Below are 64227 nucleotides of genomic sequence, written 5' to 3'. Positions count from 1 at the left end.
TCTTTTCTTTTCTTTTCTTTTCTTTTCTTTTCTTTTCTTTTCTTTTCAACTCAAAGAAAACTTGTCACAATCTAACAAGAAGCAGAAGGTTCACAAACACTGGTGGTTCCTGCTCCGCTGCCCTGGCTACTTTGCTCTCAGCCCAGAATGAGAAAATGCCCAAGCAGGACGCTGTTTTGGCCCTAGCATCCCTAATGAGGCCATGCAGGGGAGGGTAGGGGGGTAAGGGTGTCAGGGGGAGCAGGGAGGAGCTGGTGTTCTGTGTTGGCTGCCTTCCTCGGGTGCCATGGGAGGTACTTAGCAGTCCCTGAGCTCGTCTGGGTAGCACAGACCACAGCAGTACCCAGCTCATAGCACACAGCCCTCTCTGCCAGTCACTTCACAAGGCTTCTCACACTCCCTTTGCAGCAGTTCTAATTAAGAAAGAAAAAAGTCAGTATTTTCTCCTTCCAAGCGCACAGTCCTGATTTTTGCATGGGGATGCAAGGATGTGACCCGAAGATTATATAATTAGAAAGCATTTGTTATGCCTGCATTTCAAATCAGTGATTAGCATGTGACAGTCCCATCCTGGGAAACATCAAGCCACCACTGCTCTCCTTTCTTGCACAGCGTAATTCCCAACTCTGGTAGCCACCAGTGCTGACGGCTCTTCAACTTGCCTGAGGTAAGCTTAAAATGTATATGGCATGGGATGAAGTGTGGGATTAGTAATGCCATTTTTCACATTGCTGGATAAAAATGAGCTGTAGGTATTTCAAATGCATGTAAAGTGGTATAGAAAATATTTTCTATCTTCAATGCCCAGTTATTTCCAGCTGATTTCTTCTAGGACTGTGAATGGAGATCCAGCTTTAGCATGCTGGAGAATTTTGTGAGGCTGCATTTATATTAAGGGCTACAGAAAGAGAGGTTAAGAAGACCTTCTTTGCTTTTACTGTTTAAGAGCTAAATTGGGGTCTCTTGCTAGCTTGAAGTATTTGAATGACAGCGGTGTTAGAATTAGCTGGAAATAAAGCATGATACTGATAAAAGTAGATTAATGATTTTTTGCTCCTCTAAGGAGGACTGGGGTTGTTCTCAAAGTGGGATATTTAAAACAGACAGCAATCTCCGCTGGCAGGATTGTGATAGAGACAGACCCCAGGAAGATCCCAAGCTTTTTTTTTTTTTTATTTGGAGAATTGCATGTGTTTAGCAACATCTACAGACACAGAAAAAGTGTGCATGGACTCCCCTGCATTGTTCCTCAATTCATGATCCCATGACAAGGTGGGAGAGAAAGTCAAATAACTAACTGATGTCCATCAGGGCAAAGCTGTTAATTTACCTGACTATTCTCATGCTGATGCTTGGGGCATTTGGTCTGTTTAACAAGTGATCCTATGCACAGTTGATCATTTCTCCAAGGTGTGTCATTCCACAATGGGGGAAGCAAGTGAAGGGGGAACACAGGCACACACAGCCTGCACAGGCTGATGGACCTGCTTCCTCTCCATTGCCCATGCACACAGGGAGGGCTCTCATCCTTGCTTTGTCTTAGTGACAGCTCCCTCCTGTCTTTGACCCTGTGCCTAGGCATAACTACACAAGGTGATTAATGGGTCCTCCTGGTCCTCCTTCTCCCTTGGGGGATCTCATGGGAAGCAGGTTCTCACTCAAGGCTCTGTTAACTTTCATGGTTGCCTGCTCTTCTGCTCCTGAAAGATTCCAGGGCATCATTCTTTGCTGGACAGTGGTGGACATTGCCATGCTGGTCACTGATGGAGAAGTGGCATTCAGCTTTGGTTCTTGGGCTTAGCAGATTTTGGTGCTGGTGAAAGATAGGATTATAGGGGAAAATACTTCCTTCTGCTACAGTAGAGCAATCTGGTGGATTTAACACTCTGCAGCTATTCAGGGGAGGTTCAGGCTGGATACTGGGAAAAAATTCTTCTCTGAAAGAGTGGTTGGGCAGGCTGCCCTGGGAGGTGGTGGAGTCATCTGGCAGTGTTTGAGAAATGTGGAGATGTGGCACTGAGGGACATCGTTTAGTGGGCAACATTGGTGGTAGGTGGATGGTTGGATATGATGATTTTAGAAGTCCTTGCCAATCATAATGATTCTATTCTCTGGTCTTGATGAGCAGCAGGAAAAATGAGTTTTAATGCTCAGCTCTGAAGAAACAAGCATCCTTATATTTTCTTATGCCTAAAGCGGGGAGACGTGGGCTTACGTTGCAGGCAGACTGCTAGCAGCTTTGTATGATTGCTTCTTAAGCCTATCCAAAGGAACACTAACATCTCCTACCTACTTATTGATGAGGAAAGTGCTCTGTGGTGGGCTGGCATGCCAGGCAGACCATGGATTTGCTGTAGGTAAAGGTCTGACAGTGGTTTACAAAATAGCCCCACGGAGGATGTGCTCACTGCTAATGTGCACATGCATTTATATATGTGCACATGGGAAAGGAATAAAGGAGTGGGGCTTGCTTGGTATTGAGGAAAGAAGGTGAAGGAAGGGGATCCTCTTGTTGCTTTTAGCTGCCTTAAGGGGATTATAACAGAGCTGAAGTCCAGACTCTTCCCAGATGTGAACAGTGAAAGGACATAAGACAAGTGACATGAGCTGCAGAAAATGGAAAAGTCCCAGTTGGGCATAAGGAAAAAAATTCTTCCCTAGGGTACTACTAGAGGACCAGAGAGGCTGCAAGGCCTCCAGTGCAAGAGGTACTCGAACTTCATCTGGACACAGCCCTGAGCACCCAATGTAGCTTCACATTAGCCTTAATTTGAGCAGGAAGCTGGACCAGGAAGGAGGTACCTGCTCACCTAGATTCTGTGTGAGCTTAAGATCATCAGAGTGAAGATTTGAACAAGCAGCTCACACTCAAGGCCTCAAGGGCAAACCCTAGTTCTATTTTCCAACACTTTCTGGCATCCTTTAGGAATAAACGAGACATTGCTTAGCCAGCTCAGGCTGATCAAATTCCTTGTCCCAGTGAGGACAGGGTTAACAGCTTCCCCACCCAGCAGTCAGAAGGGGCAGAGGACAAGCACTTGCATCAAACCACAGTGAGGTCTTGTTTGTTTTAGTAATGAGAAAGGATTGACTACTTTTCCTCCAGCAATTCAAAAGAAACATGGGCAGATAGGCAATGTTATACATTCATGGAGTCCAGCAGTGAGTCCTTAAATGCTGGAAAGTAGCCAACATAAGGCAATTATTTAATGTAACAAAGAACCAAGGAGTGACTCAGGAAATTGCAGGCTGCAGCTAGAGGACATGTGAAAGACAGCCATCCTAGAAAAAAGAGGAAGATTTTTTCTGGACCCATTTAACCAAGATCAACCTACTTTGCAGTGTGGTCATATAGCAGAGCTCCTGGTGGTGCCTGGAGCAGGAGGGCATGGTGGCATCCCTGAGGTCCCAGTTTCAAAGCTTCACTCCTGTGCTTTGCAGAGAACAGAAATCATGCTCAAGCACTGTCCTTGTCTGCATGAGTGTGATGTGGATGTTCCTCAGCCAGCTCTGCATGGTTCTCCCTGCATGGAAACTGTTTCCAGTTTCCTCTGTAATGAAAAATTTCTGTAAATACCAGGAATCCATGGTATTTTTACAACCCAGAAGATAACATGCAATGGCAAGAGTTCCCCTTCCAGTCTTATGTGCACCTGAGCTGAAAATGCATGAAATCACAGGATAGGTAACAGGGCAATGACAGGCTCTCATAAAAGCTGTTAATCTACAAGACTTATTTCTCTCTAGTTAAAACTCCAGGGAGGTTATTTTTCTCCACATCAGACAAACCTCATTCTTTTTACTGCCCCAAGAGACATTACCTGTGGCATATCAGATGGGGGGATGCCTCCCGTGAGTTACTCCTCATTAAGTGCACTGTCCCTAAAGACAACTGGAAGTTTCCTTGTGTCACCACAGATGTTCTTCATATCACATCCCTCACTCTGAATCACTGCTGCAAGTCTGACTGCATAGACTGCATTGCTCCTGTTGTGCTGGGATAGGGGGGGCTGCAGAAGTGTGAGCTAGACAGAAACACATTCTGAGGTCTCAGGTGACTTGGAGGAGCTGGTCTAAGACAAGAAGCAGACAGAACATGGTAGAACAGATTGATAATTTAATTCTGGCTTTTCCTCACCTTGGGTGCCCAGCACTGCAACCTGTTTATTCATACTTTTCCCATGCATTACAGTTCCCTAACTTCCTTGTTTAAAACTGTGCAGCTATATGGGTTAGTTTCTCCTTTTTGTCTGTTGGGAACTGTTTGGATACACTTTCTAGGAGAAAAGAAAAAGCATAAGAATTTCACTGTGTGATACTTTTCCTCAGTTTCAGATTTCTCCATCCTTCCTCAGCATACAGAAATGTTTTCTTTTCCCTCCACAAAGGTACACACCCATGACACTCACTCAGTAAGCAGCTGCATGATGCTGCCCAGCAGCTGAGGGTTGAAACAGCTGTTTCCAGTTAAGATAGCATATGAATATAATTAACTCCATACTGATTACTGTTAATTACTAAGAGTTAACTATTATATACTATTACATAATGCTATAACTGCTACAGTAAAATACTAATAACTCAAAAGTAAAACCATTAAAAATATGTGGTTTTCTTAAAAAGAAAAAGAATTTCTAGAAAAAGCTGTTTTCACTGAAAATGTTTATCACAGAGCACAGAGAAGATTTTAACTTCCTTCATATCTGTTTTGCCTTTCCAATTTGCTCCTTTTCCCTCACCACTGCAAAAAAAATCTGAATTCTGATACCAGTTCTTGGTGCTAAAGCAGCTGGTGTCAATTCACTGACCCCAAAACTAAACACTCAGGAATTTGCTACTGAATTGACCCTAAACTGGCAAAAAGTTTAATGACAATTTTGCTATTAAATAAACTGCTGCAAAAAAAGAAGTTAAGTCTGGTTCACTCAGAGATCCAAAATTTTGTGCCTTCTTCTCAAAACTACTAAAGGAAGGGGTAGTTACTTTAAAAACAACAGCATATTTGTGTGTTTCAGAAGCAAATAACATTCTTGCTGTTCCTCAGAGTACCTATTGGAAACATAAATCATTTTTTTTCTGTGCTAAAGAGGGCCAGAGTAAAGGGGAGGCTGGTGGAGTTGGGATTGTTCAGCTTGGGGAAGGGATGGATGAAGGGTCCTACTGTCTCCAGCAACTACCCCAAGGGGTTACAGAGGAGACAGGCTCTTCTCATGGACACAATGAAAGGACAAACACGAGTGAGGGGAACATTCTGAGCCATCAGTTGCATAGCAAAAAGCTGTTTCTTTGATCTACAGCACCCATGGAAGTGTTTCTGTGCGTTTCACTTTTCAAAATACATCTCATTCTGCTTCTGTGTTCAAACAGGAATCCTCTTGATGAGCAAATAGCTTCTGTGGGATTACATAGCACTTCAGTCAGCCATGAACATAAGCACAAATGGCCTTGGGTGGAGGGAAGCATTTGTACCAGCAGCCCAATCAGCTTGTGAAGGCTCTCTGAACCCAAACAAACCTTCGGGATGCCTCATTCCCTCTCACGTCTCTCTTTCTTGACTTGTTTTCTGAACTTTGAGCATCTCCGCTCAATAAACCCTTTTTACATCTTTCTGCACTCAGGGTTCACACCAGCTGACCCATCGCAGGGCTCACATGTGGGCAGCTCTAAGCCATGGGATGTTCCCAGTGACCAGCCAGAACCCTCCAGTGTGAGGACAAGAGTCCCTGCGAGGACGCACACCTTATAGCAGCCATGGACACAAACAAACAAGAAGGTAAAGCATCCTCTAATTTCACTTCTTGATAGTATGAAGAGAGATAGGAAGCAAGCTGCCTTTGTATGACTATCCCCACGAGAACACCTCTCAGCAACTGCGAGTAAACTCTCCCTCCTCTTAGTTTCATAGAAATATTTGGGGTTTGAAGTTTCTCCATCTTATTTTAAAAACACCTCCCTCTTCCCCCCTGGAAAATAATCCCATGGCTTAGGTAAAGTGCCTTATGGGAAGTCATTGCCCTCTCTTACCTTGGGATGAACAGAGACCTCCAGCTGTTGAAAGCTACTCTCACTGCAGTGAGGATCTGCTTTTCTCCCCCACATGCTTTGCTGCATGGGGTTCTTGTTCATTTGAGTGCCACAAGAAAGATTTCTCTGCCAGTCCTGGCTTCACAAGCACCAAGATGTAACTATGCCACACTGCCTGCACACAACCAGTCCTGCTACTGTCAGCAGCATTTCTGGAAAGTGCCGTTATTGGCTTAAGATGTTCTTCCTGCAGAGGAATGTGGGCCTGGTGGTACTTGCTTTTCCCCCCAAACCACTTGTAGGACTGTGCTCTGCCTTGCCACCTGAGAAGTGATTGTGCTCATATGCTAAGGAATTCTTCATACGATGAAGAGCAGAAGGGGCAGCCTACAGGAGTGCCCATAACCGTCAGCTCAAGAGAGTGAGCCTGGACTATCTCTCTTCCCTCTAAAAGATGTTGGTGTTGCCATGGGATGGGTAATGGAAGAGTTAATTCCTCTATTATTATTATTCTAATTTGACCAAATTAGGTCTATATACCTAGGCCCCTCCACTACAGTACAGCCTGAAAAGGAAATTATCTCAAGGATTTTTTCCAATTAATTGGTATGCCCCCATGGGTGGCAGACGCTCACTGCAGAAACTGGGAGATAACCATGAAGCCCTTTGCTTCCCATAGTGCAAGGGAACTGTTCCAGCTCCTGGCAACGACTTTGCAAAGATGACCTGGGTATGTGTGGCTACATGCAACTTTCAGAGAGTACTTCTGCTCACATCCATGGCAAAGGTGGGAGATAAAAGCACAGAGACAGAGATCCTCTCCACTCTTATGGCCTTTTTCAGTAGCACTTCCCCACTTTGATTGTGCCCGAGGACACAGACTGATCCATCTCCAAACCCAAATGAAAGATCACTAGAGACTTCTGCAAGGCTGGCTCAAGCCCTCTGTGTTATATATTAGTCCTAAGAAAATGAGAGCAGTGAGTGACCACGGCCCCTCCTCACTGTGCCACACTTCTACTTGTCACCTCTAATTCTTCAACAAAGCTCAGCATCCAATATAACCAATACTTTGACAAAACAACATTTCCCTGTCCTCTCTGTCCCTGATTCATACTGTGCTGTTAATCAATACGTATATCCTCTTGCTCTATTCTGATCAGTCATTATTCCCCTCCCCTCCACACTAAGCATTACCACTTACACCAGAGCAGACACATGGGCTGGGTTTTCAGGATTCAACTTCAGAAATCCAAAGAAAGTTTCATCATTCATCAGGCCAAAAAATTGATTTCTAGTACGTAGGGTTGAATTAAAAAAAAAAGCCCAGAAAACAGACCCTGAAGAACCAAACTATACAATAAAAACAACCTGCCATTTAGAAGATGAACCTTGGCACCTGGTGAGGGCTGGCTGGTGATTTCTGACCCCAAATTTCTGGCAGTTTTGGTGATGGCTACTTCTCCCAGTCAGTCTGCTGTCCAGTTTTCCGCAGGAGAAACCTTGGAGGACATTCCCTGCAGGGTCAGTATCTGACCCTACAACAGAAACTCACAGCTGTGAGACTGGCCAGCACAGGGAGTAAGTGGCACATGGGTAGAAAGGGACACGTGGCCTCTGCTCTCTGTGGCTCACACTTCTGTGATTCACTGGGGAATTTGCTTATATTCCTTTGAATCAGGACAAATCCTAGAGACCAGAACAGGGCCAATGTGTAGGTGCCCTTGGCAGTAGCCGATATTCCCCCTCAGGGGCAAAGTAATCAGAACATAACTGTGCCTTGTACAGCTCTGACTTCTAGGCTTTAGCTTTAGTATTTAATGTACTTTCTAACTGCTTAGAGCCCTCCCCACATACATTCCAAGCCTCTGCAAGACCAAATTTCTCTTGTCCTGTAGGCACAGGTAGATAAATGACAGCACACCTGCAGCCAGCACAGGAAGAGGGAACCTGGCTGCCCCCAGAACTGGGCACGGGGTCACTGGCCACACTGGTGACTGACAGCAGCAGGAGATTAAGCAAATTCTAGGAGGCAAGAGAAAACTCACTCTGTGAATTTATATTGTCGAGAGGAGGCAATGCAGACGAGGAACTGGGTGGGATGGTGTTTTCTGGGAGGTGCAGGCCAGCCAGCCTGACATAGGAAATAAAACTTGAATTGATTGAACAGACTGCAATCCCCTCCAAGTGTCATGGCAACACAACCAGCAGTACCTTCTGGTGGATAACTGAAGAGCTTATGCACAGAAAAGACAATGTTATAAAAGGAAATAATAAACATACTTTTTCAATCAAAAACCTACAAATGCCTAGAGACTGTGTCTCTGGAGTGCCCAAATCACTTTTGTGAAACAGATACAAGCTCCTCTGTGAGCTAAGTCTCTTTCAGAAATGTTAAGCCTCACTCCATTAAATCAGCTGGAAATCACAATGCCATAAGAAAGCAGGAATTTGAAACTAATGGTAAAGATAATATATATATTTGTCTGGCATTAGAAAAGACACCACTACTGCTCAGTATGTGTCTTGACAAAATATAACTCAACTCTCACCCTTTCACATGGACCAGCTCTGGACTGAAACAGGGCAGCAAATGAGGTGAATTTAACATCTGGTTTAGTTGAGCCGTTCTCATTTTACAACTGCAGTTTATTTTACAAACTACACAGTGTTCACACCTCCTACAGTGAGTCCTTTAAAACTGATTTATACCTCAAGAGGGACTTTCAACATCTCTGTTCCAGTTATTTATAGCAACTATAATAAGTCATTTTAATTGACTGAAGTTCTTTATTCCCACAGGAGAGACTGAAAGTGTGCCTGTGAGTACCCCTGCAACACAGATTTCCCAGGTAAAGATGAGCAAAATGCCCTAAATAACTCATAAGATTTTAAAGATTTACTAATGGATAACTAGTAGTTAAAGCTAAATTAAGTGGAAGGAAAAACATAGGCACTAATGAGGAACATGGCATCTAAAATACACATACTGCATGAATGTATGTCACACATATCACATCTTGGGCCTGATTTTAAGAGACACTTCAGTAAAATTTCTCTGCTTACAACTGGTTAACTGTGCCTAGACAGGTGATTTGTGTGCTCAGCTAATTAACTAACTGGCATCATTAACATCAATTAGAGAATGTCTGTTCACTGAGCTGGAGGCAGATTTCATGGCTGAGTTCTGATGAACTTTCACCATACCCACAGAACCATCCCAGGAGCAAGAATGCATTGATTGCACAATGAAGGGGATGTCAGGGGGTCCTCCCTAGCAGAAAGGAAGTCCCTGGGGGGGCGCTGAATGATTGCAGCAACCTCATGGCTCCTTGGACCATGGAGTGCTATTGTCTATTAGACCAGGTCAGCTGGGCAGACCAGAACATCAAGTCTTGCTGCATGGCTCCCCAAGCTTGGAAACCCCATGTTTGAGTCCACGTGGCCTCAAGGTCATCAGGACTTCCAGTGCTTTGTGGTCTCTTTGAGTTAACTTTCTTGCTGCTATTAGCCACTGTGGATGTGATGAGACTGTCTGTATCATGACTCAGGGAGCATCCTTCCTGTAAGATGCAGTTTCAGTGCTCCCACAGTGATGTTTCCTAGGCATTTCCAGTCTGCAGGAAACACAGTGGAGTTCTGAACACTTCAAAACTTGATGCAGTTCAATCTGGAACTGTATCTAACAGATAAACATTTCCCTGAACTGGAAACCCTGTCTACCACTAGCCTTGTCACCATCACAACACTAAATGCCTATAACTGCTTGTAAGAGCACCATGGCAAGCAGTTGCAGAGTTATGGGATGCCTCTTGCCATAACAGAGAAGGTACTGCTTTTCATAAACAAATTGGTGCTTGTTTTTTTTCCCAATCAGATGGCTCCAAGCTAGAGCTGTGACTGAGCTGTTGAAAGGCCTGGCACAGTAAGTCTAGCATGCATGAAGAGCCCGTGCATTGCAGGTCAAGTATACTTCCTAAACAATCCTTTAAATGAAAGTTAATAGCTGGCTTTCTCCTTCTGCTTCTGCAAGGGCCCTATGGACACTGCAGTGGCCAAAAAAGGACTGCACAGCTTTGAAATGAGCTGAAATGTGTAGGAGCTTGCAGACTCCTTTAGATGTACCCTTCCCTTCTGTCCTCACCCAACTGCTTGCTGTTTATTTCCACCATCCTTACCTACGAATGTAAATTGTGAATATTCTCTTAAAGCCTGGCTGTAAATCAGCACAGCTCAGTTAACTTCACACTGCGAGGCGTTACAAGCCTTCGTAACGATTGGCTGTAGTTGCGCTGCCTTCAATAGCAATTTTGACAGTCTTCAGCTCAAGGACACTGAGAACAGGAGCAGTGCTAATGTAAAATGCCTTAGCGGCTGCCAAGGACTCTTGGAGAAACAGTCCTGGGCAGCCTCTTTGATAGTGAGGGATAGGTGTGAACACAGCTAGTCAGGGAAGCCCTTGCTTCCATGTGGACACTCTGTAGCAGCCAAGGCAGTAAACACAGCTCACCAAGACTAACCATCTGCTTTACAAGGCTTTTCTCTGTCTTGCATCCCGGGTCATTCAATCCATAAGCCATTTCCATCTGATCAAGATGATCTTTCTCAGGCTGCCTCAAAGTGTGAGCAAGATTTCATGCAGCAGGGGTGGTCACCTTCTTTAGCAAACAGGTCAAATTGCTGGCACCTGCCAAGGGAGGGTGGGAAGGCTTTCCAGTTTTGCTGCTGCCTCTGCTCCTGGAAGCAGCATCTGTTTATTTCACACTTTTGGGCTTGCACAGCAGATGAGACAAGAGTGGAGGCTCAGCAAAGATTCTGCAGACAGTACAGATCCACTCTAAAAAAGTAAAATCAAAACCATGCTGAGAAATGGTTCTTGTTCATCTTCTGATCCCACTCTTCTCAGCCTACCCAGCCACCATTACTTCTTCATGGTCATAATTTCCCCCCTCCGTGTTGGTAAATGCTTGCTCCACTAACCAGGGGCACTTCTACAGAGTTCATATTGCTATTGGGTTGTAGGTCAAGTGATAGTCACAAGAGACTGTTGCACACTGTCCTCTTGAGTCATGCAAAGACAGGAAAAGAATCCTTTATTTCTGCGTGCAGGGCCACTCACAGAGCACAGCGCGATTATTGGATCTTACTAGAGATTTTACTTGCAGTTTTTCCATGTACAGCTGAAAAACTTCAGGTAGGCTGATAAAATGGGAGTCGTAGCCCCCACAAGAAGGCAACCTGCTACAGATGCATAGCACTGGAGCCCATACTACACTGCTTTGCCAGGTTTAAGGGCCAGACTCAAAGGGCAAGCTTGGGCTGAAGTTTCTTTCTCATACGAAATGATTTAGAGGCCTGAGTGCTTTTTTTGGAACAGACCCTTCTCAGTTCTTGGACAGGTTGTAAGGATGTGCTGTGACCACACAGACTGATTTGTCCTCTAAGCATTAGGTAGTTCAAATTAACTTGCTAAAATGTGTTCCTCTTCAGCTTCACTTATTCCTACGAATAGGTGAGCCAGGTAACACATTACAGCTGAACTCTTGCCAAGTTCCCATCCAGGCATAAAATCTGGGTTTTTCTGTTTGTTTCTGTATATATTGCGCTGTAGAACCTTTAGAAACACTGAATCAGCTCAACTTTCCAAGGGTTCACAAAACACTGAATGGGCTCTCATCTAGATGACTGCGCTCGCAGAATAAAATGTAAGCACGAGCTGATGCTTCACAGGCTTCCTTTTGTTGCAACAGCCCATGGGATTTAAAGGATGGGTTCTTACCATTAGAAAAGAGCGCAGGCTAAAATGCAGTGCCCAAGCGCAATTATGCACTTGGCAAGAGTTCAAGGATAATGTGTTGCTCCTATGCCACTCCACTTAAGTTTGGATGAAGCTTGTATCCAATGTGCAAGGTTGTTTGTGCTTCTTTATGCTCCAAGCACTGTGGGCAGCAGAGGGAGTTCCCAGGGTTTCAGCACTTCATGCAAGCTCTGGCAAGATGTGGCTGATGTGCTGCTGCTTTCATCCATCTAACAACAAAGTGAAATGTGAACAGAAGATGCATTTCTGTATCTGAAATAGCCATAGCCAGCTGCATGGGGCCAAGAAAGCATGTACCAAGCAGGACAGACACACAGAGCACTGCAGGATACACGAAGAAAACAAGCTAGCAGAGTCACTAGAAAAGCAGAGTCTCAACAACAGTGAACCACAAAATAAAAAGTGACTGCCTGCTCTTAGATCTATTTGCTGAAACGCACGATATAATTTGGTCCAGTCACTAGTCCAGATCTCTCTTTTGGCTGCCTGAACTCTGGTTTCAGTACACATGGACACGGAATTCTACATAACGGTCTCTGTTTGGCTGACTCTGCTGATGCCTAGCAGTTTTTGACTCTGAAGTTCGATCTAGATTACCCCCTTTCTGCAAGCATCTCAGGATACAGCCAGACTTCTGGGAAAAAAGCATTTCACTTTGATCTTATTCTGCCCAGATATAGATACCTCAGAGCCAGCTTCCAGACTGCTCCACTGTTAGGTAGCATAACTTGGAGTATTGAAGCAGATTGCTAAAATGGATCTGATGAATCACATCTTTTCATTCTAAAGAAAGCATACAATGCCTAACCTCAGTGCAGGCTATAGATAGACTCTGCTTTGGCAACATCAGCTTAACGTGTAAGGGACTGGCAAGCACAAGTGAGCAGGGACAGGAATACTAACATTTTGCACAGCTGCAGTACTTTATGATCCCACACTCCCCCTGGCACGTATGTTACGATGTCTGATGCCAGACCCCACAGATAGCAGAAGCAGTGTGATCTCCCCTCGCAGCCATAGATCCAAGCACTGCTCACAGGGTGACACTTCCTGTGACATTCCTGCATCACAGGAAGGCGTTCACCATAGTACACTGCAAACAGGCTGAACCGAGGGAGCTTGAGCTCCAGCCGGCCTGGGGAGTCAAGAAGGACTGCCTGAGGAGGGAAGATGTTCTCTGCCCTCACCTCTAGCCTCCTATCCCCCCTGCCTTGTTCCAGCTATTGTCAGTCCAGCTCCTCCTGCCCAGGCTGCTCTGGGAATGAATGGGGGTCTGTGGGGTAATCAGTGGGGTACGAGTGGGGATATCAGGCAGACATCCTCTGTAAAGACACTGTTGGTCTTGATCAGGGGAGGATGGTGCATGCCATTGCCCTGAGGTATCGGAAGCCATCTCTGCTCCATTTACAGGACTCAAGCGCCTGAGTTCCCCGGGGTGGCTGTCCTCTTACCATCAGTGCTCCTGTTTTGGACTCAGTTTATAACCAGATGTTAGGCCGAATTTCTGTTGTAAAGGTAAAAAACACTGGTACTGAAGCGCCTTGGGCCGCGACCTCACTGTGGGCTTTGTGCAGGCAGAATGAGTGCCTTGCTCACAGCAGTGGGGGCAGAATTGACAGCCCAAGCTACCCCCAGAGAGGGCGTCCCTGCTTGGCCTTCCATAAGCTGCCTGCCTCCCCTCACTGCCCACCTCCAAATGTGCCTTGTCTGCTCGCTGTGCCAGCCTGGCTCTCCCTGCTCTGTCTCCTGCTTCGCCCAGCTGTCAACCGGCTGCCTCCAGCTTAGGTCATGAGGTCTTCCAGCAGTGCTAGGGCCTCTAGAGAAAGAAAACAGGGATTGTGGGCACAGTGTCTATGCTAGAGAAATACCCCCAGCTCCCTTCCCTCTAAGAATTAGAGAGCTGTCTCCTTCCCTAGAAAAGGCCCGCTGACAAAGAACAAAGCTTCACAGTCCTCTGAGTTAGGTGTTAGGTCTGACCAGGGAGAGCACCAGCCCCATCAGCATATGCGGGAGGAGGCTTTGCTCAAACATGGCTGTATTGATCGCTCAGCTGCTTCTGGCATTGATAACCTGGCTGCTATTATTGCAAAGTGCTTGGCATGTTTCAGGCTGTCCCCTCCTTCTGGAGACGGACAGGCTGCAAACCTGCCAGGGAGCCTGGAAAAACTCTGGGTCCAAAAAGGGGCACATTGATTGCCCAACACAAACATTTCCTACTGTGTACTGTGGCTGCAGCAGGAACCAAACCTCCCCCCATGCCTCCCAGCCATGAAAGGAGAAAGAGAACAGCACCTTACAGGAGGGACGCACCTAGCCTCCATGCCAGTCTGAACCAGGGGTGACTCTTGGGGACACAACCATCTTCTTCTAGGATAAGAGGCTGTACCACCGCGTTTGTGGTTCCTCTAGTTGCAGGCATTAGCCTCTGAGTTGAAGGCGGGTTTCACAGAAGCGATGCAGGAGCTGTCACGAATCCAGCATGGCGAGTACGCCTTGGAGGAGAAGGTCAAGAGCTGCCGCTGTGCCATGGAAGAGAAAGTGGCTGAGATGAAGAACTCCCTCAACACCTTCAAGGTAGGAGTGTGACTGGCAGAGGGCTGCATATGTGCCCCTCTATCTTGGGTGGCAAGGAGCTCTCACCTGCTTCCATCAATCCTTCTTGCACACAAAGAAAATGAGCTGCAATCATTTCAGATGTATCTGGAGCAGCACCATCAGCTCTGTGTCTCCTTCCAGACCTGGAGTTCCAACTCCAATGTAACCTGTGCCCTGGCCTACACAGCCTTCTTCAGGAGCAAAAGAGACCCTTGCTCTGGGCTGCACAGGCAACATGCATACAGCATGCTCACAGGCAGCCAGCCACTGTGCCATAGCTCTCCCTGGGCCAGGTCTCCTGCACTTCCTGCAGAAACCAAAGCTGCTGGGAACCAGGGAATGAATACGTAATGCCAAAGCTTTTGAAGTTGTTCATTCCCACACGGTTGGGAGGAAGTGCTGCCTGGTTTGATCCGGCCCATGAGGATTAGAAACAAAGGACTGGGGAAGAGAGCCTAGCAAGAGGGCTCGATGTGCACTTCAAACCAGTCAGCATCTCCATGCAGAAACTGGACAACTGCCTGTGAGGAGGCAGGCTGAGGAACTGTTTTATTGCTTTAATGGTAAATTTTCCCCATGGGGTTTTGCTGAGTCAGTAATACCTTGTGAAGTTAAAGAGGGCTGGAAAAGCCCGTATGTCCCCCGTGATGGGAAGAGATGGACAGCACCAGGCTAAAGGGGCTCTGTGGGCCCAGCTGAACAAAAGCACGAGGGCATATAGCAGAGGTTTCAAAGCAGACAGAGGTAGGGTTATCCAAGATGTTGTTATAGGGGAAAAAAATGGTTTTAAAATCCAGATACAAGGAGTTATTCAAGCAAAAGGAGGTGCAAAAGCCGATCTTCCTCTGCCTCATGCCTATGCTGACTGTCTAAGCACTGAACTCCCAGTGAAGTCACTTCCTTGCTCAGGGAAATCCCTCTTTCAGTTTTCAAGAAATAATTTAAGTCTTGATGAAACTTGCAAGAACTTCATGCATAAAGAGAACTCTACGTACATATAAAGCTTGGCTGAAACTGCCCAAGGGAGGATGTGCTGACAGTGAGACACACACATGAGGTTAGAGCAGGTCTCCTTTCCTTCAAAACCCAGGCTAAAAAGGCAGTTTCAAGGCCCTATTTTAACTATTAGTGGATGAAGCCCTACATCTTTATCTTCTACCAGTGTCGTAACCACATATACATATAATGATCTTGCAAAGGAAAATCACAGAGATACCCTCCTGAAGCACCTCTAGTCCTCACCAGCCAGCATTCAAAGCTGTGCTCTGTAAGGCTGATGGGCACAGTTGGAACGCTTGTGCTTTTGCTTGTTTCTCAGGAGGAACTCAGTGATGCGAAATCAATGATAGAAGAAATCAGTGCCAAGCAGGAGGAAATGCAACAGAAAATTGAGCAGCTGCAGCAGGAGAAGCGGCGTGAATCACGGAAAGTGAAAGCTAAGTAAGAGCCTGAGCTCCAGGACTCTGGACGTGCTAATGAGTGGTGGTGTGCATTTTGTTTATTTCCTTACAGTTCAATCTCTTAATCTTTTCCTAGCTGGACATATGTATAAACCTCTGTAATTACTGGCAGCTCCAGCCCTCAGTTCCCTCCTGGCTTTTAGACACCTCTGCTGCAGAGCAAATACAGCACATACACATCAAGATAGCCCCAGCAGCCCTCAGGGAAATCAAGTCCTGGTGAAACAGTCAGACCTGCTAGAGATTTATTATGGCAGGAATCAAACGTCAGGAGCCCTCACTGTTAAAAGCTATTGCTAAGCTATCTCCATCCAGACAACAGCACTACAGTATTCCTCCCCTTCTCCTGCTGTCAAGCACACAAGACTCTCTGTGATCCTGGCAGTGCAGTCACGTCTTGCTTTCCTGCCTCCAATCTCTTCTTCTTCAAGCAAGGATACAGCAGCATATCTGAACACTACTGTTACTGTGAATAGGCAGACTGCTCATCCACCTTGGCCCTGATTAGCCTCTCTCGATGATGGATGCACAGCTGCCTTGATGCAAATACTTTGCAAATCTAGGCTAGCCCCTTAGCTAATTAAGCCATTTAATTAGATGAAATATGCTCTGCAAAAGAACAGAAATAACCTTCTCCTACAGTCAGTGAAATTACTTCCAAAATATTGTTCATGAACTGAATGCATCAAAGCCAACTCCTTTCCTCATCTTTGCAGGAGCTATCCTTTTTCTGTCTGTGCTTGTACTTATACTGTTGTCAGCCACAAGTGTAGCATAGCTTCTCCTGTAGCATTCATGTTTTCTAGCTGTCTCATTCTTTGTGTTTGTACAGAAGAGCACAGAAGGACGATCACAGCTCACAAACAGTGCCTACACCTCTCCAGGGCAGCCCATTTCGATCCATAAACCTCCCAGAACCTGTACTGATCAATGAAGATTTTACAAGTCTTTTGCACAACGTGACTTATGAAAAAGGTAGGAAAGAGAATAGGTAAGTGCAGTGCCTTTCTTAGGAAAAAAGTCCAGAAAAGGTCACTAGATTAAGAGGGTATTGAGTTTTGCTCAGGTGCCAACAGCAGAAAGAGAATGGAGCTGCTCCCTGTAGCAGCATAGCTCCCAGGTCTGTGCACACAAGTCCACGTTGTGTCTCGAGAACTCAAGCATGGCTTTAACGCTGGCCTGGATTCAGGAAATGCTGCTCTGTGAAAGTTGCCGCCAAAGCCGTTCCTCACTTACTCCAAGGAAAAAGGAACTAGGCTGGATCTTATCCCCTGTAACACTCATGACACACACTCAACTGAACAGAAACCCTGATGGAAATACTACAGCTTGTCAAGTTGTTTTCATGCTAGGGATCAGGGCACAGAAGGAAGGATCACAGGGATTGGGCTGTCAGAGAACACCTAGTGTGGCATTAGGGGGACACTTGTGGTTGATTAGGGTGGTAGGAGCTGGAACATACACACACTACTAGGGGCAACACTGTTCTTTGCTAGCTATGAAAGCTGCTGACCCTCAGGATTAAGGTTATACCTTGCTCCAGGAAAACAATGCCAACTGCTAAATGCTTGTGAAGTCTGGAATCAAAAACAGGTGATGGCCCAGCGCCTTTTTTTCCTATAACTAACTTGGAGGGGCTGGGGGAGGAGTCTAAGCTTGTCTTTCACCTTCCTGCTCTACACAAGGAAGACACCAAAACCATACATATTTAAAATGTTAACAAAGGCACAGAGTCTGGAAGAAAACTCTGTACTGTCTTTTGCTCTGTTCAGCTCACCTTCTGCCCTTCCTTGAGCCCTCTCCCTTAAATCCCTCACTGTCCCTCTTTCTTTCCAGTCATCTCACCCCTCCATCACTCTTCAATAAGCTCTTTATCACCCTCAAATAGCAGCTGTGTCTCTATGTCAGGTATCAGTCCTTTTGTTCTGTCTGCTGGGTGTCATCTACCAAAGGGCACTTCCTGAGCAAAGACAAGCCAGGATTACTCAGGCTCTAAGGTCAGACAGCAATGAGCACAACAGAAACCCCACGTTAGCCTGCCTAAAGGTGCTACTGACACAAAGATCATGAGAAAAGCCACAGCAAAACTGAGCAGCTTTTTCTCCCATGGAGGAACTAACAGGGATATTCCCACTCCTAAAATGTGAAGGGCTAGAGGATCTAACCACACTGACTGGGTTTGGAAGGAGGAAGCCTACTCTACAACTATCTTCTCTCATGTTTTCCTTTGCTTTTCAACAGTGTCTGACACCAGGATCATGCCGATAGGAGAAGGAAGTGTGAAAGTCCTAGGAGGTCCAGGTAGGAATAAACTGAACTGCTGAAAAACAATGATTCAATGACAACACTTACTTTACTTTACACTTTACGTGGACGTGGTCCTGGCCAGCAAAAGGACACGTGAGAACAACTGCCAGATGCCTGCACTGTTCACTTGAAGCATTTGCTGTTCATGATAGCTCTTCTTGAATCCACTTAAAGGAAAGAGAGAACAAACATTACAGAATGGTTCACTGCAATCCAAATTCAAAAGATTGTCATTAAAGCAATTTCAGACCAATGGCACTGATGTACCCTCTCCAGTACGTTCTCTGTGATTTAATAGCCTCAGACTACCAGTCCTGCTGCTTGCATGATCACTAATGAAAACTTTAAGAGCTATGACAACGTACACCCATTAAGAGGGACATTTAAATCTTAATTACAATGATACTTTTTTTCTTCCCACAATACCTTTCAGCCAACCTGCTGTATTACCAAGTCCTTAAATGTCCCAAAACCATAGAGTGCAACACACTGGGAACATATCTTATTTGGGCAGAAAATAAATGCTGGAAGAATGCAAACTTTGTTCTGCAGAAGGGCTCACCAGTTGCACTTCCATTTTTTGTCGTAAATGAATTCCAAATGACTCCACCACCACTGAAGCACTGAGAATACTTCAGATTCCTTCTCCTTTAGATGGGTAACAATGCAGGTTTATCTACAGCTAGAGCATAATGAACTAACAGCTAAGATGTCACACTCCATGCAGCTGTTTGTCATTGCAGGAGCAGCCATAGAGACAGAGGACAGCCTCAAGCCTTCGCTGTCAGCAGATGGTCAGACAAAGGTGCATCTGCAATCAACAGTATGGAAGCAGCCCAAAGACACCAAGGACTGGGGAGATGAATACATTTCCAAAGAGCAACCAGAAAGAGGGAAAGACGTGGGCCAAAGCAGATACAGCTCAGCAGACAACATTATATGTGAACCCTCTTTGGCTGGTAAGGACAGAGGGGCACACAGCTGCACTCACCTGGCATGAGCTGCTAATCACCTTTTACGGATGGAGACATATAAGGCAGTTTTCCCTGGTTGGAGGAAATGTCTCAGAGTCTCCTGTCTCCATAACTTCTGTTTTTTCCACTTGCTGGTTAGTTCTATCAGACAATACACAAATATGCTCTGCACTCCAGACACTCATGCCCCCTTCCAGAATATTCTTAGAATATAGGTTCAGAATAGGTTCAGAATACTAGTAGGGCTGTTGACAGTGTAGCTAGTTATGTGGGTAAAAAATACAACTTCTTGTTCTGTGGGAAACTGGATCTGAATCCTTGGCATGAGTTGTTTTGCTTTTGATGACTTGTTGTTTTTTTTTTTTCCCCAAAATCTTGGGGGGAAACTAGAACTCACAGGGCAGAACACATTTGTGTTGGAGCCTTCTTAGCAAGCAATGTGACTCCAATCATCCCTGGAGCACACTGTAGCATGAGGCTACAACTTGGTATTTTGGGTAAAGCTAACACAAACGCAGGACGTTGATCTTCTCTGCAGCAGTTTCTCTTCATGATTTAATACCAGATCTCCAGGGGAAATGCACTCCAACATGAGGGGGGCTGTCCTTGAGGTCAGCATTTCCTTACTTTTTTAAACTTAAACATTATTTTCTGGAAGCCAAAAGGCAGAACATCGCTTTGGAGCTGCTGGAGTCAGAGAGGAAGTATGTCATCAACCTTTCCCTTATCCTGAAGATCAAGGCAACGTTGCAAGGACCAGATGTGAAAAGGAGCACCAAAGAGAGAAGGTATTTCCGTTTAGTGTGCTCTCTCTTTTGGGGAATTTTCTTCAGTCTGTTCTTTCTGATTCACCCTCTCTCCTGCTTTTCTTTTATCCACACAGAGATCTTTAAACACTTATAAGTCATTTCTTGTTAAAAACTGGAGGCACTGAAAGGTCTTTGCTGCGATTAAAGACTTTTCCTGCCTGTCTTTACATCCCAAGCCCTTCCATATCCACTTCAGTCTCCTGAGTCTTATCAGTCTTCTTTTCCTCCTTCTAATTTGTCCTGCCTGAGTGGAAACAAAGCTTGTGCATGTACTGCTTCTCCCAGTCTACAGCTCCAGTTCTACAGGTTAATGTAGGTAATAAGCCCCTTGCCAGTAGCTGCATTCATCAATTATCAATATGTATACACAACTCGCATGTATTTACATAGATAGATGAAATCTGTGGGACTGACCTAGGTCCCACAATTCGAAACAGTTTTTTTGCTACATTATTTCCCATGAGGAGATAGTTCTTACAGTTCTCCCCATTCCTCAGTTTTAGCCAGGGAGTTCCCAGTCCTGAGCACATCTGTGGTGCCAACTGCATGGTAGCTCTCTTTTTCTTCTCTTTTCACCATCCCTGGGAGTCATTTGACCAAAGTCCACTGTGGAACATGTAGTTGATGTGGACTCAGTTAAGCAGTTTCATGACAGATAACACGAACTGTAATGTGATAGTTTCAAGTTTGTTTTTACTTTTACTCTTTTTCTCCCTGGGAACTTTTCATCTGAGAACACTTTGATATTTGATATCATCCTGATTATGGATGAGATCAGGACAAAATAACAGAAGGAAGTAGGGCATTTTGACCAATATTGCATCAAAGGGCTTGACAAATGATGCAGTGTACAAATTTGGGAAGCATTCCTCCAAGCACCCTATGGGATGGCTCACAATCACAGTCCTGCTCCATTAGCCACAGAAGTCTGGGCTTTTCAGTTCTGCAAATTCCAGCCAGCTACACAGTATATTGGAGAGCCAGCCTAAGAAACCTTCAAAACACCCAATAATAGTCCACTGGAGAAGGTACCTGTATGTATGTAGCAGCCTGCTACAGCCCTGTACATAACAAGGCTTCTTGGTGCAGGCAAGCCCAGGAAGGCTTCCAGGTGTAAAGCAAGCCCATGCTGACCACTCATGAATGCAAACTTCAGCAGTGCATGCTTAAGGCTGAGCTTGTGCTCTCTGTAACCAGTCTGATATTGCCTCCTTTCAGTTTCTTCCCCAATTCTTTGCGGTACCTGGTCCAGCAGCATGTCGATTTACTTCACGCTCTCCAGGAGCGAGTGCTGAGCTGGCCACGCCAAGGAATTCTAGGTGACATCTTCCTGAAGTTAACAAATGATGAGGTATGTTATACAATCTCTGGACTCTTCCGTTGTGATGCATGACAAGGTGCGGATGGCCCATCAGTGAGCCAAGACAGAAGAGCAGCAGAATGGCAGTACTGTGAAGCTGCAGCTACAGCAATGCCTTTCTGCCACTCTCTTTTAAGTGCAGCCCCAGTACACGGTAGCCCCCTCTGGTTGCAGCTCCTCTGGTCAGGATATCCACATGCCAGACCCACTTGGAGCTCCACAGGGCCACAGCACAGTGCAACGATGATAACACATTGACAAAGATGAACAACCATACATAATATTAATGCATGAATCCCAGAGCTGGCTGGAGAAGCCACATGTGAGCCTTGACAGCTTAGGTGTCTGTATTCACAGTGGAGGTGTGAAAAGGGCCTAAATTTTTCATACATTCCTCTCCTCCAATATATTTTGCTCAGTTTTGATAAGCAGGTAGGCAGGTCTCATTCTGTATTGGTTTGTAGCTCCCAGTAAAACAGCCCTGTCACTGTTGCGTTACAATGTCTATTTCTCCAGAGGCAAAGCCTCTCCTTTTCAAGGTGAAGGGTTCTGCCCAAACCACAGCAGGAACTTTCCTAGAAAGATGTGTAAAAACTGCTCTGATGCTTTATGAATTTTAAGACTCATAAGAAAAGCTTCTTCCTCACCAGCCTCCCAGCATCTCATACCTGCTCTGGTGTTTTACACATTGTGTTCAACAGCTGATCCATCTTACTAAATAAGCCTCTCTTACGAAATCCAGAGCCCTGAAACTCTGCACAGTTAGAAGCTCTGCTGCAATCATGAGCTCCCAGGAGTGACAGGGGAGTCAACAGTTTATTGTGCTGGCTGTCTCTGTGACAAATATTTCTCTTGAGTTTCTTTGTTCTTTTTGTTGTTTTTATTTTTCCCCTGTTTATAAGAACAATTTTCTGGACTACTACGTTGCTTACCTGAGGGACCTGCCAGAATGCATCTCCCTAATCCACGTGGTGATCTTGAAGGAGGTAAACTTCCTGCCTGCTTCACAGATGCATAACAGTAACGTGCATGCTTGGCTTTCTTCCTGCTGTGCTTTCCCAAGAAAGGACTTTACTGCAAATCTAGTTGTTCTGTCATCAGTGTCAGTTTCTTGAATGTCTCCATGGCTGACAGGCACCTACAAAAAGCAGCTTTAACATGTAACTGCTGTGTGTAATGAAAACTGTATTTACACTGAGACACAGAACCTCTGATCAAACCATGCACACGCTATCCAGATCTGCTCTGGCTGAACAGAATGTCTCTGACGCAGAAATTGTCCAAACAGGGACACCAAGATTGAGGCTGTAAGTGCTGAAGTGCTTCTTGAGGGAGAAAACATCCTGAACTTCTCAGCTTTAGACATCTGCTCTCTCACATTATTAATTCTTGATTTAAACGAGGGAAGTTGAAAATAAATAAAGGTAGCTTTAAAGTGCAGGAAGTAAACCACACTAACTTCCTTCCAAGACATCCTAAGAAGTCAATCTCATTTTCTTCAGTTCCGTTTGGGACTTCATTGTGAACAGCAGTGTCTACCTAGGCCTTGCACACAAACTGACTAGCATGCTTCAGATATACACCCCTGCTTAATAATGCCGAGTGTCTCCTGCAAATAATCCTCTGCTATTGCTTGTGGAAGAGTGAAGATCACTGCATTATCACAAGCAACCACCACTTGGCTGCTGTGCTTCTGTGAACTGCTGTAACCACTTATGGTAAAGCACTTGTTAACGCCCAGAACTATCTGAAAGCAGACATTTCATGGATGAGAGAGACTCTGAAGGTGCTTTCTCTATTTCAGGTAGAAGAAGAAATCAAATCCGATCTCTACATTCTGTTCTTCCATATAGTCCAGCGAATCCCTGAATACCTAATTCATCTACAGGTAGGGTCCCAGGATGGAAACTGCCATGCTTAACCGTTATAACAACACATGACTTAACTCAGAACTGGGACATGGGTCTGTGCATCCACAGGGCTTCTGGCTAACTCAGCAGGCTCTGCAAAGGAAAAAAAGACCAACCACCACCACCAAAAATGAAAAGAAAAGCCAGCTGACAGTGCCTGATTTTCATTTCATACCTGAAATGTTTTTCTGTTTGCCATTTTTGCCATTTGACCTGACAGAATCAAGCCTTCCCCTGGGAAGCCAAAAGTTTTGTAATTAACTCCAGTTAAGAGAGCTAGCCTCCTTGCTGAGTTGTCCACATGCATTTTAGCTTTTGACGACTAAGGCTAGGAGTTAAGAAATTTTCTTATGCAGAGCTTGCTTAAAAACACAGTTTTGCTTCACAGGAAGATAATCTGAATTGTACTGAAACATTTCAAAGAAGGCAAATGTCACAGAGCCCTATAAAAACCAAGAGATTGGTTTACTTCTCCAATACTAAGCTCAACCAGTGGATCACCCCCATCTCCCACGGTTACATTTATGGTGGTCACTCATGTATTTGCACTGTAACAGTAGATTGCAGGCCCTGTCCAAGTCTTTCAGAAACTGGTGCTGCCTAGAAAAGCTCCCACAGCACGTAGGGCAATGTCAAGTGTGCTCCACAGTGTTAATTCACAGTCCCAAAAAGCACCTTTTCCCCAGTAAGGGCAAGGATGTCCTTCAAACTGCCACCTCTCCTCTGTGCCCCAGAATGTCCTGAAGTTCACGGAGCAAGAGCATCCTGATTATTACCTGCTGCTGGTGTGTGTGCAGCGTCTCCGGGTCTTCATCTCACACTACAGCCTCCTCTTCCAATGCAATGAAGATCTGCTTATACAGAAGAGGAAAAAACTGAAGAAGTAAGCACAACAACAGCTCATTCTCTCAATTACAAGGGAAGGGGAGGTGTGAGGCCAGCCCAGTAGCATGGGGCTTTTGTCCTAGACCAACAGTACATTACCCACTTGAAATAAAACTAAGCCCTGTGCATATGAATGCTGGAAAAAAACCAGTATTGCTATTTCTCCTTCAAACTGAGGTCAGATTTGCTGTGAGTCTTTCCACCTAAGTTAAATGAAACAGTTTAATCTTTCTATAGCAGCCAACATGCATTACAACATTGCCATTGCTTTAGGGAACCAAAAGTTGGCCCCCAGCAGGAGAGTACATTGAAATTAGCTGCCTCAGCAGGTCAGGGTATAGGTGAACGCCAAGCCCATGTCCTGAAGCCCATTACAGGCTAAGCAAAAGATAGAAAGAATAGTGCTTTCTGTTTTTACTGGGGGAGGGAAAAAATAATCCATAATTGCTGGGAAGGGGTTGTTTTTAAGGGAGGCATTAAGAATGGGACAGGAAGCAGAACCCCTTGCTGACCAGGATAGACAAGGTGGAATAGATCCTTCCTCTGGGTGGGAAGAGATGCATGGGAATATTAAGGACCCTTCCAGCCCTGTTTTCTTTGATCTTACTTGCTCGTGCTCATTCCCTGCCTTATTTCTTAGCACGACGATGGATTTCTCCTCCCTCAGGTCGTCCCTGGTGAAGCTGTACAAAGGTCTCACTTCCCAGTGTACGAGCCAAGAGGTTTCTCCAACACCCAGCACAGCCTCTATCCGTGACAGCGGGATTCACTCCGAAGAGGCAATGCAGTCATTCCAACCAGCACCTTCCTCTGGCACGACAACCCCGTAAGCCATATTGTCCTAGCAGAAGGCTTTCAAAGCAAGCTGAAAATTCTTTCCTCACCCATACACTATGCCAGTGACACTCTCTAGTAGACTCTCTAGTAGACCAACACTGCTCCCTGTGTACATGCAGAGATGAAGGGCTGGCTATCTCCTTCCTGCTATCCACTGCCATGGCTTACTAGCAGGCAGTGTTTCAGAACTCTACCCACAGTTGCCAGTGCTCTTGCTAGCTGTCTGCATACTGGGGAGGACATGTATTTGGTAAGGATGGCATCAATGTGCAAAGCCGCACTTTGTGTTATTCACTGCTGTCAGCATCACAAAAGCTAGGGAACATGACCAAGGATTCTGACAAGTAAGAAAGGTGTCTTTTTATACAATGAAACCCACTATCACAAGACATGAGCCCATGTAAGTTCAGAAAGTTACAATAATAATTAAAAGAACCCTGTATTCTTTGGCCATTGAGAGTTGCCAGAAGAGATGATGAATACTAGCACACTAAGACTTGACTATTTCTTACGTAAACAATTTGTGGCTGTTGTGCTTTCTTACGTTATTTAACAAGAGTTTGACTCTATCTTTCTCAAAGTCCCTCAAGTAGTAGTATTGTTAAATCAAGCTTTAGCCTCCTTTTCCCCAGACTACCCAAGCCAATCTTCTTTCTGGCCAAAGTCACTCCAGGCTCCTGCCTTGGGAGCCTCAGCTGACACCTCCCCACCTTCCCTACATGAATCTCAAACCAGGAATCCAAGATGGGCCCAGATGGGACCTCGTAAGCACTGAGCAGAGGTGGGGGAAAAACAGCTCCCCAGATGCTGCCAGACATGTAGCTCATAACACAGCTCTGGACAAGGTCTGCATCCTCTGATGCAAACTCTATAAGAGCTTTCCAAGTATTCTCAAAACATTCCTGGGGACAGAGTTCCACCACAAGAGAGGAACCTAAACCATCTAAAAAGAAAGTCAGACCACAGGAAAATAAGACATAGCCCCACTACAAAAAAAGGGGAAGGAGAGTAAAAATTGAGAATGAGGATGAACAGGAGAAAGAAGCACCAGTCGGTATTTCCTCTGTGTTTTTATACTTTTTTTTTTAATGGTTTAAATTAAAATGTCAGTGAAAGTCCTTAGACAAGGACTTCCACCCTGTCTGTGGAAGCTTGCTCCTGCTAACCTAGCTAGGTGATTTTTAGTAGCAGCAGCAACGTTACTCTTCTCCAACATATTAAAACAATTTGGGGTCATAAAGCCAAGAGAACTGGGTGGGAGTAAGGTGGGGAGAGATGTTTCTGTAGTCCTCCAGTATTCCACTTTCTTCTGTTTTTTTTTTTCTTTTTTTTTTTTTTTTTATTTTAAGGCATTTGTTGCCTCAGATGAAGAAACCTCAGCCAACTGTCCTGGAGAACATCCAGGCTGTAAAGCCCCCCCGACTGGGAAATGGAAAGCAGAAAACACGAGAGGCCAGAGAACATCCTTGCATCCTCTCAGCTCACTGAGCAGGAACTTAAGGCTCTGACAGCTCCTTTACAATCCATCCCTGAAATGGAGTATGAAGCACCACCTGCCGATGCGGTGGGAAACCCAGAGAGAGCCATCAGGACCTCTGTGGAGCTGCTGCAGGATGCGAGGAACTTTGCGCCAAGCTATGAAGAGTTTGATTACCCTGGGGAAGTCTTCACCATGCCAGGTCCCTATGAAGATGATACTTTCCAAAATCTTGCTCTCTTTGAGAATTGCTCCCCAGCCTCCTCAGAATCCAGCTTAGACATTTGTTTCCTTAGGCCTGTTAACTTCACATCAGAACCAGAGAGGACAGATCATGCCTTACAGCCACTGCCTAAGAGCAGTACTCCTGTGAGCAGCAGCACTTACAAGCGTGAGATGTTCCACAGCAAAGGCAAGCAGCTGAGCAGGTCTCTGAAGGAGCTGCCGAGGAGCGCTGAGGGTGTGAGCTCCAGACTCTACAGCACACGGAGCAGCAGTGGGAGCCGGCTGCAGCAGAAGCAGGAGAGGAATGTCCAGCCTCACTTGATCTCAGCCTCATCTCGAAGCTCCCAAAGGAGCTACTTCCCCCCACAGAGAGGAGCGGGTGAAAAACCAAGCTTTTTGGAAGTAAGGAGGCTTAAATAGGAGGAGGAAAAAAAAAAAAAAGGCACATGGTGGTGCAGAAGCAGCAAGATAAAGATCTGAGATTCAGTTAGGGCAGAACTTGCCAAACTAGCTTCCAAGTTCACACATTCAAAGCCCTCATTTGCATGTATGTGCCCAAGGGAGGGAACACAACACAGGACAGCTGCTTTTCAAACACATCTTCCCCATGGACAAACATGGGCTTGAGGCACTCAGCTGGCTAAGTGACAGTGAGACCACTCTTGAGAGGAGCTAGCCTCTCATGCATCTCTAGCTGTCACTGAGCTTCCCCCATGAGAAAATGTTCTACCTCATCAGGGTCGTTAAGCATGCGCAAAGCGGTTCAAAATGAATAGAGGATGGCACCCAGTTAAACATGTGTCTTCTAACCTGCTACAAGGAGAGCTGGGTTGAGAAAACTGATGGATTTAGTATCAGATCCTCATTTGGTACAAACCAGGATGACTCTGCTGAGCTCAACCCATTTATTCATCTAAGGATCTGGTCCATCGGTTTTGCTGCACCTGTGTTTGTTGGTGAACCAGTAAGTCTATGGAAAACTGGGCAGGGCCCAGCAACCATGTCTCTGTCCCTCAGACAGCCACTGACACAGTAGGCAGCATTCCAGCTCTTCAGGGACATCAGATACAGCAGGAATGTCTCTGTAGCTTGCAGTGCCTGCTCAGTCAGCTTTGGGCTTGTGCAGTCAGGGAAGAAAACCCCGAATGGACACCCAGGCCCCATTTGAGGCTTCTTTGAGAAGGGGCTGAGTGCTGTGATGACCTTAGTACGCTTCCTCAGTGACACCTAGAGAAACACCTACCTGCTCAAACAAGACAAGGTGCAGATGAGTGTGTAAATGTAGATAATGATAAAAGGAAATTTCCAACAATTTGTCTGGAAAGGCAGTAGGGAAGCTTCAAAAGAGAAAAAAAATATGAGTGTATAAAGGAGGTGGTAGAACAGGGTGACAAGGCAAAGAAGAGCTGTGGGGACACAGCCCACTCAGAAACAACAGCCTGTGGGCTGCCTGGCACTCATATGCACAGATCTATGCCCCACAGCAGGGTGCGGATAGGGAGCAAGTCCCAAATCACAGGCCACGTTCATCCCCACAGAGCAATAGAGAGACCACTGTGCGGTGGTGGACAGAACAGTCCCCAGAGCAACACTGAGGGGAACTCCGCTCTCTCCTGAAAGGGGAAGAGATATTTTAAAGGCATATTACCACAATGTGTGTGTGCTACCAAAGCTTCTTGCACCACAGATGTAAAACCAGGGAGCAGCAGAGTCAACAGAAGAGTCTTTCACATCGTATCAACTCAGGAAGCCTCCCAGTCCTGGGGTAAAGAGCTCATGAGCAAGGAGGAGTTGGGAAGAACCTACTCCTTCAACTCCTCATGCTGGCTTGCACCCTTGCTGACAAAAGAAGGGGCTAGTAAGACCACCTAAACCAAAATCTAGCAAGGAAGGCTCCAGTTCCCTCTAAGAGTGCTTCTCTCTCCAGTCCTCTGCCAATGCCTCAGATTCAGAGCCAGCAACAAGCTCTATGTAGAGGTACCAGTGCTGCTGAGGCCCAAGTGATGCATTGTCTCCCAACCTTGCCAGCACCTCCTGACCCACCAAGTCCCTCCTAGCAGAGAGAGAGAAAAAAAGAGAAGGGGACAAGGATGTGAGGTTGCAAATGCTGGTTAAATTGTCTTTTCCCTTTTAGGAGCTCCATGCAGAAGACAACACCAGGTTCTGCCAGAAGGATGACAATGAGCAAACATCCTTCAGCGACCACAACCCACGGCACGAACCCAAAGGGGGTTTCCGGAGCTCCTTCCGCAAGCTCTTCAAAAAGAAATAAGCAGCCCCAAGAAAGGCAGGCCACAGCCCAAGCGCAACAGTACTTCCCTGGGTCCCTAAGGGTGGAGACAGACAGCAAGGTCCTGAGATGTCCCCTGATATAATAGGTGGAGGGATGGGAGAGAAGACTGTCACAAATGTGTCCTGCTCTTCCTAGCACAGGGGAGGGCCAGGCTATGGGTTCAAGCAAAGCTCAGCCAGCAGATCCAGTAAGCAGAGGAATTCGCTAGCTTTTACTCCTGCCTAATTTTCTTCAGTTTTTGAAAGCTTGGGCCAAATACCTCCATGTTCTCCTCCCCGTCATCCCCCAAACTGTTTTTCTGCCATAGATCTTCACTCTTCCAAATTCAAGCCAGGACTAGTTCAGGCTCACCCACAACAGACAGGTGCCTTGGCATCCTGGCCAGAAGTCCAAAATTCTTTTCTTTCCTCCACTTCCTGAAGAAAAAACACTACTGAAGATGTCTTCCAGAAGGCCAGATTACACTATCCAGCTGGTTTGAGAAGGTCTAATAAGCATCAGCTGAAGCACCTGGATTTTATTCTTCTTAATCAGCACTGTCTTTTCTTTTGGACTGAAATCCTCTTCCACCTTTTAATCAACATGCTGTTTCTCAAACTGCCTCCTACTGTACAAATCTCTGCTCTTGCTGTCAGAATTGCCCAGGTCTCCACGCAGGGGACGCAGGCTGAGCACAGGGCCTGCCACAAGAGACAAAGACTCTTCCACTCTCTACACTCACCATGGATTGACGCAGATACTGACACAGTAGACTAGCACTGTGGCTCCTGGTCTGCAGTACATCTTAAGAGCATTCAGCCAGCTCTTTTTGACCTGACACCATTTTACAAGCCCCAGCACATGAAGCACCCCGCTATGGAGCAGATCTTCTAGAAAAAAATTGACCCACAAGGGCAGGAAAGACAATGGTGCCCCATTTTTGAAGTCACAGCATTCCTTCAGGTGCAAGGACACTTCCTCCCACAACAAAGCCACATGCATGTCCCACCCACATCTCAAAGGACAAAGCCTTAGCAGTATTGTTCTCTGGACAAGCCTACAGATTCTGTTAAAAATACAATAAGGAAAGGGAATCAAAGCCCTCTGGCCTACAGCTCTCCCACAGTACTAACTGACTGCCCTTTCTTTTTCCTCCTCTGCTGGAGGGAAGAGGTAGCTGGAAAAAAGGGTCATTTCAGCTAAAACAAAAGTAATTTCTTATTACAATCAAAGTTTTCTCAGCATTCAGAGAAAGTGACTAGGATAAAACTTCAGGGATTAAAATGTTTCAGCCTATGTCTGCTCGTTAGACTTTACTGCAGCCAAACTGAACTGAGAAATCCAATTCTCCTTCTGAAAAGCAAGAAGGTATCTTCTTGGGCTTTTTCCTTTATCTTCTGCATTAAAAAACAAAAAAACAAAAAAACCCAACAACAAACCCAAACCTCCCCAAAATAGTTAAAAGTTTTTAATTACAGAAAGAATTCAATCTCTTTCTCTCTCCCTCACACTTCATTATATTATCAGTTCTTTGATCTCTCCCAGCTGAAGTGGCTCTACACTGACCAGCCACGACATCACCAAGACCCTCCTAGGACTTTCATAGGTGCCAACCCAGACAGTGCATGCACTAGAAAGAGATGTGAAAGAAGAGCCAGGTACTTGTAACTGAGCCATCAAAGCCTGTTTGTTTTGCAAAGAAATAGTTAGAATTGATGGCTATTACTTCTATAGACAGGTCTACTTGTTTGTCCATGGAACCAGAGTTTTATCACAATGGATGGGTTTCCTTTCCCACCCTGCCCTGCCAAGATGTAGGTAAATATATCAGGAAAGGAGATGAGGAAAGGAAGAAGGAAGACAAAAGGCTGGAAATATATGAGCAGATGTATGCATAGTCTTGGTAGCTAGTAAAATGTGCAACTGCCCATCTCCACTCAGAGCATTCAGTCACAAGCTCTGGGGACACACACAGTGTCTGTGCCAGTAAGGGGCTCTCAGAACCACTGCTAAGCACTTTGCTGCCCTAGCCACAAGTGGTTACTCAGAGGCCACTGATAAGAACTGCTACACATACCACCTAATGTGGCTCTCCCTTTTCTGTACAGACAAAAGCAAAGCAATGAATACTTTCTATGACACCTGACACCCCTCACCTTGGGGATGACTACATAGTGTTAGTCTTTAAAGAGATGGTGGGTTTGGAGACTGTGGTAACCATGGCATGCTCTCAAGGGCTCTGATTCTCATATATTTGGGTAGCACATATAGAGATTTCTACTCTTCATAGAAGAAACTTGCTCCTCCACACTTGCCAGGCAGATGTCAGGCCAAAAAGAGGGCAAAGAGGAAAACCTGTGTTCTAAAATCTTCTGTGTAAGAAATCCTTCCAAAGTGGCAGACCCTTGCTTGTAAAATGCATATGGATTCTAGCTTCTGTTTTAGCCATTTAAGGCATGGTCAGAATTGATGGTTATTATTTCTGATTCTGTAAGAGTTCTTACTTACAGGCCTATACTCATCATTTGAGATGTCCTGAGTATTTCCTTGTAACTGCTCAGAATCTGCAAAATGTAAATAAAACCAGTGAATAAAGCTCAGCACCACAAAAGGTGCCTCTTGCAGGATGCAACCCAACTTCACCTTTAGTATATGTGCGCTCTGGATTATTTTAATTTCTTCGCCAAATAAACGTTGCTTTTAAATAATGCTGTTCTCTTTTTTGCACTGACTCAGCTGTAAGACTGCATCCATTAAAAGGAGAAACCTCCAGTCCCTTCCCGAGGTAACAATACTGACAAAACTCCATTCCTTTGTGCACACGGTGTCATAAGGAGATTGTTTCCATACACCTCATCTCAAGACTCTTACCCAGCACTCAGCTGTGAAGCCCTCGCTCCCTCTAAAGCTTCTGGTCAAGATCTGATTGATCCCATTTGCTGGTGCAGCTCTGAATGACATTACCTCAACGCCATCTCTTTCTACTGCTTCTGTTACAGACACATAAGCCTTCACAAAAGAAATCCCACAGGCGTCCTCCACTGCCATACACACCACTGTAATTTCAACTACCCACCTCAGCAAGAGATCTTAGCGTATTCCTGTAAATCACAAACATGTCACATACAAAGTTCTTGTCCAAAATTTAATTCCAATTCTGTCCAAACCAATGACACCACAAACAGGGGCATGTCAGTTCCTGGTGCTCACACCTCCCATCACACAGCACCTGCAGGTAGCCTTGCATCACTCAGGGACAGCGGTCTCAGAGACAAGAACATACCAGCTGAGTTTTATAGCAGTGGCAAAGATACAGTTTGACTCCCATGTAAATCTACTTGGAGTGCCTCTTCCTCAAAAACCCCTTTCAATCCTGGGGATGCCGAACATGTCTGTCAGCCACTGGGGAACAGCCAATGCCTGAGACTCAATGTGTTCAATCAGACACCGTCACCACAGCAGTGACTTTTCCAGATCACCGCAGCTGTACTCCCTGCGTTGGGCAGCCTGCCTAATTTCTACTCCAACTGTGACTTACTGCCAGATTGGCTCAAATGCATTCTCTCATCACTATATTCCTCTAAGACAGCATCAGTGAGGATGACTCTATACAACTTGGGTACTTTCTCTTACTTTCTTTTCCCAAGCTGCTATGTATCACAGCTTCCTCTTTGTGTTCCTGAAGTCCTTTCACCTCAATACAAGTTATGAAAATATTTATTGGTAAGCAACATGTTCCAAAGATGACAGATCTTTTTTCCAGCTCTCATAAAGTATTTGGACCCTATGCTCACATCTGAATAGGTGGGGAGCTGGGATACATGTAGCAACGTCTTTGCCCACTGCCGGCTTTGCAGGATTTGCAGAATGGATTAGATGGAGGCTATCATGAATATTAACCAGTTTCTAATTGCATGTGGCTTTCATTCACTCACTCCTCCCCTTGAAAGTGAATGTTTTGCCTGTTGCCAGATACAGGCTATTAAGCATGATGTCCCTTATTCACTGCAATTCAACATGGAAACAAGACAGAGGCTCTTATATGAAACCAACCAAGATCTTCACACAGTAAAACGAAACTGACAGTATTTACCCATGGACTACAGAACTGATGATGCAGTAAGTTGTAACAGAAAGCCACAGAGCTGGAGCAACACCTACAACAAAATCCCATGGCAGAGAACAGTTACAAGATCCATCAGCTCCAGGAAGCCATTCCCCTGCTGCACACACATCTCTCCTTTTACTCCATAGAGTTCCTCTGCTCTGAAGTTACTGTGCATTTTGTAGTTTTACTACCCAGAACAAAGTCTAGGTTTGAAGCAGACTCAGTTATCGTTAATGTAAAACATGTGCTATTAAGTTTAAGGCAGCCTGTCTCAGACTACTAGGACTTTCAAAGTGCCTTACATACTCAAAAGTGTATGCTTCTAGGATACATAAGGCTTTTTTAGCATTTTTAGAACACGGCTTTTAACGCCAAACAATAATAGCCACTATTAAATTTTCACGTGCATTCTGAAAATCCCTGCAGACACAGCATGTAAAGATCCCTTACAGACAGTGAGCTACACAGGCCATCAGATGTGCCCAATGAAGTTTACTTTACTTGTCTGACACAGCTTTTAACAATTACTGATTTTGGCAAGCAACCATGTCATTAAACAAAGCAAATGGACACACACACTGGAGTAAAAATACTGCAATCCAAAGTTTGTCCTTACGAAAAGAACAACAACAAAAGGATAAGTCCCAGGAATATTTGAGTAAATTTGTCCAAAACAAATCCAATAACATGCACCTTCAATTCTCTACCTTCCTTTATTCTTCTTTTTAAAAATATTACTGGTGCTCTTTAACAAGTGGCACCTTTGGCGGCTATGGAAATTGTCATACATCTGGCACTTTGTACTCCTTTCACTTCCAGGCAGCTGGCACATCATTTCCCATTTGCTTGCTAGAAGTCAAAAGAAGTGATTCTAGTTTATTTGCCTGATATTGCTGAAGCAGTTGGCTACTAAATGTGCTGGTTTTTATTAAAGGCAAAAATATTTGCTCACAGTTGACAGAAAAATGCACTTAATGTGCTTTCAATGGAAATTAAGGCATGGGATTTACAAACTATGTTAAAAGCACTTTTGGCTTTACAACAGTATCGGGCCATGTGTTTCTCTACTTAGGGAACGTGAACTGTAACACCTCCAGCTTAACCATCATCTAGGTGTGGAAATGACAACTCAACGACTAAAAAAGGCAGCAAATAACCACGAGATTTTTCAAACTTGAAAGTATCATCTTAAAATATCCCGACTAAGCTCCTTCTTCCTGTCTGGAAAAGACATTAGCTTTGAAGAGAAAGCCAAGGAAGGACCTTAACATGCTGTAGCTGCAAGCACTGCTGGCAGCAGCAAAGCTTTAAGAAAGCTTTAAGTAACATTTTGTTTCACTTGCTAATTTGTAAGGCAAACATTAAGGAACAGGGCGTTCTAGCAGAGCTGAAATGGCAGTACTGCTAGAAATGCCAGCAGTAGAGGCTGCCTCGATAAAATGCCACACCTAACAACTGGACAACAGCCGCAAAGTGAACTCAGTACAACACAACACAGCCTGCTGTGATGCAAATGAGATCAAGCAGCTCTTCAGCTCGAATAAAAACCCTCCCTTGTGTGCAACAAAATAAAACGCTCTATCGCAAGCACAACAGTCTACTGACTTCAATAGTAACACAACTGCTTTTGAATCAAACCCATAAAAGAAAAATAATTACACATCCAGTGACTGTCAGTCTAAACCCAAAGGATATAAATCCCATGCACTAGCATGAGTACACTCTCACCAAGAAAGACCTCTCCCTCCCTGATTTAAGAGAGACATATTACAGAAACAGGCTAGTGATGGTTTCCTGAGAAAGTAAACGCGCAGTGCTTGCAATACCAGCACTCCTCAATTTCCAGAGGGCTTCACTAAGCAAACACACAGCTATGATATTCTCTGGAAGAAAAGGAACAAACCCAATCATGGTCCACTGTCGCTCTAACCTACACTCGAAGTAGAAATCTTGAGTGACACAGCTCAAATTAAGTACTGCATCTATGAATTTATGATCTCTCTATTTAAGCACTTCACATTTTTAATCACATGGCCACACAGTTAGCTCCTGTTTCAGCTCCTACCCACTTGTAAGGCACTCCAGAGATACACAGCAACTCACCCAAGCCAGTGACCAGCCTTCAAGCAACCACATTTCTTTATCCAGCACGTTGCCACCTTGAGTCACAACAGACCATTCCAGAGTCATTTTAGCCACAGCCACATAACACCATAAAAATTACTTCAATTTCCATATGAGAAGTATTGTTAGTAAAGCAAACATCAACCAAATAAAAAGTTATTGTAGGTTAAATAATTATTAACAAAACCGCCATGAGACGAATCAGAGGCTTACAAGTTGTACTCAAAACTTCCAGCCTAAACGCAATAGGTTTGGTTCTTGTTCCTTCTTGTTTGGAGCTGAGTCAACACAATGATTTGTTCACTGCATGCCTGACCTGTTCTGCTGGGTTCCAAAGTGCTAAATTTAATCTAGATTCTTGCATGGTTACCATTATCATCTACTGTCCAAGTACCACCAATAAAGGAATTTCAACCTCGATTACAGGGATGCAAGTCAGCATCCTGCCCATTTCACAAAGAAAAATAGAGGCCTATTGACATTCAAGAGGCCTGTTGATGAGCAGGATCAATGTGATGTCTTCCATTCTAGCTGGACCACCTCAGAAGCTGAGTATTCCTTCTGCCTGGTCTGCCTTGACTACTAAATAGCATAGGAGAGAGACAGATCAGAAAGTCTAAATTTAAGGAGCTTTTCCTGGAAATCCATGAATGCTCTAATAATTTATATGAAGCTTTCAACATTATGTCCATCGTGTTGTTTACACCCAAAGAACCAATAATCCGAGTTATACCTCCTGTAGCTTGAGTGTTTCTGCCAAGCTCCCATGTAAGGGCACTCTCTTCCAAAGCCAAGGAATAGAGATCTTCATTTTTCTTCATTTGCCAGAAAAACGTTTCGAAATAAAATTTAAGACATCAAAGAAAGAACACAACTGACACATTACAACATTTGTCCATGATGAAAACTGCCGTTTTTGTTGATGGGATCAACACACTTTCTGAAATGTAAAGACCACACAAAAAGATAAGGTGCACTGATCAATGGCACTGCAGAAAGCTTTAAAAAGGTAAGCCTTATCACCAGTCTACTGACATCACCCCTAATGATACAACTTCTCAAGATGCTGAAATGCATTCTTCTCCCAAAGATACAAGACAGAATTTTAAGACTCACGAGCCTCATTAACTGAAGGTGAGATACTTCACAAACATACTGTAATGGTGACTATAGAGCTCTTTCTTCAACAGCTGGCATGCATTACTGTATTGTCTAGTTAAAAAACAGTGCACAGGTTTATGGATAATCCATGTCATGAAACATATGCCAGTGTATGTTCTGTCATGTCTAATTCAGACAGCAAGCTACTGTAAAGATTAATATAAGTTTGAATTTCCCTAACAAGTGACATACAAGAGGTCTGAGGAAATCTTACATAGTAATTCACTTTGGGATTAACCTATCCTGAGATATTACTTTGATACATATGCCAAAACCGACTTCTTTTCAGACTCTTATAACTGAAGTAGACAGACTGAACTGGGAAAAATGTACCAAAACACGTACTTTCACATCCTCCAGTGCTTAACTAAAAAAAAAAAAAAAAAAAGTGTTGTAATTTGTCCATGTAATAATTTAACATATGTCAGCCAAACATATTTGTATCTTTATTTCAATTAAATTAAAAACAATCTGCAAGTATATTTATGCAACATTCACTATATACACATGATTTATGCAACTGCAAGGCAATTCTATGTATGCTGATTAATCTATTGTTAGTAAAATATGACAATAGCTATGGAAGTTGGCCAGTGAGTGCTCTTTTTCACAAGTGACTCTTTTCATGGCATGACCAAAAAAATAGCTACTAGCCATGAAATGGATTATCAGTAAACCTTAAAAAGAATGTGACATAACCTAGCAGAAATTAACAGTCTTCTAAATGTAGTAGTATATTTATTCCAGATGATAGTGCTGCCTTTTAAAGAAAATTTGCTGTCACTGTAATGATGTAAGACTTTCATTTGCTCTACCTAAAGAAAGCAGTAATTAGACATTATGCTTTCTGGCAAAAATTTATTTTTGAACTGGCACCACAATATTTCAGAAAATAATAATAAAGTACCTCTTTGGTGAAGCCTAGGTACCCCCTACTACTCATCGTAACAACTTGTAAACAGGACCGCAATACAGTGCTACGCCTTAAAGTCTAACTCAGTTAGGTACCACAGATCTTCCTCACAGTCCTTCTCACAATTTTAGGAAAGTATTTTAAAGCAGGGAGTAAAGCAAAAGAAAATTAAGAAGGATATAAAGTTCCCTGTTTGAGATTTAAAAAAAGTGCATAATGTTTTCATTCCAAAAACTGTGCCACTGTATGGAACTGATGGATACAAGACTGTTTTCCTTCCTGTACTGGACATTACAGATCATTACACAAATACAGTCTCTGCTCATTGGCCAAAGAAGTCCCTCAAGTCTGTTTTTCTGGTACAATCAGTTGTCCAATTATCTTAGAACAATGTCTTGCATACTAAAACAAGAACAGCGAGTTAACCAGTTCTTCCACTCGAATGTCTGTTTTTGCAATTCCGTTTCTGTACACTGCATTTCCAACTTATTGGAGAGTTTTTAGTGTTTGGCATATACACATCCCAACTCCTTGGCACCACCAGGTTCAGTGCATCCATTGCCAGCAACAGACGTAGCACCAGGAAAACGCAACTCCCAGCGCAGGGGACAGTTCAGGAGGAGTGGGCATTCTGCAGCAAGGGCGGTCCGTCTCGATGCATCGATGGGTGTGTGTGCTCCCTTTTGTAAGTTTTTGGAGGAAGCTTTGGGATATGTTGAGAAGTGCTTTGTCGTGGAGGAACAGGTGGTCCAGCGACAGAATGGAGGTCCACATCTTGCTGTATCAATGGTGGTGATGGAAGATGCCTCCGTGCTACATGTGGAGAAGGTGTCTGAGGGGGAGGGGGAGTAAATGGAGAGGGACTGTTTGGGAAAAAGGTGTTACCAAGTTCGCTTTTTCTCCCCAGTGGTGGAGGCTGGAGGTGTAGTGGTGAGCTAGAGAAAACATCTGGAGTTCGCACAGGTTCTCGTGGTGGTAACACAGGAGGGCTTTCAGGGGGGTCAGAGATGCAGGTCCGGTCAGGCACCGAGTACCTTGGTGAATACACTTTAGAGGTTGGTTGCCTAGGAGGGATTGCTGGCGGGCTGTCCAGGTGCGCAGAAGTAATCTGAGGTACACAAACATTTCATTTAATAGAAGTTTTAGAGTGGCAAAGAACAAGACCCTGCTGTGAAATGGAAGCGGGACTCCTGCCATGCAGACTGATCTATCCACTTAAGCAGGAGACACAGCAAGCAAGTGCGCAATGAAGATGGGGAGTAGCCAAGCAGTGCCTGAAAAATATGTTTCTCAGCATGATGCATGTAGAAAAGACAAGCAGACTAGATGTGTACCAGGGGAGAGCATGGGTATATCAATAATGAGTTAATAGGCAGGGATGCAGGGAGTGAAGATGCATGGAAAGGGAAAAAGGCAAGGCAAGCAGTGATCAGAGCAACATGTTGGTTCCAGATCTGCCTGCTGGGTAGGTCTAGGTATCTTCCACTGCCTCCCAAGTAACAGGCACCAAGGATGGATAATAGGAACCTGGATAATCAGGTATTTCTCCAAGAAAATGAAGAACAAAGAGGGGCAGATGGTGCTGAACAGAACAAAAAAATATACTACACTCAGAAGATGGAGCTAAGTAGTATTACTGAAGTGAATGGTTCCCAAGCTGCAGTCCACAATCACAGGGTAATTGGTTGTCACCACACTAACATATCTATAATGTTTTCAACTGCATTTTGATAGGATTGTGACACACTGAAATCTGTTGGTTGACAACACAGTCACCTACAGTCTGAAAAGGACATCTTGCTTTAGTGATATACAGAAGCTCTCCTGAAAGTTGAAAGGCATATATGCTACAAAGCAATTTTGAGTGAGGTCTTCAAATCTATCCAATTCTCTGTAGCCATCAGTCAAATCCCACTGAAATCAAGAGAAATTCAACACTGCCTAAACAAAAGCTAGATTAGCTCACAAATGCAGAAGGAAAAAGTAGCAGTGGCTCAAACAGGCAGGAAAACAGGACAGGCAATCCAGAATGAAAGCAATGAGCAGCACAGCATCCAGGGTCAAATACTGTAATGAATTCATTATTCATTCATTATTTCAGGGGACTAAGGAGTGCTCATCAAATTCCATCATTACTGTTTCTTCAATTCTTTACCCTAAACCATACAAACCAAAATAATCTTCTACAACATCATGGCAGACAGAAACATCTGCCCAAAGCTTTAAAGGACCTAATCACAGCAGATGAGCAGCAAGATGGTGAGGCTGACCTGAGCAGGCCTGAAATATGTGGTTGCTTAATGTTTAACATAGAGATGTTCAAAAATGCAGTGCTATCTTTAAAAATTTCTTTTTTCTACAATACTCTCCTCCTTTTTCCTAGAAAAAATGCCCTTTTTAGCTGTAACTTACTTTTGATGGGGAGGATTCAGCTGGGGCAGACTCTGGTCTTCTTCGTGGAGGAACTGGTGGGGGAACATGAGCTTCATCTGAAGTTTTGGTAAAGCTTATGGATGACACAGAAGCAGATCCTAGCGAACACAGAGAGAAAAATCTCAATAATGAGGTTTTGTTCAATACAGCATATTTCCTTTATCATGCCAATAATGGTTCATTAAAGGCAACATACCTTTAAGTTAGTAAATTATTTGCTCATAAAATGCAGCATGAAGCAAGAAGGTGTTAAAGAAATATACCACTGAACAGCCACCTGACTTGAAGACTTCAAACTGCTTTTCTGAACTGCGATAACCTCTGTGGCCATTAATTCTTGCACTTTCGTAAGTAATCCTCAAGACCAAAACCCACACCACAAAGCTGTTCTTGTATCACAGCAGCATTAAAACCATATCCTGAACTTGCAGCTGATGTGTCAATCCAACAGTGAAGAAATATCTTCTTATGAAGAAATATTCAGTAAACCAGCTAGGACTCTCAGCAATGCCACTGCACTGCTAAGCAATTTCTGCTTTTATCAAGTTACTTCACCTCTTTGTGGCAACCTGCACAATGTGCAACTAACCCTGTATTTCCTTTGAAAGCCCTCATACATTACAGGGCACCGTGTCCTGTAAAAACTACTGAAAGCACACCATAAAGTACAAGCTTCTTTGCATGCTAGTGAAGACAGAAGAAAAATAGTGTCATAGGTCTTGATTGATTTAAAGCAGGACAACACAGATCTGAAGTTATTCAGGAAAAACACTCATGCGCCCTGAAACTGATTTGTAATGGCAGGCAGCAGACTAAGTTACCTGCAGAACATTCATGTCTATTCTCACTAGTCACCAAACACACTCTGCACACACAACTGGCAGCAAATGCTACAAATTGGGACATACACGAGCAAAGACGACGCATCTTTGTCTTTCTGCTTTAAGTTTCTCCAAAGACATGTAATACCCAACATGCCTAATTCTGTTCACTTTCTCCCCTTACAACAAGAACTAATAATAAAATGTAGTAAAACACACTTAAAGTTTTTCTTGCTGCAAGGAGACAGAAAGTGATTATGTTTCTATAGTCACTTTAGAAGACTAAAGTTTTACCTGTTTAGGATCACAAAATCTAATACGTAGCCTTCACACTCTACCTACTATCACCTACTTGCATGAAAAGGACTTGAAGGATCCGAGTCAAACACACTGCAGGCATCTGTAGTACTTGAAGTAGCAGAAGCAGGGGGCGGGGTCAAAGGCGTTCGTGGAGAGTTTGGTGCAGATGCTGTAGTTTCTGTCTCACTCTCTGGGATGCGGCTGTAACTAATTTTTCTTGGTTCCTGTTGCAGGGGTGTAGGGTGTCTCATGGTACCTGGCCTTGGATTAGATGGCCGAACACCTGGGGACTTGAGAGGATAGCTGTACTTTTTGGGCTGAAATAACAAAAAAGACAAAAAAAAAATTAAAAAAAACGCACCACCACCAACAAAAAACATCACCGAAGCATAGTTCTGCATTTATGAAGTTAGAGATCTAAGACCACTTCTATCTCTGAAAGACAACTGTAAGCATTTCTGGGGAGAAAATGAAAAAGCATACGAATACTAACAAATCTTGGTGGAGGCTTCACATTTCGCGGCTCTATCTCTAGTGACTTGTTGAACAGATAATCTGTAAATTCTGTCTCCATGCTGCTTCCCATCGGATTCAGGTTTTCAAAAAATCTCTGAAATACAAGAAGGCAAATAAAAATTACATCAACTAAGACACTTCTGCGATGTTTCCATCTACTGTGTAAATGATCCTAACTGTTCCACAGAAAAAACACTCAGGTCAGTAGCAAGGACAGATTTTAAAGTTAGTAGACTTGCATGTTGCCAGTGTGCTTTCAACCCTGTTAGCTCTGTGCCTGGCCTGCAGAACTAACTGTGCTAGTACCCTCAGCATTTTCTGCAGGGCAAAAATCAGAACCGGTTAGCCTAAACGCCCTCAGAAGAAGTTGTACAGTTTATCCCTACACTGATGCACAGCAAGACTGCTCTCAGAATGATTTTGTCAAACTCTGTGGAGGAAAAAATACCAAAAGATCTCATGAACACCAAAGATCAAGCAGAACAAATGCAACCTCAGACAGAATTGTAAGCATCATCACCACCAATATATGAAGTGCACATAGTGCTGCCAGGTAAAACCTGTACATGTGAAGGAAATAACAGAGGAAGAAAGAGACAACTGGTCTGACTCCAAACACGAGACTGACTGAGGACAGTGAGAATCTGGTAGTTTCTGTTCCTGTTTAGAACTGACCAAGATCTATTGACCAGTACCTCAACAGATGAAATTAACCCCTCATCTCCTTTCCCCTTTCCCCCCCAGAAAACAAAAAATCTGCAAGCATGGAGATTACTTCCTTTCTTACAGACTTGACAGAAATGTTAATGTAGACTTCTTGCTCATTTCTAATGCAGTTGATCTTATGGCCTATCAGCTGGCACAACCACATACAGGTACCTCAGTGTGCAGACACACAGAAGTGATGTCACTTACCCTAATGTCAAATTCTACTCTTAAACAATATGGCTGGTTCTGGTACTGTTGTATCTCTCCAGTTATTTCAGCTACTTTTCTTCTCTTGCTGAAATTTATGAGTTCTTTTCCATGTCGCTTTAGAAATTCAGGATTGCCTTCTTCTGTCTTTAAAATGTTAGTTAAGTAAATTCCTGGGAAGAACACAAAGGATTCTAAATACATAGTGCAGAACAGAGAGGAAAGGTATGGATGGAATACAAATAATTCTTAAATAACTTAATTTCCGTATTTTGATTACTTAGAAGTATTCTCAATTGGGTTCTGTAAGAGTCAGAGTTCATTTTGAAAGCAATAATTTAAATACTTTAATATGCCTTCTCCTGAAATCTGCCTTTTGCATCAAAATTTTAAAGTCTTTGCATCTTTCCACAGTTTAGGAAGCTTACACAACTGAACACTACAAGCATTCTGCAACACAAGAGTACACTGAAGTGCTTTACTCTGCCTCAGTTCAGCTCTACAACATGAGAGACCCTGGAAAAGCTCAAAAAATTTATTTCAATGTTTTATTCTTCTGTTCTACTCCTGCCTTCATAATTACATCACATTGTGATGTTAAAAGAGAAAAGAGACTTCTCAAGTCCATAAACGACCTGTGGAGAACAGCCATTACGACCCCTCCGAGCACAGCTTAAGAGAACTGTAACTCTCCACTTGTGGTCCTGCTAACCTACTTATCTCTGAAGCAGGACAGAAGTTTTCTTAGTTGATCTTGTATTTCTCTGCAGAACTCTAGAGTGCATCTTCCCCAAATCTCTAAAATGCTAAAAAAGCTATTAAAATAATTTTCTTTCATTTCTGGCCTGATGTCTATGCTGGACAAGAACAAGTACTGTGAGAATCAGAAATGATCAGCAACAAACATCCAAGCAGCTTGCTACAGAACAGAAATGCTATTTGCATAATTCTTTGGAGGTGTTGAGCATCAGTATTTCTAAAAGTGCCCATCTTCCACTTAAGGCAGTTATGGTCATGACACAGTTCAAACTGCACTTAAGGTAAAAAAAAAAAGAAAAAAAAGAAAAAAAAAGAAGCACAAATATAAATAAGGAATTCCAGGTAAACTTATTTTTCCCACAAATAATATCTGCAATCAATAGTCAATTTAACATTTCCTTCACATAAAGGCAATTAATGATTTTTCTCTTACAGTCAGTCCTGTTGCTAGTTTAAGTAAGCCAGGGAAAATGCTTTGATGTCTGGGCAGCTGAAATTCAAACCTGAATATCCTGTTAAAACTGACTTCTCGCTGTTGGTCACAATACTTTCCAAATGCACAACACAGCTCACTGAGAAACACAGGTACATACCAAAAAAAGGCACGCAAGGAGGATTAATGGACCTGAGTTTTGCCAAGTATTTCTTATAGTGATCCTCACTCAGTTCGTAAGCTTCTTCCAAAATCTTCTTCTGACGACTCGGAATTTGCTAAAGAGAGAGATGAAACAGGCTCTTGTGAAGACAGTGTAACAGCACAGCCCAGCAACAATCATGAGTGTAGTGGCCTCTCACTGATGCTTCAGTCAGTGACCATGAGGACAGTGCCCCAGTATCTCAGGATCTCAGTAGCTTTTTCTACCTTAAATGAGGATTGATTTCTAGCTTCTGAAACCAAGAAAAAATAAATGGGTAAAAAAAACCCCTTCCTTTTACATCCTAAATGATTCTGGTTTTTTGGGGCTGGGGGAGAGGGACAGGGAGGGGAGGGCAGGAAGGTATTTATCTTCCCTGTTCCTTCAATGAAGGACACGCTTCGCAAAGATTTCTAGTTAGCTACAGTGTACTGCATTACCCTTCTACGCCAAGAATGGAAAACAATTTACTGTACCTCAAATGTGTGATCCAGCCTATACACTGCTGCAGAGTTCATGGCACTGACAATCTCAAGGACGCCATTGAAGTTGTTTAGCTCTTGAAAAACTTGCAGGATTTCAATTATTCGGCTCACTACAATTACTCTTTCCTCTAGGTTTTCTGTTTCTACAATGCATCTAAATAAACAAGAACATTTAGTTTTGTGCTGAACTGCTTTTGAGTTTTTTGAAAGCAAATATGAATTTGTAACAAAAACAAGTATGAGAGGTGTATCAAATTATTTGGCACAGTTTTGAACATTTTTAGAATAAAGACTGCTTCTAAGAATAAAGACTAAAAAGGCTGAGATTGTTATAATAATAAAATTCTTTCAGGGACCACATGTAGCATCCAAACATCACGATCTAGAATTTTTCACAGTATACTTCCAAATGTATTGTAAATGTTTAGTAATGGAGTACATGCAGATTTAGGAAAGTCACTTACTTTTCAAACCACAAAGTAAGATTAGTTGTATGCCTTATCATTTTGAGAAGATTGGGAGAATTAATTTCTTTATCTTCCTTTGTCCACACACTTCCAACTAGTTCAGATGGCTGCACAGCTCTAGAAAAGCAGACACATGCATTAAAAAATGCGATTACAGGCATGAAAAAAGATATTTTTCCAAACCCTTTTTACTTCCAGGGAACTTGAAATTAGTACTTGGAACTGAATTCTCAGTTCCATCTATGATCTCACATTCAACATGTGACCTGGGTGAGTGGTACGTTTGGTTGGTTTTATTAGTATGTAAATATTTTTCAATTTATATTGACTATTAATCACCTCTGTTCATCTAAATGTAGAATGAAGTCCACATCCCATTCACCACAATAAGATGTGAGCTCCCAGCACCAGAACGACCTCTCACAGACATCTGATGAGATCTGACATGTTCCATAATTTACTTCACAAACGAAGATATGAAGAAAACTGATTTAATTCATATTCATACTTCTCAAAGATTGATCTAGTTGGAAAGTATCAGGAGAATTGTGCAGCACAGTGCAACTAATAGTACGCATCAGCTGCTCCATGTTGAACTGGGGAGGGTAAGACTGACTCAGGTAATGGCTTTAAGATTTTTGTTTTCTAAAAAAATAACAAATTAATATACAGTATTGGTGAAGTCCCTTGACCTACCGGGGGGCTTCACAGCAGGGGACCGCAGAAACAATTTCATGCTGGAGGATATTTTGTGGTTTGTTTTTTTTTTGTCCATGTGTTTTTCAATGGAGGAAAGTTACCTGTAAAAATCTGACTCAAGTAAAGTGAGCTGCCGAGCAATTTCTATTGGATGCAAAGTGAGCAAGTCAAAAGTCTCTGTGTGTCCTGGTTTGCTTATGTGCCATTCGATCGCTGGAGGCGGGCTTTCAAAAGTAATGTTGTGGCTTGGCCCAATGGCTTGTGCCTGCTTTTTCCGGTTGATTATCTTTGTGATCGATTCAACCCATTTCTTCATTGCTTTGCCTGGCAGAGACAAAATTACTTCTTAGTTACTCTTACTGCTGCTTTTTTCAATGATGTCTGTATAACTGGATGTTTCCGGTGCAACTCTCTCCCCCAGTACAGTAAAGCTACCCAACTCTTTAGAACTGCATACATGATATTCCCACACAACTCTCGAAACTTTCAAATATATGAAGAAGAATCCCTCAAAAGTCAATGCTAAGCACGACCAGCTTGTCCAGGCACAATTCAGAACACCTCAAATAAGGCTCCTGCTCTTAAGTGGTATTTTTATTTTTTTGACTTTACGAGTTTATGGAAAATAACTTTTTTTTTTTTTTTTTTGGCCAAAGTGCACTTCTGTGAAAAACCGCAACTTCACACTGTTGGCAAGAGTACTTGCTTACCTCAGATCACAAAGGACAGAAGAATGAAGAGGGAGAAGCTTCTCCCTCAATCACAATCTATCATCAAAACAGGGAATTAAGTCCAAAGGACAAATGCCTGTTTAGCCCTACAGGCTAAGAATTTTACACATTCAATGGCAATTTCATTGAAAATTTACAAGTAGTTGACATTCAACTAGCTGGTTCATTCTCTACTTCTTCTTGGCTTAAGAAGCACTGAAGACTTTTCCAGTGCAATCTTTTCCTACAAATTATTCCTGTAGTTGTTCCAATTGTTCTTATAGGGGAAAAGAAAAGACCTGTACAAGATGATCTGTAGGCCTGGCATGCAGGGCTGTGAAATAGTTGAGAAATCCTTGTTTTAACAAAATAGTGGTCTCTACTGCCAAACATGTACAAAATATTACACCTGTGTATAGCTTATGAGGACAGTCAAAGCAATTATTCTGTCCTGAGCACCACTCAATTGTCATTATTTTTCATAGGCTTCAGTCACCTCATTGGATAGAACTTATAATTAAGGATGTAAATAAAGTATTATTTCTTTTGAACAGAGGTCAGACTTTCAAGACTAGGTCTTGTTTTGAGGTTTTTTATGCTCTTTTTTTTCCCCTCAAGTATTTAATAAGCAGAAAGTTACATTTTTCTTTATCCAGACAGTGAAAGGAGAAGTGATTCCATTCCATACGTATGCTTTAAGATAAACACAAATAAGACAACATAAATACCTCGTACTGTTCCAATGAATTCCTCCAAACGTTGCAGAAGATCAGCATCTCTTTCAAAGTCATAGAAGTGGTGCTCTACCCAGTGTCGACATACATTTAATACTCTGCAAAAATAAAGCATCAGTCCACAACGTGGCCTATCTTCATGTCCAGCATTTCAAAACTTTTGGAAGTCAAGGGTTCACAGAAAATCAGAAATAGGAGAACAAATGGAATCATTCTGCTGTCCACATTTCACCAGCTAAAGACATGTTTTACTTTAAAGAAGCCACAGTAATGTTACGATTCGTTAAAACAAACAAAAAAAAGTTTAAAATGTTCTCTGCATAATTTTTTCAGGAAAGCCATGTCTCACTGAAAGATTCTGTAAAAGCCTCCAAGCCATGACTAATTGAAATGCAGTGGCACATCTATGGTTTAAAACTCAGGAAAAGCCTTTACCGAGGCCTTTCATGCCATGAATTCAAATTCCCACCAGATTTTAAGGAAGCAAAGCCAAAACAGCTGACTGACGCCTCTGTGTTGTCCAACAAATCATCTACAAGAAAGGCTATCAAAAAAAAGCCCCTGCAGCCAAAAATCTGGTATTTAAAATACTTAAATGGAAGCCACTTTTGTTCCCATTGCTACAGTACTCACCGTAGCTGCACAGGTTGAATGTACTCCTTTCTAAATCTTTTTAGCTCAGCACTAAGAGGTTGGTCTCCATTCTCCATAGCAATACGATCAGCTTCTGTTGGCTCAGGTTCTGGAATTTCAAATCTAGCACAAGAGATGGGGGTAAGCACCAATCACATCACCCATTACACTAATCTTGCTCATATGAATAAATGGTGATTAAGATAACTTGAAATTCAGATGGTTTCCACATGTCAGGATTTTATTTTTTGGTAACCATAGGAAAATCAGCTAAATTCAATAATAATACAGATTTCACAGACAAAATTGTACATCCAAATAATCCTAAAACTTCTGGATACAGCTGCATTTTACCTGCATTCCTTGGTACCCTTCAATCTTTGACAACTGCTTAAAAATTGTTTGGAATGGAACAAAGCCAACCAGAAAAGTCTTACAATTCTACTCCAAGTCAAAACCAAAACAAATAACGCACTTCGTTTGAACAACACCAGTGGCATACCTTTCTATTAGCAGACTCAACAACTCCTGGGGTTTACAGAAGGATCTGTACGTTGTGAGAAAAGTCCGAACAAAGTTGGGATCTAAGAGAAAGAATAATTTTATGCTCATGTCAGCAATTCTCTAGTGTTTTATACTTAAAAATAACCTGAAGTCAAACTATATCCTTTGAAATTAAGGATGTTAGCCTATCAAACTTACAGAGAAGATAATATAAAATAAAACTGCTTTGGTAACAATTCGGAATCACTCAAAATAGCAATAAAAAGCAGAACTCAAAATGCAATTTTAATTCTGATTGAAAAGCATAAAAATGACTTCTTCTCCCTTCCATTATTAAAAGACTGAATTTCTTTTGAAATACTCTGAAAACATTAAATAGATGAGTTTATGAGCCATCTAAGCAAACAACTTTGTTTTTTGACAAAAGTGCTAAAATAACTCAAAAACTACAGCAGGTAATTTTGCATTTGATAGGAATGGTTTAACTCTCTGGCATGGAGATTGTTCTCCCCAAACTGGTACAACTCATGCCCAGCTCATGTCTGCTAAGGAAGGTGAGGTAGTTTTTCAGTTATATCAGGTTCATTTTACTTCAAGAAAACAAACAGACTCAATATACACTGATTACGTACTAGTTTTAGATATTCAAAATAGTTTTAATAACAAAGTAAGAACTGAAAACAGAAAACCAAAGCATTTCCCTTAATTACAAAAGCAAACCTATTTGTTTTCGAGTGTGAGGAAGTACAGTGACAGCTTGCTGGCGCTACACAGAGCTGACTTGAAAAAGGTCAACGTTGCTATCACTGAAAGTTAATGAGCAGGTTGCAGTGGCTTTGCACATTAAACACGTATACAGATTTTATAAAAACCAAACCAGATGTTCTAATTTTTCTCATACAAAGTGGCTGAATAGCATACAGGACTTGAAACAGGAGTCCTTATAACCTGTAATGCAAGAAGAAATGCTGCATTATATCACCTAAGTTTACACATCATATCAAACTTGTTTCATGACCTTGACAAAAATCCTCTCTAACCATTCATGTTGTGCATCATAAACACTCTGCCTTTTCTGAAACCTCGTGGTGCCCTTCACTGAGGCAGCAGTTTGCAGAGACACACTGCACAGATGAGCCATGCCTTATGTCACCCAGCATTTCCTTGCATTTCTGTCGTATGCTAATTCCTATTTCCTGAACAATACATTGGCTAGTCTGCTTTATCATCTTTGTTTTCTTCGTTACTCCTTTTTTCTTAACATGATAGCTCTGCTTGAAACTGCACTTTTCAAAGGCCAAGCTCCAAATCCTTCTGCATAAAGAACATTCTGTCTCCATCCTCATCACAAAACTACGTGATTTTTCATGTCCTAAAACCCAAGTACATAACCAAATACAGTCGCTCACATTTTCACAGCTTGCATTCTGCAGACTTCACCCACCCTAAATGGTGTTTGTCTATTTGAAAGCGAAGCAAACCCTGAGTCATGCCTGTTGTTATTTACAGGTATACTCAATGTCTAAATCCACAATACATATTGAATTTCAAATGAAGTACATCAGAAAATCAAATCTAACCTTGTTATCTCACTAGCAAAATCTGCAACTCAAAACAGCGTACAATATATGAGCAAGTGTTAAAAAACAATACAGACAACACTAGTTAGTCAGGATGTCTGCTCATGTGATAATTCTCTCTTCAATACAGCCCATTTTAAAGCTAAAAAAGAACAATAACTTGTTCTACAAGGATTTATAAATAATCACCCTTGAATTCCTTAAGAAAGGAAACGGACACTATGATGACGCACAAGCGCTCTTAACATATCAAAGCTTTAAAAATAGAAGAGCACTGCTCTATAGATAAAAAAAATGCCCTGAGTTTCCAATCTTGGTACCACCTAACCTAGCTGCTATTAAGTAAGTATCAGGAAAAGGAGGAGATACTAAACACAGAGCACACTAAAACTAGTAATATCCACCACAGTATGCAAATGGCACGAGAATTTGAATTTCCAATGGCAGGGCTGCTTCCCTCAGGTTGAAATACAAGGAAAGCTATTGTGCTGGGGAGCCTCCTTCCCAGCTTGGCTGCTCCAGCCCACGGCTATGTGGACAGCCTGTCTTCCCTTCTCAGGGCTGGATCCCAGCAGAGCGGCTGTGTTACGGCTCAGCTGCCAGGGACTCTCTATTCCACAACAAAACAAAACAATCTGCTGAAAAGCTGTGCCTCGTCTTGGACGTGAGGGAGGAAAAGCAAAAGGTCAAACACACCTACCTACTGTCTCATGTGGATCTTTACATAGGACAGAAAAGCAGAGATATGACCTGAGTGCTCTCGGACTTCAATAATCAACTACCCTCAACTTCAGCTACTGCCAACAAATCAGCACAACCTCTGCGATTACACCTGTGATTACTCCTTATAAGAACATCTTAGCAAAGATTCACGGCTACACCAAAAAACTGTCTTTGGACAGATCCAGAACTAGCATAACAGTGCATCTGAGATCAGACATCGGAGAAGTCACGTCTTGCCATTCTGGCCTAAGTCAATGCTCTTCTTTTAAGATGACAATCACATATGCACAACCCTACTCTGGTGCAAAAAAAGAAACAACAATCTGCAGCTATGTGGTTACGTACCACAGGGATAACCATTTTCCTACATCTCAAAGCAGAAGAGAAGCTCTGCACTCAGTTGTGCATGTACACAACAGCTAAAGGGTTACTATGGAAAGTGGTTGACCTCCTCGCTGCATCTCACAAAATGCAACAAAACACTGAATGATTTATGTAGGAAATGGACCTCATTTCCTGTACAGGAGCCTTTTTTTCTTTTTTTTTGCTGAGTCACTAAATCTCTATTCCTTTGTTTCCCTGGAAAAGGCAGCAAAGAACAGTTAGAACGACTACATTTCACCCCCACAGAAAACCAGCTCTAAAAAAGAAGGCATATAATGAAAGATAAAGATCTGGAGAAAGGACGCACAACCTAGCAACTCAGCGGCAGATCCATGCATGTCATTCTTACATCTCTAAGGTTACAAAGATAAGCTAAATTCATCACAGGACAACCTGTTTATTCTTTCTTTTTTTTTTTTGGGGGGGGGGGGGGCGCGGGGAAGGGGGTATGTTGAAGTGCTTCCAACTATCTTGCAGTACCCATATTGCTGGGTCTCATCACACAATGGTTATGTTTCAAGCAACCCATTGAGGCTTTATTAAGATCAGGGATTTAAGTGTCTGCAAGAATGTGGTTATCTTGCATGTCAAATGCAAGAAGCAACACAAAAGCCACATGTTCTTCAAAAACAGGCATCCCTGCTGTTTTAAGGAACTACAGAAGACAGCTCACAGCTCGCTGGACAGACAATGCACAGAGAACATTGCTGGTACCCAGGCCAGGGGTACAGCGAGAATCCTCTGCACATGGAAAGGGCAATCTTCCATGGGATCAAGCTGCCCAAAGTAGAGGGAATGCATACAAGGGCGGTAAAAGAAATACTCCTCCTGCCATCTCTTTGCCAATTACAATTTTAGCTTTTTAAAATAATCCTCTTCCTTTCTCTAGGGCAGAATTGTTCTACTTTAACTTCCAAAAAGATTAAATTGCGTTATAAATCATGCCTGTAAAATCTGAAACCAATGGCTTAAAGTTAAAGTTAAAAGAAAATGAAGTCAGGCACAAAACTGCTCTGGTAAAAACTGCCAGCAAGATATTGCATTTATGTTTCTAATAAGTGATAGGAAAGCTAAGCTGAAGTGTGGAGAAGGGCAATAAAAGCAGCAAACAGATTTATTTGCAATCACTCAAAAAATAAAACAAAAAGTACTATCAGACACTAATTATATTCTGCTTCTTCTAAACAAATATTCCTGCTCCATTCTGGAATTCATTTTCCATTTTCCAATGTCAGAGTAAGGATGGACAGACAGAAAAAAACCTACTGCTGAACAGGTGAAGTACTTACACCAAGATGCATAAAGGTTCAGAATAACTGCCCATAGAGGAAGAATCAAAGATGAAAAAGAGTGAGGGGAAAAAAAAAAGCCCGTGCTTTTCAGCACTGCTTAGAAAAATCCTGGAAAACTACGAAGAAAAACTAGACATGCTGAGGATGGACTGGATGAGCCATTCGTTTTCACCCTTAATGCCATTTGTCACACATGAATGTATCTTCAACACAAGCAGAAACCTTTACACAAAAATTCTTAACTCAAATCCTCACTTAAATTATGACAAGGCAAAAATTACTCAAGCGACTGCTTCAAGGAAGCTGTTATTTGACCTACTCGTTACATGCCAACACGAACACAGGCAGTAACTCACAAAGTACAACCCTTAACTGAAGAAACACAGCCCACAGTTCTCACCTGCAGTGCTAGCACTGCGTGTGCCATCTCGCCTCAGAAATCTCGAGGGAAGGCAATTCTTGCAGCCTGGGGCCTACAGGAAAACGTACTGTCTGGAGCTCCTGCTGGATCCTGCCCCCCGCCATCCCATGCATGAGAATAACCAGACACATGTGCAAATCCACTACGGTCAGTCAAACTACTTTTCAGCTTTTCAGCTGCTTCAGCTACAGAGGTGCAAATTTAGAATTCCAAACCTGAACTCAAAAAGCATTTCAGAATATGTACAATGCAGAGCGTGTTTGTTTTCTACATATGGTATGCAGTTTGTTGTACGTAATATGGAAAACAAGAAGCATAAACTAATTGTCACCTGTTCTGGTTATGAAGTGCCTCACCTGCATACATGTGGTAAGTCAGCCTCTCAATAAGTTTGACAACAGTTCCTGCCTTGATGATGGGGATTCCAGATTTGGGCTGCATGTTTTCTTCAAACACAATATTCTCTTCTGAGTCAGGTTCTGCAAATCTGTAAAGCTCAGGATTTGGAAATCTCATCTGCTCCTCTTTTTCTTCCTGCAGCATTGTTACGTCCAACATCCTTTCTAGCGTGCTTCTATATTGCAAAGATATCAACGCTGCCATCCAGTTATTTTTCTCTTCAGCTGATTTAGCAGCAAAAATAACACTGTTCTCATCTTTTAAGATGATTTCAAAAGCGTGTCTGTACTCATTAGTGTCGTCTTTGTCATTGATCTGTACCTTTCGCATGAAGAACTTTTCTTTTAGACGATATTCTGCATTGCTAGCACCAGGAAGCCTTGGCTGGCCGTGATTTGACTTACAGCAAATCATCAAGCCATCAAATAGAAATATGTGTCTCTCATGCTTTGCTCCAACGCGTGTGAGCGTTCCTTCCATGATGAACTCATTACAGCACTGTCCGATGTCCTTACCCTCCCAACCATCGATATTTTTTTGGATTTCATTCATTTTCTTAATTGCTAGCTGTTTCCCCTTCATCTGCTGAGTGTAGAATCGGCACGCAGATTCACTTCAGAGCAGGATGAGAAAAAGGCAGCTTATTAGTATGCACATATTTAAAAACACAGCCACCACTAACATCAGAAATACAAGATAATCTTTCTGAGTGGTGAAAACCCCACTGAGAATGCAGTTTAAGCACCCAGGATCAGGATCTTCTGAAAGCAGCACTACAAGGCTTGATGAATGTTTCTGTAAGTAATCCATCTGAGTGTGTTTTTAGCTTCTATGCAACACATGTTCTACCTAAATGCAGACAGCCAGAGCAAGAAAGCTATCAGTGCTTCCTAGCCTAACACATCACTCATTTCCATAGCTGACAAATGATTTTAGAATGCATTAATTTGAAAGAAGCATATAAAGAGAAAATGAGTTGTTAAATTCATTCGTGTCCGAGCCCAAAGGTTACACTTTGCAGTAGAGAACTTGTTTAGCAAAGAAAATGCTGAAATAATTTTCAGAACAAAAGCAATATTTAAACAACAGGTTAAAAAAATACTAGCATTAAATCAAATGGCAGACAGTGTGATCCAAGAATTTACTACAATCGTTCTACTGATTACTCCATTATCCACCTATAATTTTAACTAGCCGTTGTATATAAAGCTCTTCAAATTACTTTAAGTATTTTCAAATCCAGGAACAGTCCCTTCTAAGCACACGTAAATGCTCTTTTAAAATATTTTCAGATTGATATTTATTATCTGAGTATGACTAACCTGCAAACGTTGTAGCTTTCAACTGAATTTTCACAAGGTCTCAACTACGAGTATGGAGGGACACAGAGAGATTTGAACGGTTTTAAAACAATAACAAATTATCTTGGCTTTGATGTCACTTCCTCTGAAAAAGCAGGCTTGTCACAAACTATTTTGTTCATTGTTTACTAAAAGAGGAAACTGGGAGCCCTAGATTTAAAGCAAAGCACTAAGAGCAGAAAGCAGGAAAAATGGAACCGTGTTTACCTAAGCCTTCGTTTTGCAAGACTTTTGGAGCATATCCGTTCCATACTGCTTTGAAGATTCAGTAGGGCTGTTATTGCTTGCTTCAAGCACTCCTTATCCTCTTCATCCTCACTTTTTTCTTCTAGTTGCTGTGAACATTGGAAGTCAGATACAGTAAGTACCACAAGCATTTTGATATGCACAAATCCCAAAGTTCGACATAGAAGAACAAATCCAACCACTTGACGATTTTGCATGTTCCTGTTTGCTACTAAAATTAACAGAATAACCAGAATTACTGATACAGGCAAGAGACACAATTCTCTAGTTAGAGCTCAATCCCAGTTAAGGCAAGAGCAGAATTCACCAGTCCCCCGTACACAAACAAATTGAGTTTTTTTTTATACCACAAAACTACTTTGGTTCACCTCTCATTTTCAAAAAAGAACGCAGTAGATGTGTCACCTCTTACAAGGGCTGAGGGAGGAAGGAGATTTGTTTGTGTACAGTTCTCGTGTACAGATTTGCTTGTGTGCAGTTCTAAGACATGAGATTAATTGTCTTTAACAATTTATTTTTGGAACACAACCACCAAACCAACAACTCTTATCCCTCCTTTGCTCAGTAGTTTGTCATGATTTTCCTCTCTGACTTTTAACGATAGAACATGTGAAAGCCTGTAAGAAACTACCACTTCCCTCAGCTACACTGCCTACATGCTTGCTAACACAGCACAGGATCAAATACACAACTACATTCATGCCTCTGTTTACTAACACGACCTTCCTTAAAAGGACAAAGCAACACATTTATAAACTAAAACTACAGTAAAAGGGTTAAAACTAATATTTTGTACTTAACTACAGCTATGACATGAGTTGTACAGGACAAGTTCTATTATGTTTTTATACTTAAATTTTTATACTTCCACCTTAAATCTGGCAGTCTACACACTGAAGTGTTTCACTTTATAGCGAGTGAAAAAAAATGACCGCCTACAGCTGCAGCTTAGACATAACCCTTGTTATCTCATCAATTATTTGCAGGATTAATGGGTTGCAGACTACCACACCACCAAGAATTGGCTCCACATAACTGAACGATTTATTTTGGCAGAAGAGGTAAAAGTAAAGTGATTAGATTAACAGACATCCTTGGAGGTAGTACAGAGGTGCCACCTGCATCCAGAGAAAAACATAAATATTGTCTCCTAACACCCAACTAAATACAACATGTCCACAACTGACATTTGAATGTGTCAGCTAACATCATTATTTTTTTCCCTGACCAGAATACATTATTCAGTACAACAGCTATCAATGCCACACCACGCTTTATTTGCACTTTTTAGCCATCATGATAACCACAGCATTTATTCCAGGCAGCTTTGGTTCACAAAGCACAATCTGCCATACTTTTGCCCTAAACAGCATTAGCCACGAGTGCCTAATTACAAGACAAGCACTAAAACAACAGAACAGCACAGCCTTTGCTCCCAGAAAGCCCTAAGGGAATATATAACTCCAAGTCCACTTTCATCATATTCTGCTCTCTGGATTTACCACGCAGGTAACACCTTCCCTTTACGTCAGCTGTGCGTTTAGAAAGGATCTCAGACAAATGACCTAGGTGCAGCAATGAAAACAGAAAGCCAGAAAAAAAGCTAAGAAAAAAAAGTATAACCTCACCATTCCCACTCAGGAGTTCAAAGGAGGCTCTTCATCTTGAGCAATGACTTAAATACCCCAATCAAACAGGGAGAAGAAAGTACCCTAGCATAAAGCAGAATAAAAATAGTCCAGGCTGGAATATCAGGAAGAAATCTCTTCCTGGAAAGATTGGTGTTGCACTGGCACAGGTTGCCCAGGCAGGTGGTAGAGACACCCCGAGGGAAGGGTTCAATATGTGTGGAGATGTGGCACGGTTAGTGGGCATGAAGGGGATGGGGTGATGGTTGGACAAGATGCTCTTGTACCCTACGGGAGAATTCCTTAATGAGATGCCAGCTCCGGGCTGCTCCCTTGTCCTTGAGGACAGAATCCCAGGGGATTTTACTAACAACATTTCTCCATCCTGATCCAATGGAAGCAACCTATTTCTCCAACTGTGTGTACAAACTCAGCCTAAGTCCAATTATTGTAATTATACTCCAGATTTAATATTTATAAAGAGGCATGTAGAAGCATGAATTACAGGCAGACTAACACAAATGGCAAATCATAAGGTGCTCTGAAGACACTCCTCAGGAACACGGAAACGAAACCTGAAAGTTTTATTTTCTGGCTTTATCTAATTACCACGAGCAGTTACCAAAAACAGTTCTTTGTCAAAACTAAGGTAGAATTGCAGCTATGTCTTTCACCTTACCACTGACCCTTAGACACTTAGGAACAAGAGATCATAGGAAGTGAAATGGCAACACTGGAAATGCTTGCAAACTCCTCTGCAAGTCTCACTGATATTTGTGTAGACATACAGTGCCCCCTAACGAATGAAAAAGGTAGATGCTAAGAAGCATGACTCTTCGAAGATAACAAGACATGGAAGATGAGGTATTTTGCTGCAAAATACAAGGACTAGGTAATATTTATAAAGCCAGTTCCAAAGTTACGAACGAGATCCTTCTATACTGCAAATGAAGACTATAGTCCTTTCTCCTAGCCTGTCAGGGACATTCATGCAAAAAAAAACAAAGAATGAAAACATCTGCATATGATGAAATATAGCAGTACTAGTAAGTGTCATGAGGGGTACAAACTAGAACACTGCTTCCCCGGGAAACTAATCTAAATTGAATCACTGCTACTTGTGATCTACAGGTTCCCTGATTCATCTGAGGTGAGATGACCACATGTAAAAGACAACAGCACAGAGGAGGCAGACAACTCAAAGCCCACAGAGACTCAACAAAACACATGGAAAGCCAGCAAGGGAATCTGATCTGTAGTGCAATCTCAGTGCCTCTTCTGCAGTGTAATGCTATGTGAGTGAGCAACTCAACATCCACGGCAACTTGAAGGATGCCAACACAAATGACTCCAGCTTCTGTTCTAGTGCCTCATCACTTCTGGCAGTGCTCCATGAGAACGAGGGACCGACTGAAAGGTAATCCTGAACCAAAACTTTTATGAGCAGGAATAAAAAAGAAGCAATAACAAAACAACCAGGCTTCTCCTCTTAGAAACACAGGCTGATAAATTTGTTAACACTCTGCTATAAAACAATTCTAGAAGCCAGTTTTCTTAACATAACTGATTTCCTGAGAGCTCCCCCTAAATTTACAGTTCCTACAAATAATTGCAGATCAGCCCAAAGCAGTAGCATTCTGGGAAACAGGTGCTTTCCCATCCAGAGATCTCTCTACTGTTTAGAAACCAATGAGAAATCATCTGCAAAATCAAGTAGGAAAAATCACAGGTGACACTACATTTCTGGAAAATGCAGTCTACAAGGTAATTCACAGTTGAAGTAAAAGGGACACTCAATACTCTTGAACATTCATCCACAGCTGTTACGTGTTGATTTCAAAAATCATTTTTCTTCCATACAAACCCAGACAATCTTGAGCACAGAGCAATAAAAATATACATACATGTAACTTTACTTAGATTTGCATTATAGCAAGAAGCTTATTTCCAATAACACTGGAAGAACTTAATATATTATCAAAATAACAGTAAAATCTTTTTCTCCTCCCAAAATTTATTAGTTAGGAATTCCCATTTTAAAACTTAAATTATCTAATCTTCTCTAAACATGTCCAACATCAAACTCCATATACTAGGTAATTAATTTGAAGAAGTCCAGCATTTTCTTGGAGGTACATACTGAAAAAGAGAAGCAAAAAAGCACTTGTCTTATTTCACAACCAGTCTTAACTCTCACTGTTAACATGTGCTCAGCCCATTGAGTAAAGCATGAAAACAGAGGAAAATATGCATCGCCTGAACTTCTACTGCAAACATCCCAATACTTGCACAGCTTGACTACATGACTTATAGCAGATCTGCAAGGTACATGGAAGGTATCAAACTCCACTTGAGTCCAAAAAAACAAGACAATTTGTGTTAAAGAGAGAATCATAGCATCACAGAACCATAGAATGGCCTGGGTTGATAAGAACCACAATGATCATGTAGTTTCAACCCCCCTGCTGTGTGCAGGGTTGCCAACCAGCAGACCAGGCTGCCCAGAGCCACATCCAGCCTGGCCTTGAATATCTCCAGGGACGGTGCATCCACAGCCTCCTTGTTCCAGTGTGTTGCAGCCTGTTCCAGTGTGCCACCATCCTCCGTGAGAAAAGCCTAATATCCAGCTGAAACCTCCCCTGTCTTAGTTTGAAACCATTCCCCCTTGTCCTATCACTATCCGCCCTCATGAACAGTTGTTCCCCTTCCTGGTTATATGCTCTATAAGTACTGAAAGGCCACAGTGAGGTCTCCCCAAAGCCTTCTCTTTTCCAACCTAAACAAGGCCAGTTCCCTCAAACTTTCCTCATAGCAGAGGTGCTCCAGCCCTCTGATCATCTCAGCGGCCCTCTTGTGGACCCACTCCAAGAGCTCCACGTCCTTCCTGTACTGGGGGCCTGGACGCAGTGCTGCAGACGGGGCCTCACAAGAGCTGAATAGAGGGAGACAATCACCTCCCCCTCTCCCTGCTGGCCACCCCTTTTTTAATGCAGCCCAGAACACAGCTGGCCTTCTGGGCTGCAAGGTGTGACAGAAAGGAACTGCTGCTTTGTTTATTTAATACGGGTGCTTTTATTGGGACAGGGCAAAAGTGCTTAGGTATTACAATATATCTGCATCAGGAACAAATTGCATTATATTGACGTATTCTTATTCAAATTAGGATGGCCACTGTGCGAAAGTCAGGAAGAGCTATTCAGAAATACACATTGCACAGAAGTCTGTCAGGTGATGCTGCCCACCAGTTCAACATTTCAACACTTGCATAACAGACTTCATGTGCCAGTGTGCCATCAGAATTCTCAATAGGTAGGACCTGGTAGAAGGCAGTGTTACAGATTAGGTCTGCTCAAGCTTTATTGCAGTCTGCAGTTCAGCTGGAAAGAGCAGACTTTGCTTTGGGATATTTTATTTATTTCATTTTAAAATGACAAAGGGTTCCATGTATGTGAGCAATTCTCATTATTGAGCTTACATAACCAATATGTATTTCAGCAAGGAACACATATGAAAACAAAGCCTTATTTTCAAGCAAGCTTCTTGATACTGTGGATCTCCTAAACATTCAAACTTTTTGTAGGCAATTAACTGCTATGCATGCATTTTAAATTGCAAGATTTCATTACTTGAAAAATAGCTACTTGTTTACAGAAGGCTTTCTCAGAGTACACGTGCTCTGCATTCTCTGAAAAAATGTGTGTTGTTTTCATGTGCTGACATCTCTTCCACAACAGATTCATTACCTTTCTGCAACAAACATACCAGTTCACGTAAATCCTTCTAGAGACTTCATGCTCTATAATTCTTTGTTACTGTCCATCACTTTGGTTTGTCTCATAATTGTCAGCCAACTTGCAATATACTTCAGAAATTCAAGAAGCATAGTTTAACACTTAATCAGATCTGTATTTTAAATAGCAGAAAATATTTACTTATGTGCTTCCACACTTGTATTTCTACTCTTTACTTTTGTCCCCCAAATTTTCCACCACAGTAAAAGCAACACAGTCTGCAAACATCTTCCTTTCCTCTCTCATAACTCCAAACTAGACTGAAATCTACTTTTACTGCTCCAAGACAAATGAATCTGATTCTTGTGGTATGTTTTCAAGGCCTTGAGCTCAACTGGATGATACTTCTCTTTGCATAGAAGCATATTAATTTTTGAATGCTACTCTGGATGAATTCAGAGTATCAGAGATCCTTCTGGATAGGAATGGTAGAACCCTGTTAATTTACTTAAGAAAGGATTAACAAAAAATAGCAGAGGAAGTGAGCGACAAGCAAGATTCCACCTACTGACTTAGTCCACAGGAATGATGAACACAGCATGCTGTATGTATTATTTCTTGGTTATTTCTTACATCTTTCCATCAGCTCCTACTGACAGTATCAAAGTACTGACAAAAGACTTAGACCTTAATACTGGAGAACTATAAGGGCTGCTTCAAAAGTAATGCCTTCCATTTTATTACATTGGCCCATCAGAGGCCAAAACACCCAACAGTGGATGTGAGCACGAGGCAGTGGTTGGTGTGTTTCAGCAGTGAAGACAGCGGGTCACATCCACTGGTGCAGACCTGTACAAGCACAGCATGCAGGCTCTTGTTCATTGCTGGTGAAAAAAAACAGCTGATGTTGGTTACTATTGTTGAAAACGTGTTTTGTATCTGAGAATTTGCTCTATCAAGTAGTGTTATTGCGCTCTTTGTATTTGTTGCAGTTTCCATGGAAATAAACAGGAGGCATTACTTTCATAGCAACCTAGATATATCCTCTCCATTGCAATAAAAGTTAATGGAGAAAGCAAGCTGGTAGTGAGACTAAATCCCCATCTCCATATCCAAAAACATTTCCACTGAAAAAAAAAAAGAAACAAAAAACAAGTAAATTAAGTGTCAAACACAGATCTATCATTGTCTGAGGATCTTCCATTTCTACAGAATGTCACAGGAATCAAAACAGGAAAGAAGGACAGGGAAACAGGCTGCTACTGCTATTAAAAAGATAACACAACAATACAAGTTTGTCAAGGACTGTACAATGACTACCACAGTTCCAAAAACTAATGACAACCAACAGGTGTTCAAAGTCCCAGCTAGAATAAGGTGGTTTTTTTTCCCCCCTACATAGTCCTGTAGTGATTCCTTGTGTCAGAACTTTCATTTATAAGGAAAAATACCAAAATTTGTCCAAGTTCCTGTAATACATTTGCCTAGCCTCACAAAAGCTTGGCCATGGGTGTTCAGCTTGAATTGCTATTATGCACGATGGAGCTACCATCATTAGCAGCTGTCACTGAGAACTGGAATTAATCATCAGCTCCAGAAGGCAGTTTTCCTAGTTCCCAAAGTTCCAGGCAGATTTACCCTACAGGAGAAATCCTGGAACACAGATCAGAACATAGGACACTGAAACTGAATGTAAATGCATCAGTAAAAAAAAAGTCAGCGAGTAGTCAGTGTTGCACTTGATTTCTCCAAAGAGGGCATCAGCTTGATAAGGAGAGTCTGGCCCAGAGAGTCTGACCCAATGCCAACCTACTCCCTGCTTCATGGGACCAAAGTGCAGCATTTGTTGGTCTGGTAGCAGAATGGCAATAACACTGCATAAGCAGCACTGAGCAGCACAGAAAGTAGAGCAAAGGAAAGAATTTTTGCTTCTAGTTCTTCTGAGATTTTATCCAGCTTTTGCAGTAAAGCAATTTCAGTAGAATAATGGAGAAAATACTCTACAAGGTAATTCCTTCTCATCTGCAGTTAAGTATACAAATACATGTAAAGCAGTAGTAATACTTTTGCTCTTACTTTCACTTTCAAAACAATATTGTACATACAAGCTACTGTGCTTGGATAGAAGCACATCAGACTACAGAACCTATAATTACACTGCCAGCTCTAAATACAAGCAACACAGACAATATTTCAGGACAACGATCCATTACTGCAGACACTGTAAGAACTTAGCAGACTGCCAAACTTCAACTATTAAGACTCAGCAATTCTCCACACCAAGGTGATCCAGCCCAGTACTGACTGGATCACAAACTAACTTATGTGTTATCACAGAATCATTAAGGTTGGAAAAGACCTCCAAGATCATCTCATTGCATCCAACCCATTCACCATATCTGCAAATTTGCACAAAGGCACAGTCTCACAAGAAGTTGTTATTTTATATGCTTAATTTCTTACATAAACGTTTGGGAATTTTTAGGCTTTTTGAAGGAGAGCACAGCCCTTAGTCATATGCTGATTTTCCAACAAAGTTATAGCAAAGAGTTTCAGCCAGAAATAGAACGTGTATTTGTGTGCTCCTGGTGCCCTGCCAGGCTTCACAGAAGGACTTTGGCTTCTAAACATGATAAACATCAGTGGAGAGAAACTGCATTTTTTTGTAGTCTGCACTGTTAGCAGGTAACTTTGAGATGTGTTTTAAACAGGAAACTTCAAAGCATGTAAGATTAGACAACATGCTCAAAGAAAAATGCTAAGCCCTTTCTCCTTCAGAATCTCATATTCAAGAGAAAACATTTTTTCCACTTCATACAATACTCTGCCTACATTTTGTTTCCTCATCTCCAGAGATCCCTTTTTGTAGAATGCATCTTAATCATTCATAGATACACTTTGCCAACACTAAATCAGGACTCTTACCATACAAAATAATTCAGTGCAACCTTGTGTCAGTGAAATGGCAGGATTATACAACAGAACAATTCCCCAAGCACCCTTCTGCAGCAATTTAGGCCATTTTTAAATACAACCAAGCCGGAATCCGTCTGAAGATTCTAGATGTAAGAGCAAAAACTGCCAGCAGAAACTGTTTGAGGGAGGTATTCATATACTGTGTGCACGTATGTACTGACAGATGAAACTACTGCCATGAAAGCTGCTGTCTTAATTCACATGCACTCACTGTCCATCACTGCCTATCACACACATCCCATCTGGCAAATCACAGTGAAGAAAGCCTGTGAAGTTATCACCACATGCTGAATGAAATCCAACTCAACAGTATCATATCTACAGGGGGTAAAAGGAGAGAAGGGAAGAATTTCACACAAAGCACAAGTATAGAGTTGTGAAAGGACCAATAACCTCACGGAGCTGGGTTTATTTGAGAACCCAATTTGCCCTACAAGAGATGAAATATGAGCTGTTCCTCCCTCCTTCCCTAAGCACATACACCCTCTTTCCTCTATTAAAATCACCAGTGGCAAGAGGTAACACAGGATGTGTTTCAGGTAGCATTAACGTAGGCCATGTCTATTACACACAACAATAGCACATTCATGTAGAAGTAAGCAAAGCACTGAGGTAGCACATTTTAAGACTATACAATAGAAACATGAACAGAGGAATCTTATCTGTGTAGGTCTCTTTAATGCAAAACACACACCAGCTGCATCACACCTCTCTCCCAGGGAACAGTCAGAAAAGGAAATGTTTAAAATGTTAAGCACATCTGAAAAACTGGAACAAAGCCATAAGCTAGACAAATAGATTGAGCATAAGTCTCAAAAAAAATTTTTTTTTTAAGTTATATGAGATGAGCTACATTTTAAAACTGTACTCTTAGACCTAAATCAGTAAAGACTGTGTTGAGACTATGTTTACAGTTTTAAAAATGACCTGCGCGGTTATTCCTCAAGACAACCAAATAAACTTCCACGTTTTCCTTCACTTTTGAGCCAAACTACCTCACACAACTAACATGAAGAAGTTTGAAACTCTGTACCCCTCAGGAATTTAGATTAAGTCAATATGGAGATTCTACTTGGAAAGTTTACTCACAATGCTCCTAAGATTATTTTTCAATGCTAATTAATAAATCACTCTCCTCAAAAAAAACCCCCTTCCATATCTATTTCCTGTATGTGTGTACTATCCAGTCTTTAATATGGTAACAATACTGCGAGGTCTCATTGCAAGAAACTCAACCAAGCCTTCCTGGGAAGGGTATACACTGGTATACCCACCCATCATGGGATGTGCACTGTAAGGTCAGTATTTCATGAGAATAAAGTCCAAACAAAAAGAAATCTTACTGCAGTCTTAAACGTACAAAATGTCAGCTTGAGAAAATCTTGGGCATTTTCTATGATAGAGCTATACATCACTGTCTTTCATCACTGTTTAAACCATCACTCCAAGAATATTAGTACCTATATCCCTACTGATTTCTGAACTTGATACTTAATACTGACTTGATAATTCAGCATAAAAAGCATTAGCAGATGTAAAACAGTTCAAGTACGTAGCAGAACATATAGCCTGCCTTTTATTCAAATTATTTAAATGCAAAATTTTTACATCTAACT

At 42.5% G+C, this 64227-nt stretch overlaps 2 protein-coding genes across 3 annotated transcripts in view; one reads left to right on the top strand and one right to left on the bottom strand.

Moving 5' to 3' along the window:
- Positions 1-5751: 5751 nt before the first annotated feature.
- ARHGEF33 (Rho guanine nucleotide exchange factor 33) lies at positions 5752-28953 on the top strand. Its single transcript, XM_042824315.1, is given in 17 exon segments — positions 5752-5773; positions 8827-8876; positions 9902-9949; positions 14252-14416; positions 15756-15877; positions 16730-16872; positions 18139-18198; positions 18948-19163; positions 19837-19966; positions 21206-21338; positions 22250-22333; positions 23152-23235; positions 23992-24140; positions 24783-24968; positions 26329-26392; positions 26394-27083; positions 28816-28953. Coding segments are annotated over 17 exon segments (2484 nt in total).
- Positions 28954-36770: 7817 nt separating this feature from the next.
- SOS1 (SOS Ras/Rac guanine nucleotide exchange factor 1) overlaps positions 36771-64227 on the bottom strand; it is a 43652-nt gene continuing 16195 nt past the window's right edge. For both annotated transcript variants that reach the window (XM_042810247.1, XM_042810257.1), the window contains 14 exons: positions 54238-54365; positions 52627-53282; positions 47869-47950; positions 47367-47489; positions 46728-46831; positions 45391-45613; positions 44588-44707; positions 44115-44277; positions 43597-43714; positions 42245-42417; positions 41307-41423; positions 40866-41130; positions 39672-39790; positions 36771-38367 (listed from right to left, as the gene is read on the bottom strand). In XM_042810247.1, coding sequence (XP_042666181.1) covers positions 37873-38367; positions 39672-39790; positions 40866-41130; positions 41307-41423; positions 42245-42417; positions 43597-43714; positions 44115-44277; positions 44588-44707; positions 45391-45613; positions 46728-46831; positions 47367-47489; positions 47869-47950; positions 52627-53282; positions 54238-54365 — 2886 coding nt within the window. In that variant the 3' untranslated portion in view covers positions 36771-37872. The remainder of the gene's footprint in view (positions 38368-39671; positions 39791-40865; positions 41131-41306; positions 41424-42244; positions 42418-43596; positions 43715-44114; positions 44278-44587; positions 44708-45390; positions 45614-46727; positions 46832-47366; positions 47490-47868; positions 47951-52626; positions 53283-54237; positions 54366-64227) is intronic.

The sequence above is a fragment of the Centrocercus urophasianus genome, unplaced genomic scaffold (genome assembly GCF_019232065.1).
Source record: "Centrocercus urophasianus isolate 14NV4802_14NV808 unplaced genomic scaffold, USGS_Curo_1.0 seq_10, whole genome shotgun sequence".
NCBI lineage: Eukaryota > Metazoa > Chordata > Aves > Galliformes > Phasianidae > Centrocercus > Centrocercus urophasianus.
Note: the sequence above shows the minus strand (reverse complement) of the source record. Positions and strands in the feature narration are given on the sequence as shown.